Consider the following 72,089-nt stretch of genomic DNA (forward strand, 5'->3'; position numbering starts at 1 on the left):
TCTAGGACATAATCGCCAGTCTGAACAGAGAATGGACAGGCTGTACTGGGAATGGACATTTGCACGGGAATTGACAGTCCGTGCTTCTCTAGGACATAATGGACAGTCTGAACGGGGAATGGACAGGCTGCACTGGGAATGGACAGTCTGCACAGGGAATGGACAGTCCATTCTACTCTAGGACATAATGGTGCTGCACTCGGAATGGACATTCTACACAGGGAATGGAGGCTGCACTGGGAATGAACATTCTACACATGGAATGGACAGTCTATGCTTCTCTAGGACATAATGGATGGTCTGTACAGGAAATGGACAGGCTGTACTGGGAATGGAAAGTCTGCACAGGGAATGGACAGTCCATGTTTCTCTAGGACATAATGGACCGTCTGCACAGGGAATGGACAGTCTGCACAGGAAATGGACAGTCCATGCTACTCTAGGACATAATGGACAGTCTGTACTGGGAATGGGCAGTCTGCACAGGGATTGGACAGTCCATGCTTCTCGAGGACATAATGGACAGTCTGCACAGGAATGGACAGTCCATGCTTCTCTAAGACATAATGGAAAGTCTGCACAGGGAATGGACAGGCTGCACTGGGAATGGACAGTCTGCACAGGAATAGACAGTCCATGCTTCTCTAGGACATAATGGACAGTCTGTACTAGGAATGGGCAGTCTGCACAGGGATTGGACAGTCCATGCTTCTCGAGGACAAAATGGACAGTCTGCACAGGGAATGGACAGGCTGCACTGGGAATCGACATTTTACACAGGGATTGGACAGTCTGCACAGCCAAAGGACAGTCTGCACAACCAATGGACAGGCTGCACTGGGAATGGACAGTCTGCACAGGAATGGACAATCCTTGCTTCTCTAGGACATAATGGACAGTCTGCACAGGGAATTGACAATCCATGCTTCTCTAGGACATAATGGACAGTCTGCACAGGGAATGGACAGTCCATCCTTCTCTAGGACATAATGGACAGTCTGCACATGGAATGGACAGGCTGCAATGGGAATGGACAGTCTGCACAGGGAATAGACAATCCATGCTTCTCTAGGACATAATGGACAGTCTGAACTGGGAATGGACAGGGAATGGACAGGCTACACTGGGAATGGACAGTCTGCACACAAAATGGACAGTCCATGTTTCTTTAAGACATAATGGACAGTCTGCACAGGGAATGGGCAGACTGCACTAGGAATGGAGAGTCTGCACAGGGAATGGACAGTTCAAGCTTCTCTAGGACATAATGGACAGTCTGCACAGGGAATGGACAGGGTGCATTGGGAATGGACAGTCTGCACAGGGAATGGACAGTCCATGTTTCTCTAGGACATAATGGACAGTCTGCACAGGGAATGGACATGCTGCACTGGGAATGAACAGGCTGCAATGGGAATGGACATTCTACACATGGAATGGGCAGGTTGCACTGGGAATGGAAATTCTACACAGGGAATGGACAGTCCATGCTTCTCTAGGAAATAATGGAAAGTCTGTATAAGGAATGGACAGGCTGCACTGGGAATGGACAGTGTGCACTGGAAATGGACATTCTATACAGGGAATGGACAAGCTGCACTGGGAATGGACAGTCTACACAGGGAATGGACAGTCCATGTTTCTCTAGGACATAATGGACAGTTTGGGCAGGGAATAGACAGGCTGCCTTGGGAACGGACAGTCTGCACAGGAAATGGACAGTCCATGCTTCTCTAGGACATAATGGACAGTCTGCACAGGGAATGGACAGGCTGCACTGGGAATGGACAGTCTGCATGGGAATGGACAGTCCATGATTCTCTAGGACATAATGGACAGTCTGTACAGGGAATGGACAGTCTGCTTGGGAATGGACATTCTACACAGGGAATGAACAGTCTGCACAGCCAATGGACAGTCTACACAGGGAATGGACAGTCCATGCTTCTCTAGGACATAATGGACCGTGCACAAGGAGTGGACAGTCTAAACTTGGAATGGACATTCTACACAGGGAATGGACAGTCTGCGCAGCCAATGGAAAGGCTGCACTGGGAATAGACAGTCTGCACAGGGAATGGACAGTCCATGCTTCTCTAGGACATAATGGATAGTCTGCACAGGGAATGGACAGGCAGCACTAGGAATGAACATTCTATACATGGAATGGACAGGCTGCACTGGGAATGGACAGTCTGCACAGGGAATGGACAGCCCATGCTTCTCTGGGACATAATGGACAGTCTGCACAGGGAATGGACGGGCTGCACTGGGAATGGACATTCTACACAGGGAACGGACTGCCCATGCTTCTCTAGGACATACTGGACAGGCTGTACAGTGAATGGAAAGGCTGAACTGGGAATGGACAGTCTGCACAGGGAATGGACAGTTCATGTTTCTCTAGGATATAATGGACAGTCTGCACAGGGAATGGACAGGCTGCACTGGGAATGGACAGTCTGCACAGGGAATGGACAGTCCATGCTTCTTTAGGACATAATGGACAGTCTGCACAGAGAATGGACAGGCTGCACTGGGAATGGACAGTCTGCACGTGAATAGACAGTCCATGCTTCTCTAGTACTTAATGGACAGTCTGCACAGGGAATGGACAGGCTGCACTGGGAATGCACATTCTACACAGGAAATGGACAGTATGCCCAGCCAACGGACAGTCTACACAGGGAATGGACGGTCCATGCTTCTCTAGGATATTATGGACAGTCTGCACAGGGAAACGACAGGCTGCACTGGGAATGGACAGTCTGCACAGGGAATTGGCAGTCCATGCTTCTCTAGGACATAATGGAGACGCTTCGCTTTGATGTTGCTGTGCTGCGGGGGCCAGCGCTGAAAATGACCACACGTCCCAGGAGCCAGCGGGGCTGACAGCGGACTTGCAGCCCCTCCCCCCTTGTCACCGGGGGTTTAAGTACTTCTCGCGCCTCCTGCTTCACGGAAGATGCTTTGCTTCGGTGTTTCTGTGCTGCGGGGGCCGGTGCTGAAAGGGACCACATGCCCCAGGAGCCAGCTGGGCCGACAGCGGACTTGCAGCCCCTTTCACCTTGTCACCGGGGGATTAAGTACTTCTCGTGCCTCGCGCTTCGTGGGAGACGCTTCGCTTTGGTGTTTCTGTGCTGCGGGGGCCGGTGCTGAAAGGGACCACACGCCCCAGGAGCCATCGGGGCTGACAGCGGACTTGCAGCCCCTCCCCCCTTCTCACCGAGGGTTTAAGCACTTCTCGCGCCTCCTGCTTCGCGGGGGACGCTTCGCTTTGGTGTTTCTGTGCTGTGGGGGCTGGCGCTGAAAGGGACCACATGCCCCATGCGCCAGCAGGGCCGACAGCGGACTTGCAGCCCCTCCCCCCCTTGTCACCGGGGGTTTAAGTACTTCTCGCGTGTTTTGCTATGGTGTTTCTGTGCTGCGGGGGCCGGCGCTGAAAGGGACCACACGCCCCAGGAGCCAGCTGGTCTGACAGCTGACTTGCAGCCCCTCCCACCTTGTCACCGGGGGATTAAGTACTTCTCGCGCCTCGCGCTTCGCGGGAGACGCTTCGCTTTGGTGTTTCTGTGCTGCGGGGGCCGGTGCTGAAAGGGATCACACGCCCCAGGAGCCATCGGGGCTGACAGCGGACTTGCAGCCCCTCCCCCCTTCTCACCGAGGGTTTAAGCACTTCTCGCGCCTCCCGCTTCGTGGGGGACGCTTCGCTTTGGTGTTTCTGTGCTGCGGGGGCTGGCGCTGAAAGGGACCACACGCCCTATGCGCCAGCAGGGCCGACAGCGGACTTGCAGCCCCTCCCCCCCTTGTCACCGGGGGTTTAAGTACTTCTCGCGTCTGCCGCTTCGCGGGAGACGCTTTGCTATGGTGTTTCTGTGCTGCGGGGGCCAGCGCTGAAAGGGACCACTCGCCCTAGGAGCCAGCAGGGCCGACAGCGGACTTACAGCCCCTCCCCCCATGTCATTGGTGGGATTTAACCAACTGGTTTTTCCTGCTGCGGGGACGCGCGCGGGCGGACGCCGGGCTAAGCCCGGGCAAAGAGCGGGCCGTCTGTGGCCGTCAGGGGCCGAAGGAGGCCGGGCAGGGCCACGGTATTAATATGTACCTCTCGGACCATGTAAGATATCATTTAATTAATGCAAAGCGGGACTGGAAAAATTCTGTTACCATATGGTGCAGGTTGCAGCTTGTTGAGTGTTACATGTGCATATGTTACCGTTTGTAGGGTTTCAATTTTCTGTTTTTTAGGGCGACAATTCATTGTCTTGTGGGGGCACACTTAGAATGGCAAAACAAAAAGATGGTAAAGGGAAAGGGGTAGTTGGCACCCTAGATGCCTTTCTAATAAGAGCCGAATCTGCTATAATCCATGAAATTAAATGAACAGAACGCAAATTGTCCTTAGATTCCCAAATGCTGCAGAGTCGCTATACCACTACCAGCCCAAACCCAAATGACGACATGCCTGATGGAGGACTACAAAGTAATAGGTGTCCTGTATCGTCGCCTAAATCCCCCAGTATCCAGGAGATCTTAGATTCTCCTGCTTCCAGTGACAAACCTAATGTAGTCACGAGGGCACAAAAATCCAAGCAAATAAATGGAAGTCGTTCTGTTCCGCCTGTTAAAAAACGAAGGGGACAAGCAATAAATAAATCACGTAAACAGACTCAGCATACATCTAAGCCCCCGGTAAGGAAGGATACACAAGAGGTTATAGAATTCACCACTAAGCCTGTGTCCGAGGCAAGTCAAGATATAGCTTCGGTAGACATAGCACCCACATCGACCATACCAACTATAGAACAGGGCCTGGAGGAAAGTTTTGGGTTTAAGCTGGAAGTGGTAATTAGCGCTCATTTAAAACCTGTCCTCCGCAAATTGATGGCTATTGAAAGCAGGTTATCGTGCTTAGAGAACCAACATTCTAATGTTTGTGTGTCACACCCTGAAATAAGACCTAGCTTGAATAAGCCCAAAGGAAAATCTAGTAGCGGGGGAGCAAATAAATCAGATTCCTTGGGGAAAAGTATAATACATGATGGGATCCCAAGGGGGAATATAAGTGATGCCAGTCCCCACCTAAATGCCATCTCAATGGATACTGATGGCTCTACCCAGGATGGTTTTTAGGCCACAAACCCTCCAAGTATTAACAAAGCCTTAGGGGTGCAAAATATTCAAAATGAAGATACATTAAATACGGCCACTGTTGTGGAACGCCATTCACGCCATCTGCCGTACAATGGCCCAGATTCAACCCTTAATCTGCCTCCACAAACTACACCCTATATTGATGTCCACCCTCTAGCCCTTGGAGAAGGTGAAGATTGGTCCTCTTTGAGGCACAAATCTTTGCATCTTGTAAATGCCAAGACGGGCATAAATTATAATCTCTTGTTCTCAGAACTTAAGATGGCGCGTAGGGTTAGATGGGTCGGACCAACTGAGAAATCATTGGAGGGAGATTGTATTGTCTTGACCTTTAGGCCCCCGGGTCTGGTAAGAGCTATAATCGAAAGGGTGACCGATCAAATCATGGATAAGTCTAAGGTCTTGATACTACCCTTGGGCTTTTTCTATCGTCCTCCCATATGGTGACCTAGTCTAACAGAAATAGAGCGCCAAACAAGACCAAAACCGCAGCCACAGTTTCCACCGTGGTACCATGTAAATCGTTTTGACCCCCTGAGTACCTTGGCTGAGGTCGATTGACTACAGTTAGAGAGTTTAATGGAAAATGATGCCAGAGACATTGTTGTAACTCCAACTTACTCTAGGAAGACTGGCGAGCACATACTCTCTGCTGACCACGTGGGCAAACATAGTGATTTGCAGTCGTCCTATAATAATAATCACAAAACTCAGGGCCCAATAAAAGACAGTGAGGGCAAACAGAACATTGCACAAGCCAATCATATAGTGGAAGAGAACAGGCCTAGTAAACATTTTTGTTTAGCAAATAGCCAACCTGATAGTTGTACTCTCCGCCAAATTTCGTGGAATGTGGCAGGCATCTCGCAAAGGTTATCAGATGAGTTGTGGATAGAGTATATTACATCCTTTGACATTATCTGTCTCCAAGAAACTTGGAGTAGAAAGGATCTTTTTATAGATGGATATAATTCATTAGTCGCCCAGGCTGAACCGTCCCCGGCTGGGAGGGCAAAGGGTGGCTTAATGACTTCCATTTCGGTACGGAATATGTCCCTAAAGATAGAAAAAATAATGGCTTCTCCATGGTACCAACTTACATTGTGTACTAATTTGATTGTTGTACCCTTGCTTCTAATTAATTGGTACTATAATATTTTTGACACGCAGACGTCAGTTATTATTGATTCTTTGCAGGTGGAAATTACTAAAGTGACCGAAAAAATCTCTACGTTGTGTATCATGTGGTTGGGGGATTTTAACTGTATTTTATGTCAATATAGTGGGAGTCAGGCCTGTGGGATATTTGATACCAATGAACAACCCCTGGCACATTTTAAGGATACCATACAGGGTGATGCATTAAATAATATCATTGTGGTAAATGATCTTAGTATACTTGACACTTTGACCAACATACCAACGGTACATATTCAAAATTTTCAGCAGGCCGGGGGGTGTATGAGTGTAATAGATTTTACGTTAATTTCTAGTAGAGATGTCCACCTTGTTGATGACTTCAGGGTAGAACCAAATCCTGCCAGCGATCATAACCCCCTTGTTCTATCATTGAGTACTGTGGTATCAAGGGAAAAGTCCCTTGAACAACCAATAATATATAACCATAATCAAGGGATAAGGATAAAATGGGACAAGATTGATCCTAAAATATTGGAGGAAATGATTTTCAAAGCCAATTTATCGCAAGTGATGACCTGTTTGACGGTCACCTCTGACCCAGAGTTGATATTACAGAACTTCAAAGCTCTTTGTAAGAGTGTGGCCATAAACTTGCTTAAACATGCTAGGAAGTGTAGCATCCCGGATATGAAATGGTTAAATGTTGAATGCTCCACAGCGCAAACAGCTTTGAGGAAGGCACTACATATAGTCCCTCGGGATAAAGTAACGGTTAAGAATGCAAGACAAATCTATAAATAGGCTATTGAAAAAAGGAAAAATAGAATTGAAGAAGCAGGCTTGGGATGACCTTGAGAAAGCTAGTGACCTGAGAGATAGCAGGATATTTTGGGAGGTCATAAATCGCCCGCTTTTCAGTAACGAAGATAGGACTAGGGTTTCGCATATAACTGGGGAGGTTTAGGAGGCCCATTATTCTAAGGTATTTAACCCAAAGGGCATCTTATTATTAAATGAATGTGAGGATGACCCCCCTTTTAATATCCAGACCACACGGCACCTAAGTTCATCGCTCTCGTTGGGAGAAGTGTAGGAGGCTTTGAGAAAAGGTATCGCTCTCAAGGCACCAGGGCCTGATGTTGTACCCCTGGATTTGTTTAAAAATAATCCCCAAGTTTGGGCACCTCTGCTGCTAAATGTTTTTAAGGCGACTATTGTTGGACGCATTCCATCATCCTAGAAAGAGGCGGTAGTTGTGCCCATTTTGAAAAAAGGAAATAAAAGAGATCCCTGTTGCTATAGACCAATCTCCTTAATAGATGCCTCTTGCAAACTATTGGGGAGAGTAATATTAGCACGCCTGGAGACATGGGCGAATGCCTCCGGCATTATCGTGGACACCCAATATGGTTTTAGGAGAGGCAGGGGGACCAAGGAACAGTGTCTCAACTTGGCCATGATTATGGGTAAGTACATAAAGGCCAAAGGTGTTTCAATTCACCTGGCCTTTATGGACTTATCCAGTGCATTTGACACTGTGTGTAGGGGAAAGCTGTGGCTGCTAATGGAGTCTATGGGATTCGAGGAGTCGCTTGTCACTTTGTTGCGTAGATGGCATGCTGTTACTTCTGTAGCCATACGATATGGTCCAGGTGGTGAAAAAAACGGGCTAATTGCATCAACTGAAGGTGTCCGCCAGGGCTGTATTCTGGCCCCCTTTCTGTTTTTAGTATACACAAATGGTTTAGAAAACTTTTTATTGCAACAAGGTTTAGATTTTCCCAAAATAAATGGCAAATGCATACCTGTCTTGTCATAAATCGACGATACTGTGCTGATGACACTAACAGCAAATAGTATGCAAAAATGTCTGCATGTTTTTAACGAATTCATGTTGGGACTAGATCTTAGGGTTAACTTTACTAAATCATTCGCAATGGTTTGCGGTTCAAATAGAACTAAAACTTGTAAATATACTGCGGACAATATGGTCATTGAGAAAGTTCCAAATTTTAATTATCTGGGAAATCTTTTTAATAACACATTGAACTGGGATCATTTGATAATAACCCGGCTTCAAAAGACAATTAGATCAATAGAGGCCCTTTTCCGTTTCGCCAGCAACCTGGGTCAAAAACCAATAGCGGAACTTGTGACCTTGTATAAATCCAAATGTTTGCCAGTAGCAACTTACGGGGCAGGGGTATGGGGATACCATAAAAGTGCGCAAATACAAATTATGGAGAATGAATTTTTAAAACGTCTTTTATCTATCCCTAATAGTTCTCCAAACACTATCTGTCATTCCGAGGAGGGTTTAGATTTCGTGAGTGATAGAATCCATGTGTCCCCCCCTGCTCCTTTGGGGGAAAATATGGACCTCAGAAGATTTGTTGTTTTCAAAAGAAATTTTAAAAGACTGTATGAATCTTGATAAGGCCATCATGATACCATGGTTACGTTATGTGAAGGAAACGTTTTATAAAATAGGTCTGAAAAACGTTTATGAAAACCCTGATTCTATTAACCCCTTCAGTGCTGCACGAATTTCGCTGCAGTGCTGAAGGGTCATAAATCAAATTGACTCATGACGGAAATGTTCCGTCATCAGCACCGGAGCACCGACGCTGATGACGGAACCGTTCCGTCATGAGCATGCAAGGGGTTAATATAGACATGAAGATGGTCATCAAGAATGTAGTGTAGTTCCTATTATCCCAATAGGCTCTGCGCATTGGAATAATACCTTCAATAGTATAGGCCTAGACCAGACGTTAACTAGGTCTACTACTGTCGATATTAGACTTAAAGTTTTGGGTTTGCCAGCTAGCTCAGAGTTCACTAGAAACTTTCTCGAATGTTCAGGAAGGAATTAACTTCCCTGATTAGACAAGAAGGGATTTAGTTTCTGACAACCATAGAACATGACAACTTTGCTCTCCCCTAATCAAGAGTGTATCTCGAGAGTCGTGTGAACAAAAGGCAATTTATTTTACTCAGTCAGTACGTGCATTCTTAGTCTCATCAGAATGTAGAGAAAAGGAAGAGACGGGCGTGTTCAATAAAAAGGTGTTATTTATTGATCAGTCTCTTTTCTCGTACAAGAGAAATGGATCGATATTATTGCAATACTTATAGTTAAGTAAAGTGCATACATTAAAAGCAGAAGTATAAAATAATACTGTAAAAACATTGATATGGTTTCTAAGCCATATGAAGGTTTAAAATGAATAAAATATATTACATACACATACATTTGACTAAACGTACTCAACTGGTGTTTCTAGATACGCCTACCCCGTGTACCTGACCTAAGCCTAATACGTGGGCGGGAATAGAAAGTTACAGTTTAAGTTAAGTTTGTTTTTGCCAAGTGACTGACTAAAGAATTCTCTGCGAGGGGTTATTCAGTTCTGTACCTGGAAGTTAGGATGAATGAGGGATGGTATCTCTCTTCTCTGCTCTCGATATTCCAGGCTGCCTGCGAGGGCTACCCGGAAACGCCGGTGCTGGATTTCTCGGCAGGAGAAAGCAGCGCGTCTCGTTCTCAGCGCGTCAGGAAGGCGGGGCTGCGCCAGCGGGGTCTGCTCTGCTCTGGGCTTCGGCAAGTATGGCTGCTCCGTCTCGTCACCACCGCGTGTGTTTGCATAGGGCAATATCGGTAATATTTATACCTTTAAGGTGCCGAGATTGACGTAAGGATGGACATAGATACGTCAATAAGGATGTCATACGACCAGGTCGTTAGCACATTCTTTTGCTGAAGTTCTCGGTGAAATCAAAACAATGGCCGCAGGGTTTTTCCCAGGTTGTCATAGGTTTGATTTGTTATGAGAACTCCGTATGCCTTATCAGGGGCTGGAGGAATATCGCTTGTCTAATTAGATCGCAAGCGTTATGACCTAATCAGATAACACGTTCCTGTGCCGTAGTGTGGCTTCGTCAGATAACGGTATCTGCATCATGGGGGTTTGCTGCCTCATGGGCTGACTGCTAGTTAACTTGTTGGTTTGTTAACCAGAATAGGGTCAGGAATAGGGGGATCGATTCAGAACCTATAGGAATACATCACACCCACTCCACGCTAACTATGGACATATTTACTAATCTATGCATAGTAAAACATAGTACAACATACTATAGAGTAGTGTGTATACCTTACCACCCCAAAATACATAAATGCATTTTGAAATTATCAAATACTCGGAAAAAATGCAGTCATATGTATAGTATGCACTCAAGCTGCAGAATAATGCTAAAGTAACGCATTTGTATACATTATTGCTATTTTGGTATATGAGAATTACACATGAAATGGCTCTTAATACAGAAAAAAAAGTTCGAGACCACTTCATCACAGAATATAATAACAATGAACATACCAGCGGGCAGCTAATGTCTATAAGCTGTCTAAAAATAGAAATCTTAGTTCTCTAGGAATAGTTTCTTACTTCAAGCAGAAGATCAGTGTCCCGAAAATTTGTAAAAAATAATTTGGGGCTGCTGAAATAATTGCTGTCCGTGAACTGGAGGGAAAATTGTTCATGTGACTTTATTATTAAAGTTGAAGGCCAAATTCAGGGAACGCCGTGTACGAGTTTGTTCAAAAGTCTCTATTTCTGCTCTGGTGAGAACATCATATCATTTAGACTCTCGAAAAAGTTGTCAACAGCTTCCTGGGAGAGTTCCACTAACTCGGAAATAGGTGTAACCATGCATTCGTGCGCATGATTGTCTCCATTGACATTCTGATTTGGATTGCTGATAGAAGGTCGTACCTGATCGATGCTGCTTTCATCTTGAACTTCACTACCCCTTAATCGTAGTGGTGAAGCTTCCACGAATGCCGTCATCAGGATTGGTAGCCTTTGAGGGCAGCACAAAGCGTGAGCCTTGATCGGACTCAACAATGTTTCTGCATCCATTGGCGCATCCGATTGTAGCGTCAGACAGGTGTCTAACACGCATTCTTCTCCGCATAGCAGGCACCTTAATACAGGTAAAACACATCGTTGCCACATAGGTCGAAATGATAGAAACCAAGTCATGTTCAGGTCTCTAAGCCGGGATAGTCCCAGGATTCTTGATATCCGGTCCCGGTATCCAATGGCTAGGATTGTTTCTTCCCTTGTCGCAGGTGTTTTGTCTGTGACATGGTTTGCCATAACGAAAAATAAGGACTAGGAATAGGATTCCTGCAATCAGTCCTAAAATGAGGGGAAGTCCGCCAAAAATCGAGTGGACGAAATCTGGAAAAATACCCAGTATGGCTTTGAATGGTGTTAATGCCATCGAAAATACTGTCTTAAATACTTGTGAGACCCCACTGGTATCAGAAATATTTAAGATTTCATTCAGGATTTCTGCGAAATGTATGGGGGAATTAGTTGATAACAATGAATGTATCTCTGCAGTCGTCCTTGCGACTTGTAGATCATACGTTTCTTTTGATGACGTGAGCCTTGTAGGCGTCTGAAGAAGCACTGTTTTCATTCTGCTTAAAGTATCTATTCGAATAGAAGTAATTTTCAAGTTGGGACATGCCCTTGCCTCCCTGTCTGGAAAGGAGCTGGGGAACAATGAGTGTCCACAGCACTTGACCTTCGCAGTCGTAGTTACGAGATAAGGAGTCCCGGGCATAAGACTACAGCATATGCGGTCTACAATTAGAATGTAACTCCCATTATAGAGTCTTTGAAAGAATGGTTCTATCTCTGTTGCAGGTGCGCCTTGTTGGTGACATATAAGGTTATTTGAGTTCCCTTCACAGGCTCCATGCAAACTAATTCCGTTACACAGAAGTGTACCGCTTAGTGACATTGCACAATTATTGCCACTAAGAAACACTTTCTGTCCTTTATTACTGACACATGCATGTGAATAGGGCAGGTTCCATGTTGTTTTTATGTACCCTTTTCCCAATTTCTCGTACATGCCAGCCTGTATATATTTTTGGCAGTATTGAAACCTGAAGGTTGATATTGGAATATTTATTATCCCATGTATTATCCATTCACTGACAGGTCGTTCTGACATTGTCACTGGTAATCTCTCAAGTTTCTCAATGCTCAGGATTGTATAATCAGCTCCCTTTTGGGCCATACTGATTTGTCTATCAGTAAGGTTAAAGATATAGAATAGTGACGTTGTGTTGATTAAATGCCAAGGCACATAGCCTGAACGCAGATTTTGTAACGTCCAGCCAAGCTGTACAATAGAACGCAATTGTGACTGACCGTGTTGTAATAACAGTAAGTCTTGCGATAATATGTCGATTGCTGAAGACACAATGCTGTCCAAAGAAAAAATTCTGGAGGACAGAGTCATTAACCCATTGTCCACAACAGAAAGTGATTTTTCCAAATTAATACGGTCAATTTCCCGTATTCTCTCTGCTGTCTCAATTTGAGTAACCTTCCAGGCCTCATTGTATGCTGCATATACAGAGGCTGCTATGAAACGCTTTTGACGCTGTTTGCGTGGTCCCATAGTGAAATCACGCAAGTCAGCACCATCAGTAAGTAAAGTTAGGTGTTGCTTAATTTCTGCCAGTGTGGAAGTTTGTAGCCATTGAAGGCATAATTTGCCCACACTGTAGGTGGTTATTATCCCTGGGTGATGTCTTTGAGGATATCTAGGGTCTGGCCTGGTCATTTTGAACCGCTGTGTTTTGTTCAGGAATCTGTCTTGACAGTTATTAGTATCTGTGGGCCAGATCAAGCCACTGTTTCCAATCAGGATGTGTTCTGTTTTGGTTTAATACATAGTTTTCGTCTATCTCCTCATCTGTAGAGGTATTGCTGTACATTGTTGGTTTTGGAATAGACGGTTTATTTAAGTCTTTGATTTTGGCTAAGCCAAGACAGGTGGTTTGTTGAACAGTGTCATTTAAAAATATAATTTGTTCTGGGATCATGCAGGCTCTAAACAAAGATTCTATACCCTGTACTTGCCATTCTTTTGTGCCCCAAACACTTTTCAATTCAACATTTTTGTCCCAATAATCAAAACCAAAAGTATTCATTTGTTCAAAGAATGAGTCTGAATATATCAATTTTGTGTTGGTTATCATGGTCTTTGTCCCTGTCTTGCTTGACAATTTGAAATAAAATGTTTCAGCATTACTTATGTTAAAACCTGAAAAGTATGAATATTTGTCGTAAACGGTTCTTGAGCTTCCTTTTGGAGGTGTTGCACAATGTTCCCATTGATTATAATTTAAAACATTTCTAGGTTGTGCAGATCTATGTAGAAAATGGTTACCATAGTGGTTATAACAGTACATACTATCATAATTTGTAGAACCCTGCAAATAATCATGTTTGGTAAATTTAGCAGACATTACTAAGTCAGACATCATATTATTAATGCTTTCGAAATCCCAATCATCAGCAAATGAGCTTGGTTTTACAAAGTCACTCAATGAGATCTTAATTTGGTGTGAATATTTCAGGATTTCGACCGGACCATAAATTTCATAGTCAGTGTTGTCCCATGCTACCCCACCCGGTATAGGATTGGCTGTGAAGTTGGCTGAAGAAAGTTCTCTTTTCTCGACGTGTGAAGATGTGTGTGGTTTGAGGATCAAGTTGATTTTCTGACTTGCTGTGTCCATTTTAGCATATTTTCCCTCAATGAAGCGTCCCAAAGTTAGTACCATGATGAGCCAAAGTATGAGGATAAATGCACCAAAACCCACCCAAAATTCAAGCCATGGAGAAATCAGATATGTTTCTTTCAGTTGTTTCAAAAGTTCTTTAGCTTTATCTTTAAAGGTTTTTGATGATGGCTGTGTCTTTGATTCACTGAAGCCTTCAGAGGCATCATCGAAGTTTATGAAGTAGCCGGATGCAGTTCTGTCAATTGTTCCAATTGGTTCAGGATTACTGTTTCTTGCATTTGCACTTGGTACTTCATTATAGATTGGTGTGTCTCTGCTAAATGTTTTTATTTGGGTTTTCAGAGGTCTAAGTTCCATTGCATTGTTGCATAGTCCTTGTTGTTCTTCTGTAGGCGTTTCGAATGTAATGAGCCTCTTAGTTAGGACCTCTGTACTGGTAGCAAACCTTGGTGTTCTGCTACTTATTGGGAGTCCACTTGGCCTACTATTTGTTATCGGCCACATGATTGTGGTTTTACCAGGTCGATGGATACAACTCGGTTCTCCTTTTTACCAGCAAGCGGCGGTAGTACAACTGATCTTGTCCCGTTGACAGACAAGACAGGAACTGCTTTTCTGTAAGAAGGCCCAAATTCCTTCTTTACCGCGATCTTTTCTCTGACTAGATCCCCGACTTTTGGAATCCAGACAGGTCTTGCTGGGACAGGTGGTGGTTCTTCAGTGGTTGTTGGCTGTTGTTTCAACTTTATGTTGCTCAGGTCTTTTCTTGTTTTGTTTAAGTCCTGCAAAATAGCCAAACGGTCTTTGATATCAAAGCTTTTTTCTTTCACCACTGAAGTCTGACTATCAAGGTCAGAGATCAACATCCTAGTTCCAAATAATAATTCGTACGGACTGAATCCCTTCAGAGAATTTCTTGGCAAGTTATTTAGACTACGTTGGACACTTATTAGATGTTTGACCCACCCAGCTCCCGAACCTAATATCCTTTCCGTTATAGATTGCTTTATGCCTTGGTTTTTTCTTTACACCATCCCGTATCCCTCAGGAAGGAAGTGAGAAGATTCCCGCTGTGCTATGCTCATTTGGCCATGTTTCCCCTCAGGCTGGAGAGCTAGAGTGAAACCAATGGACAAACGTAGCATGCTCTTAGCGTATATGCCATTTAGACTCGCAAATCTTTGTATAACAGTCCAGACGTCAGCCGAGTGCTGGTGATCTACATTATAAGTGGAAACTAGCCTGTATATGTTAATCGCAAGCCTTGCTTTTTACTCTTGATTTTTCCTGGAGTGAAACGACGAGGTATTACACTGTTTCTCTCCCCACTGCGATTTCTGTTGCAGTTTGGGCAGTTTTTTACAAACATGGTGTGATGCAGGCTCATGCCTGGCCACCAGTACCTTGATTGTAATTCTTCCAGAGAATCTTTTAGTTTGAGGTGTCTTAGACCCTCGCCCATATGTGCGTCTGCGATTAACAAGTTTCTCCTGTCCATATTTGGAATCACTCTATCCCCCACTCCAGGGATTCGAGCAAAAGGGACGGAGTTTGCATCGATTATGTATGTATAATTGAGTGGATAGTTGATCGGTAGCGCTGAGCAGTCGCCTTTTGATGACGTTTTCACCGCTAGCACTGTTTCACCGTCAATGTATTTTAATGTACGCTTTTTTCGAACTACGGGAGCCGATTTAGTGGCTGCCGCTGTGGCTGTTTCAGCCAATGAATTCCCTGCAACGTGAACGCCATCACGTTGATGACTCAGTGAGTGTGTCACGTGAGTCTTTGGTAGTTCTTTTTGTAAAAGAGGTATTTGTTCCCAGAGCAGTTTCTGCTTTATTGGTGCATCTGTGTCATCTTTGTAACCGTTTTGAATCCATGTCTGCAAATCCTTGTTATATGATTTGACGCAGTAATATGAATCTGACACTATAAGTGTCGGGAATTCGCGATCCGCATTCTCTAGCGCCATTTTCAATGCTAATATTTCAGTCTGTTGTTCTGAATTAGTTTCTACTGAGTGTGTTTTTGTTAATAGAGGTTTTAGTTTACCTCCGCGCCACACTTCTTTTGTAATCCCACATGTGGGGTTGTATGCTTGTTCTCCCCAAACGGAGGGTTGAGCATGTCCGTCTGTATAAATTACACAGGCGTAATGTCGTAAAGGCAGAATGTCGATTGGCAGAGGGAATGTTCTTTCATATTCTAAATTTTCCATTTCTTCTAGTTCTGGATCAAAGTAATAGTATACTTTGTCCGTTGTGATTGAATTCACCCATTGTATCCATTCCGGATTCAATGTCGTTGTTGGTAAATTACACGGTGTTGTTAGTGCCTCAAAGGCTGATTCTGCTGTTCTGACTGTGATATGTCTACCGTCAGCTTGATCTTTTTCTCTAGCTATTGCGGTTTGAACTGCATGAACAATTTTTTCTTTGTTGCTGAATTTCTGTTCAGCTTCTGTGTACAAGTGTGATTTGAATGCAATTGGTACCTTTTCTCCCTCATTAGAGGCCAGGTATGTGAATCCGCATCTCCCTGGGATGACTCGAATCACAAGATTGCGTGTGTTATCACGTGTTTTTAATTTTGTTTTAATTAGCATGTCTGTTTGTAGGGATCTCAAAATTTCTGTGTGTATTTGAGTCCAATTGGTTCTTTTAAAATCAGGTTTTATTAGATCATAAAGGGGTTTGACCCTTTCTGCGTAATTTGCAATGTATGTTCTTCCGAAATTTAGGAAGCCTAGAATTGACTGTAGGTTTTTTAGTGTTCTAGGTGCTTGGAGGACGGCACATTTTTCTAGAAAATTGTCAGCCAGGCTTTTACCTTCACTTGATAATTCATATCCTAAAAACAGGACTGTCAGATGGGCAATTCTGGATTTTTTAAAGTTGAATTTGTAACCCTCTGCTGCGAACCCAAGTATTATGGTGTTCACTCTCTTCAAGTGAGTATCCAAGTCATCATCTGTTAAGTATATGTCGTCGACATAAGATAATGCTTCGTCGTCATATATTTGTAGTAATTCTGTTACTCTCGCTGAGAATACTCCCGGGCTGTTCTTGTACCCCTGGGCTAACCGACAGAATTGTTTTTGAGTGCCATTTATTGAGAATGCAGACAAATATCTGCTCTCTGGTGCTATGTTTTGACAAAAGAATCCATTAGAGATGTCTAAGGTTGTTTTGTATTTTTTGCGCACTATGTTATTCATTAGTGCAGCACTATGCGAATTTTGCACTGCAAATGTTTTGCAACATGAGTTAAGGTGTCGGTAATCCAAAACTAGACGATATGAATTGTCTGGTTTGGAGACCGGAAACAAAGGGTTGTTCATTTGTGAGGTGCAAGTTTCAATCACCCCCTGGTATTCTAGCTGATCTAGAATTTCTTTTACCTGTTTTTTAGCTTCTTGTTTAATTGGGTACTGCCTTTGTGCAGTAGATTGTGACTTTAACTGGATTTTGTGAGGAGGAGAGTCCTCATCCCATCCTACGTGATTTTTATATAAAGCAGGAGCTAGAGCTACTGCCCACTTTCTTGCAAGTGTATATTTTTATGAATTGGGATATGATTTGAGAAGGCAGGCATAATTATTTCTTCGCCATGAGGGCACTCCCTGACAAACTCTGGTGGCCAGTCTTTTTCAGCTAGAAGGATGTCATAGCCCTTGGAGAGATTATCCCAAAATAGTCCCCTTATTTTTCTAGTCTTATCCCCCTCTATACGTAATGTTATTTCGTATATTTTGTGAGGTTTGCTAACTCTGGTGTCTGCAGTTTCCACTTGAAGATATTCATTCGTGTCCACTGTCTCCAGATGATTCATAAGGACTTTGCGAGCTATGCTCACTTCTGCTGCGCTGTCTAGCATTGTCTGAGCCCATTCTCCGTTTTTCAGTTGTGTCCTCAGTATTCTCGGCATTGTTAACTACCTTGATACTGGCTACCTTCTTTTTTGGAAATTGTAATTTCTTTTTTAGATGAGCCGGTTCCTTGTCTTTGGACTTGGGGTGCTCTTCTCTTTGTTCTGATCGTCCTCTTCTTTCCGATTTCTGCGAGGAAGTCTGAAAAGATTGAGAGGGTCGTGTATCAATGTCTTGATATCTATCAGGCTTTTTTATATTATCCCTATATCTAAGGTTATATCTTTTCCCAGAGGGGTCACTCTGGGGTGACCTGTGTCTTTGGTTCGGAGATTTTTCTCTTCGCCTAGGAGACCTTCCTCTGGACTGGAATTTCTTTTCTTTAGGATTGGATTGTTTGTTTCCATCCCAGCTCTTTTTCTGTGATGTTGAATTATTATTAAAAAATATTTTTTCAGGACTTTCAATCAGTTGTGGTTTTACTGGTATTCCACCTAAACTATCTCTACCTAGTTCCTCATAGGATTTTTCTATGATTCTGGCAATTTCAGCTGGTTGGTCTGCTATATCTGTCTCCTTTAACCTCTGGCGGATCGCCACGTTTGCTGCTTCACCTTTTATGTTGGCTAATAATATAGCCGAGACCTGCTTGAAGTCTTTTAGTAATTTCATACCAAGAGTTAAAGCGGGTTCTGGACCGTATTCGTCTTGAATTTGTTTTAGCACATCTGGTATTACCGAAATGGATGGAACACCGTGCGTTTTTGTGTAGATGGAAGCAAAGACTGTACCCCAAGTGTCACAGTCCTCAATGTGTGGTGCGATTCCCATTGGAAGACAGATAGTCAGAATCCTGTGTTTTTCTAATGGGGTGGTGTCAGGAAACACCGCCTCTATTTGGGTGATTTTCTGTGCCAACCAGAATGGTATTTGTTCCCGTTTAGCCGGTACTTTACCTAGGCAGGATTGTATGTTCTGTGGTGTAATTTTATTTGTGTTCCCCTGGTGAGGGGTCAGCTGTGGAATTTTAATCGCTGGTTGAATTGTTGAAGTCCGCATCACATACTGGACTAATTGTCTGTGTATTTTTATTAGTTGTTTTAGCTGTGTTAAAAGGTTTGCTGCAGACATCCCATCGATGTCTGGATGTGGTGTGTATCCGGCTAGGACCGGCCACGTTGCTCCTGGTCTACCTAAAGGACCGAGCCTGGTGATGTGATTATTATGTTTTAGGGCGCCATCAAATAAGAGCAGGTGCTCTTGAAATTTGAGTGGTACTTCCACCTCCTCGAAAGGAGTGTACGTTTCAGGAGGTTCCTCTATTTTGTAATAGTGGAAGTACTTTGTTACAGCATTTGCTGCTGGAAAATGTATCCATGAATAGTATACCTCTGTCTGCCGATATTCGTGTGCCTCAATTACGAATATGACTGTACCACCTCTAGGTGTCAGTCCATTTTCTATAAGTTTTAAGGTTATAGATTTCCTTTTGATGACCGGGATGAATATTATATCCGGGTCTGCGTCTTGCAGTGCAATATCAGCTGCTGCTATGTCAGCTGCTAATCTAACTGCCTCTCTTTCTTCATCACTGTCTCCCATTTTACTGACAGGATGGTTATTTCTTTTGTTTGCAGATCAGGTTTCTTATGGAAACGAAAGATTAGATGCACAATATTTTGGAACGGTGTATCCATCAACGTTGACTAAACCAAGTACCATACATAGGAGATTCCTCCTGCGAGGTTTGGCGGATATTACCTTTTACCCACTCCAGACGTCTTTGGAGTATTATGGGAGAAAGGGGTCTGAGTGAGAAAGCACGACTGAGTTACTTTAAATGTCTTACGTTAGTTTTATCGCCCTTTCCAAACGCGTTGGGCGCCATGTAGTGTAGTTCCTATTATCCCAATAGGCTCTGCGCATTGGAATAATACCTTCAATAGTATAGGCCTAGACCAGACGTTAACTAGGTCTACTACTGTCGATATTAGACTTAAAGTTTTGGGTTCGCCTGCTAGCTCAGAGTTCACTAGAAACTTTCTCGAATGTTCAGGAAGGAATTAACTTCCCTGATTAGACAAGAAGGGATTTAGTTTCTGACAACCATAGAACATGACAACTTTGCTCTCCCCTAATCAAGAGTGTATCTCGAGAGTCGTGTGAACAAAAGGCAATTTATTTTACTCAGTCAGTACGTGCATTCTTAGTCTCATCAGAATGTAGAGAAAAGGAAGAGACGGGCGTGTTCAATAAAAAGGTGTTATTTATTGATCAGTCTCTTTTCTCGTACAAGAGAAATGGATCGATATTATTGCAATACTTATAGTTAAGTAAAGTGCATACATTAAAAGCAGAAGTATAAAATAATACTGTAAAAACATTGATATGGTTTCTAAGCCATATGAAGGTTTAAAATGAATAAAATATATTACATACACATATACATTTGACTAAACGTACTCAACTGGTGTTTCTAGATACGCCTACCCCGTGTACCTGACCTAAGCCTAATACGTGGGCGGGAATAGAAAGTTACAGTTTAAGTTAAGTTTGTTTTTGCCAAGTGACTAACTAAAGAATTCTCTGCGAGGGGTTATTCAGTTCTGTACCTGGAAGTTAGGATGAATGAGGGATGGTATCTCTCTTCTCTGCTCTCGATATTCCAGGCTGCCTGCGAGGGCTACCCGGAAACGCCGGTGCTGGATTTCTCGGCAGGAGAAAGCAGCGCGTCTCGTTCTCAGCGCGTCAGGAAGGCGGGGCTGCGCCAGCGGGGTCTGCTCTGCTCTGGGCTTCGGCAAGTATGGCTGCTCCGTCTCGTCACCACCGCGTGTGTTTGCATAGGGCAATATCGGTAATATTTATACCTTTAAGGTGCCGAGATTGACGTAAGGATGGACATAGATACGTCAATAAGGATGTCATACGACCAGGTCGTTAGCACATTCTTTTGCTGAAGTTCTCGGTGAAATCAAAACAATGGCCGCAGGGTTTTTCCCAGGTTGTCATAGGTTTGATTTGTTATGAGAACTCCGTATGCCTTATCAGGGGCTGGAGGAATATCGCTTGTCTAATTAGATCGCAAGCGTTATGACCTAATCAGATAACACGTTCCTGTGCTGTAGTGTGGCTTCGTCAGATAACGGTATCTGCATCATGGGGGTTTGCTGCCTCATGGGCTGACTGCTAGTTAACTTGTTGGTTTGTTAACCAGAATAGGGTCAGGAATAGGGGGATCGATTCAGAACCTATAGGAATACATCACAAGAATGCTTATCATACTGCTTTAGGTCTCTCCAGACAAGATAAACACACATATGACCAAGTAGTTATATTACAGCAACAGTTTTACTTGTCTTTCACCACACATATACAATGGCGTTTTTATTTGACTAGACTCAGGTTAAAAGCACTCCACTTTCTGGTTGTCTTTCCTAAGCAAGGGGGTTGGTGTGAGAGCCTGCCCCTTTGCCTTTGTAATAATGTAGCCCAACAATGCACAGTGCACCTTGTGCTCTTTTGTTCGCTTTATAAAGCCCCTAGAGATCGCTTTATTAAACCTCTCTTGAGGGATATTCGACCTTGCATATATAAGGAAGGTTTTGAGTACTTGAGGTCATTATCGACTTCTGCTATATGTAGTTCTATGCTTAGTTTTATCAGATCTTCTTTTTAATTAGGAAACGCTATGAATTATGAATATGTTTTACTGATTTTATGTTCTTGATATGATATATTGTGTCTTGTGTCTTTGTCCATGATTTCCTTTTTGAATATGAAATACCATTTGTGATTTGTATATATGAATTTCGGTTTAATGCACTGCACTTTGTTAGTTGCCCTTTTAAGCATGGAGGCTGGTGTGAGAGGCTACCCCCCCCTGCTTACGTAATAATTTAGCTCAACAATGCACAGTGCTATGATACTTTGTGTATTGTTTACGCCCGTGAACCTTGAAATTTGAAATACCATTTGTGATCTGTATGTCTGAATTTTTAATTATATACTTTTATGATTCTTTGTTTTTAATCGAATAAAGTTATTTGAACTGAACTGACGTAATGGACAGTGCACAAGGAGTGGAAAGGCTGCACTCAGAATGGACATTCTACAGAGGGAATGGACCGTCTGCACAGCCAATGGCCAGTCTGCACAGGGAATGGACATTCTACACAGGGAATGGACAGTCCATGCTTCTGTAGGACATAATGGACAGTTTGTACAGGGAATGGACAGGCTGCACTAGGAATGGACAGTCTGCACAGGGAATGGACAGTCCATGTTTCTCTAAGACATAATGGGCAGTCTGCACAGGGAATGGACAGGCAGCACTGGGAATGGACATTCTACACAGGGAATGGACAAGCTGCACTGGGAATTGACAGTCTGCACAGGGAATGGACAGTCCATGTTTCTTTAGGACATAATGGACAGTGTGCACAGGAAATAGACAGGCTGCCCTGGGAACGGACAGTCTGCACAGAAAATGGACCATCCATGGATCTCTAGGACATAATGGACAGAGTGCACAGGGAATGGACAGGCAGCACTGGGCATGGACAGTCTACTCAGGAATGGAAAGTCCATGCTTCTCTACGACATAATGTACAGTCTGCACAAGGAATGGACATGCCATGCTTGTGTAGGACATAATGGACAGTCTGCAGAGGGAATGGACAGGCTGCACTGGGAATGGATAGTCTGCACGGGAATGGACAGTCCATGCTTCTCTAGGACATAATGGACGGCCTGCAAAGGGAATGGACAGGCTTCAATGGAAATGGACATTCTACACAGGGAATAGACAGTCTGCACAGCCAATAGACAGTCTGCACAGAGAATGGACAGTCCATGCTTCTCTAGGATATAATGGACAGTCTGCACAGGGAATGGACAGGCTGCTCTGGGAATGGACAGTCCATGCGTTTCTAGGACATAATGGACAGTCTGCTCAGGGAATGGACAGTCCAATCTTCTGTTGGACATAATGGACAGTCTGCATAGGGAATGGACAGGCTGTACTCGGAATGGACATTTTACACAGGGAATGGAAAGTCTGCACAGCCAATGGACAGTCTGCACAGGGAATGGACAGTCAATGCTTGTCTAGAACATAAGTGACAGTCTGCATAGGGAATGGACAGACTGCACTGGAATGGACAGTCTGCATAGGGAATGAACAGTCCATGCTTCTCTAGGACATAATAGACAGTCTGCACAGGGACTGGTCAGGCTGCACCGGGAATGGACATTCTACACAGGAAACGGACAGTCCATGCTTCTGTAGGACATAATGGACAGTCTGTACAGGGAATGGACAGGCTGCACTGGAAATAGACAGTCTGCACGGGGAATGGACAGTCCATGTTTCTCTGGAACATAATGGACAGTCTGCACAGGGAATAGACAGGCTGCACTGGGAATGGACATTCTACACAGGTAATGGACAGGCTGCACTGGGAATGTTGAAGGGTAAAGGTGCCTTCAAGGGAATTTATTGTAATCACAATTGATAATTCAAGTTTGAATATGAAGGAATTCTTAGTAATCCTTGTAAGAAATTAATTCATCAAAAGTCAATTAATAATTATAAAAACACAAAGAAAGTACATAGATAACAGACACGAACACAAAGGTGTATAGAAAAATAGAATTTATCAAATAATAAAACGATTAGTTTCATATACAGATACAAATGCTTGAAAATAGATTAGGTCTGCAGGTACAAGGATAATATATCAATAGATGACTCAACAGAACCTAAAACACCCATCCAACAGACTAGTACAAATCATAGAATATGGATAAGGCGAAGGTCGACGTTTCGGTCTCCTAAAAAATTAATCGTGAGACCATCTTCAGGACTGATGTCAATTCGAAACTGTATAATAACCAATGTAATCTGAATTAGCGAAGAGCCACAGCGATAAATTTCCAATTTCGGTAGCAATGATGATCGTAAACTGCGCGCCTCCAATCTAAAAGACAGGGGCAACGAAGTAGGTAGTTTTATAAGTTTAAACCACATGATGAAAAGGGCCAATTCTGAATCTAAAAATCCAATGTTGATATGAATAGGCCAAAAGTAGTACACTGCGTTGTACGTGTAAACGTCCGAAAAGGAGTCTTAATTAAAAACTGTTGTTGGGAATCACAGAGGCTCCAGGATACATTTTGGACTTCTGTAGCCGACCCCAGAGATAATCCGACGAACTAGATTAACCACTCTGGAAACAGTCTGTTCAGGGAACGGAAAGGCTGCACTGGGAATGGACATTCTACACAGGGAACGGACAGTCCATGCTTCTTTAGGACATAATGGACAGTCTGTACAGGGAATGGACAAGCTGCACTCAGAATGGACAGTTCATGCTTTTCTAGAACATAATGAACAGTCTGCACAGGGAATGGGCAGTCCATGCTTCTCTAGAACATAATGGACAGTCTGCACAGGGAATGGACAGGCTGCACTGGGAATGGACATTCTACACAGGGAATGGACAGTCTACACAGGGAATGGACAGTCCATGTTTCTCTAAGACATAATGGACAGTCTGGACAGGGAATAGACAGGCAGCACTAGGAATGGACATTCTACACAGGGAATGGACAGTCTGCACTGGGAATTGGCAGTCTGCACAGGGAATGGAGAGTCCATGCTTCTCTAGGACTTAATGGACAGTCTGCACAGGGAATGGACAGGCTGCACTGGGAATGGACATTCTACACAGGCTAATGGACAGCCCATGCTTCTCTAGGACATACTCAACGGTCTGCACAGGGAATGGACAGGCTGCACTGAAAATGGACAGTCTGCACGGGGAATGGACAGTCCATGTTTCTCTAATATATAATGGACAGTCTGCAGAGGGAATGGACAGGCTGCACTGGGAATGGACAGTCTACACAGGAATGGACAGTCCATGATTCTCTAGGACATAATGTACAGTCTGCACAGGGAATGGACAGGCCATTATTCTCTAGGACATAATGGGCAGTCTGCACAGCCAATGGACAGTCTGTACAGGGAATGGAAAGTCCAGGCTTCTCTAGGATATAATGGTAAGTCTGCACAGGGAATGGACAGGCTGCAAGGGAATTGACAGTCTTCACAGGGAATGGACAGTCCATGCTTATCTAGGACATAATGGACAGTCTGCACATGGAATGGACAGGCTGCACTGGGAATGGACAGTCCGCACAGGGAATGAACAGTCCATGTTTCTCTAGCATATAATGGACAGTCTGCACAGGGAATGGACAGGCTGCCCTGGGAATGGATAGTCTGCACGGGAATGGACAGTCCATGCTCCTCTAGGACATAATGGACAGTCTGCACAGGAAATGGTCAGGCTGCAATGGAAATGGACATTCTACACAGGGAATGGACAGTCCGCACAGCCAATGGACAGTCTGCACAGAGAATGGACAGTCAATGCTTCTCTAGGATATAATGGACAGTCTGCACAGGGAATGGACAGGCTGCACTGGGAATGGACAGGCTGCACAGGGAATGCACAGTCCATGCTTCTCTAGGACATCATGGACAGTGCACAAGGAGTGGAAAGGCTGAACTCGGAATGGACATTCTACATAGGGAATGGACAGCCCATGCTTCTCTAGGACATAATCAACGGACTGCACAGAAAATAGATAGTCTGCACAGGGAATGGACAGTCCATGTTTCTCTAATATATAATGGACAGTCTGCAAAGGGAATGGACAGGCTGCACTGGGAATGGACAGACTACACAGGAATAGACAGTCCATGATTCTCTAGGACATAATGTACAGTCTGCACAGGGAATGGACAGGCCATTCTTCTCTAGGACATAATGGACAGTCTGCACAGCCAATGGACAGTCTGCACAGGGAATGGAAAGCCCATGCTTCTCTAGGATATAATGGACAGTCTGCACAGGGAAATGACAGGCTGCAAGGGAATCGACAGTCTGCACAGGGAATGGACAGTCCATGCTTCTCTAGGACATAATGGACAGTCTGCACAGGGAATAGACACGCTGCACTGGGAATGGACAGTCTGCACAGGGAATGAACAGTCCATGCTTCTCTAGGACATAATGGACAGTCTGCACAGGGAATGGACAGGCTGCACTGGGAATGGACATTCTACACAGGGAATGGACAGTCCATGCTTTTGTAGGGCATAATGGACAGTCTGTACAGTGAATGGACAGGCTGCACTCGGAATGGACATTCTACACAGGGAATGGACTGTCTGCACTGGGAATGGACAGGCCATTCTTCTCTAGGATATAATGGACAGTGCACAAGGAGTTGACAGGCTGCACTGGGAATGGACATTCTACACAGGGAATGGACAGTCTGCACAGCCAATGGACAGTCTACACAGGGAATGGACAGTCTACACAGGGAATGGACAGTCCATGTTTCTCTAAGACATAATGGACAGTCTGGACAGGGAATAGACAGGCAGCACTAGGAATGGACATTCTACACAGGGAATGGACAGTCTGCACTGGGAATGGGCAGTCTGCACAGGGAATGGAGAGTCCATGCTTCTCTAGGACTTAATGGACAGTCTGCACAGGGAATGGACAGGCTGCACTGGGAATGGACATTCTACACAGGCTAATGGACAGCCCATGCTTCTCTAGGTCATACTCAACGGTCTGCACAGGGAATGGACAGGCTGCACTGAAAATGGACAGTCTGCACGGGGAATGGACAGTCCATGTTTCTCTAATATATAATGGACAGTCTGCAAAGGGAATGGACAGGCTGCACTGGGAATGGACAGTCTACACAGGAATGGACAGTCCATGATTCTCTAGGACATAATGTACAGTCTGCACAGGGAATGGACAGGCCATTATTCTCTAGGACATAATGGGCAGTCTGCACAGCCAATGGACAGTCTGTACAGGGAATGGAAAGTCCAGGCTTCTCTAGGATATAATGGTAAGTCTGCACAGGGAATGGACAGGCTGCAAGGGAATTGACAGTCTTCACAGGGAATGGACAGTCCATGCTTCTCTAGGACATAATGGACAGTCTGCACATGGAATGGACAGGCTGCACTGGGAATGGACAGTCCGCACAGGGAATGAACAGTCCATGTTTCTCTAGCATATAATGGACAGTCTGCACAGGGAATGGACAGGCTGCACTGGGAATGGATAGTCTGCACAGGAATGGACAGTCCATGCTCCTCTAGGACATAATGGACAGTCTGCACAGGAAATGGTCAGGCTGCAATGGAAATGGACATTCTACACAGGGAATGGACAGTCTGCACAGCCAATGGACAGTCTGCACAGATAATGGACAGTCAATGCTTCTCTAGGATATAATGGACAGTCTGCACAGGGAATGGACAGGCTGCACTGGGAATGGACAGGCTGCACAGGGAATGGACAGTCCATGCTTCCCTTGGACATAATGGACAGTGCACAAGGAGTGGAAAGGCTGAACTCGGAATGGACATTCTACATAGGGAATGGACAGCCCATGCTTCTCTAGGACATAATCAACGGACTGCACAGAAAATGGATAGTCTGCACAGGGAATGGATGTCCATGTTTCTCTAATATATAAAGGACAGTCTGCAAAGGGAATGGACAGGCTGCACTGGGAATGGACAGACTACACAGGAATAGACAGTCCATGATTCTCTAGGACATAATGTACAGTCTGCACAGGGAATGGACAGGCCATTCTTCTCTAGGACATAATGGACAGTCTGCACAGCCAATGGACAGTCTGCACAGGGAATGGAAAGCCTATGCTTCTCTAGGATATAATGGACAGTGTGCACAGGGAAATGACAGGCTGCAAGGGAATCGACAGTCTGCACAGGGAATGGACAGTCCATGCTTCTCTAGGACATAATGGACAGTCTGCACAGGGAATAGACACGCTGCACTGGGAATGGACAGTCTGCACAGGGAATGAACAGTCCATGCTTCTCTAGGACATAATGGACAGTCTGCACAGTGAATGGACAGGCTGCACTCGGAATGGACATTCTACACAGGGAATGGACTATCTGCACTGGGAATGGACAGGCCATTCTTCTCTAGGATATAATGGACAGTCTGCACAGCCAATGGACAGTCTGCACAGGGAATGGAAAGTCCATGCTTCTCTAGGATATAATGGACAGTCTGCACAGGGAAATGACAGGCTGCAAGGGAATCGACAGTCTGCACAGGGAATGGACAGTCCATGCTTCTCTAGGACATAATGGACAGTCTGCACAGGGAATAGACAAGCTGCACTGGGAATGGACAGTCTGCACAGGGAATGAACAGTCCATGCTTCTCTAGGACATAATGGACAGTCTGCACAGGGAATGGACAGGCTGCACTGGGAATGGACATTCTACACAGGGAACAGACAGTCCATGCTTCTGTAGAGCATAATGGACAGTCTGTACAGTGAATGGACAGGCTGCACTTGGAATGGACATTCTACACAGGGAATGGACTGTCTGCAAACCAATGGACAGTCTGCACAGGGAATGGACAGGCTGCACTGGGAATGGACAGTCTGCACAGGGAATGGACAGTCCATGCTTCTGTAGGACATAATGGACAGTCTGTACAGGGAATGGACAGGCTGCACTGGGAATGGACAGTCTGCACATGGAATGGACAGACCATGTTTCTCTATGACATAGTAGACAGTTTGCACAGGGAATGGACAGGCTGCACTGGGAATGGACATTCTACACAGGGAATGGACAGGCTTCACTGGGAATGGACATTCTACACAGGGAATGGTCAGTCCATGCTTTTCTAGGACATAATTGACATTCTGCACAGGGAATGGACAGGCTGCACTTGGAATGGACAGCGTGCACAGGGAAATGACAGTCCTTGTTTCTCTAGGACATAATGGACAGTCTGCACAGGGAATGGACAGGCTGCACTGGGAATGGACATTCTACACCGGGAATGGACAAGCTGCCCTGGGAATGGACAGTCTGTACAGGGAATGGACAGGCCATGCTTCTCTAGGACATAATGGAGAGTCTGCACTGGGAATAGACAGGCTGCACTCGGAATGGACATTCTACACAGGGAATAGACAGGCTGCACTGGGAATGGACTGTCTGCACAGAGAATGGGTAGTCCATGCTTCTCTAGGACATAATGGACAGTCTGTACAGGAAACGGACAGGCTGCAATGGGAATGGACAGTCTGCACTGGGAATGGACAGTTGATGTTTCTCTAAGACATAATGAACAGTCTGCACAGGGAATGGACAGTCCATGCTACTCTAGGACGTAATGGCCTCAGTGCGGCCTTCGACACTGTCAACCACCCGATTTTAATCCAGCGTCTTAGCGACATCGGAGTGAAGGGTACTGCCCTGAAGTGGCTTGCGTCCTTTCTCATTCATCGGTCCTTCCAAGTCTGGGAGAGCGACAACCACTCCCCAGCAGTCCCCCTTCGATGCGGAGTGCCGCAGGGCTCATCATTAAGCCCAACGTTATTCAACGTTTACATGTCCCCGCTGGAGGAGGTGGTCACTCCGTTCGGAGTGACAATCATCAATTATGCTGATGATACCCAGCTGGTGGTAACCCTCTCCCACCCCAATCAAGAACCCTCCAACCTTCATGACTGCCTCGCTGAAATTCAGGGGTGGATGAACAACTCAGCGTTGAAACTCAACGGGTCCAAGACGGAAATTCTGCTCTTGGGAAAAAAAGGGCTCTCCCTCCCCCCTAACATATGGCCTGCCTGTTTAGGTTAACCTCCTGCCCCCAAAATTGAGGTCAAGAGCCTGGGAATATGGCTCGAGAAAGATCTGTCCTTCAGAACCCAGGCAAAAAAAACTGCGGGTATCTGTTTTGGATTTCTTAGGTCATGTAGGAAAGTTCTCCCCCTGCTCCCTCTCACCTCCCGGAAACTTCTGATCCAAGGCCTTATTCTGTCCAGGCTGGACTACAGTAACGCCATCTTTCTGGGAGCCCCCGAAGCCACATTTAACATCCTACAGAGAATTCAGAACGCCGCGGCCCGACTCCTCACTAATACCCCGGCCAGAACATCAGCAAAGCCAGCCTGGAGGCAACTTCACTGGCTGCCAGTCAGAGAAAGAGTGGTGTTCAAAGCGCTCTGCCTGGCACATAAACTCCTTCACAATAAAGGCCCACCCATCCTCAGAAACCTCATCACTCCTTATAAAGCCACCAGATCGCTCCGGTCAGACCACGAGAATTTCATTACTGTCCATAGAGTGAAGAAAGCCCGGTCTGGGGGACGACGATTCTCTGTAAATACGGCTAAACACTGGAATTCTCTTCCTAGGAAATTGAGAATGGAATCGAGTCTTCTCCTATTCAGAAAATCACTGGAAACAATTCTCTTTCCCTGATCCCTACTTCTTCCTCGGCTGCCACTACCTCCGGATTTCGAGGTTCTAGCGCTGGGATGCTCACGGGTTACTACGCGCTCTACAAAACCTTAAATAATAATAATAATAATGGACAGTCTGCACAGGGAATGGACAGGCTTCACTGGGAATGGACATTCTACACAGTGAATGGTTCATCCATGCTTTTCTAGGACATAATGGATAGTCTGTACTGGGAATGGACACTTTGCACAGGGATTGGACAGTCCATCCTTCTCTAGGACTTAATGGACAGTCTGCACAGGGAATGGCCAGTTCATGTTTCTCTAAGACATAATGGACAGTCTGCACGGGGAATGGTCAGGCAGCACTAGGAATGGACATTCTACACAGGGAATGGACAAACTGCACTGGGAATGGACAGTCTGCAAAGGGAATGGACAGTCCATGCTTCACTAGGACATAATGGATGGTCTACACAAGGAATGGACAGGCTGCACTGGGAATGGGCATTCTACACAGGGAATGGACAGGCTGCGCTGGGGATGGATATTCTACACAGGCAATGGGCAGTCCATGCTTCTCTAGGACACAATGGACAGTATGTACAGTGAATGGACAGTCTGCACTGGGAATGGACAGCCTGCACAGGGAATGGACAGTCCATGTTTCTCTAGGACATAATGGACAGTTTACACAGGGAATAGACAGGCTGCACTCGGAATGAACATTCTACACAGGGAATGGATATGCTGCACTGGGAATGGACATTCTACACTGGGAATGGACAGTCCATGCTTCTCTAGGGCATAATGGACAGTCTGCACTGGGAATGGACAGGCTGCACTCGGAATGGACATTCTACACAAGGAATGGATATGCTGCACTGGGAATGGACATTCTACACTGGGAATGGACAGTCCATGCTTCTCTAGGGCATAATGGACAGTCTGCACAGGGAATGGACAAGCTGCACTGGGAATGGACATTTTACACAGGGAATGGACAGGTTGCACTGGGAATGGACATTCTACAAAGAGAATGGACAGTCCATGCTTCTCTAGGACATAATGGACAGTCTGTACAGGGAATGGACAGGTTGCACTGGGAATGGACAGTGTGCACAGGGAATGGACAGTCCATGTTTCTCTAGAACATAATGGACAGTCTGCACAGGGAATGGACAGGCTGCACTGGGAATGGATATTCTACACAGGGAATGGATGACAAGCTGCACTGAGAATGGACAGTCTTCACAGGGAATGGACAGTTCATCTTTCTCTAGGACATAATGGACAGTCTGCACAGGTAATGGACAGGCTGCACTGGGAATGGTCAGGCAGCACTAGGAATGGACATTCTACACAGGGAATGGACAGGCTGCACTGGGAATGGACAGTCTTCAAAGGGAATGGACAGTCCATGCTTCACTAGGACATAATGGACGGTCTACACAAGGAATGGACAGGCTGCACTGGGAATGGGCAGTCTGCACAGGGAATGAACAGTCCATGCTTCTCTAGGACATAATGGACAGTCTGCACAGGGAATGGACAGGCTGCACTGGGAATGGACATTCTACACAGGGAACAGACAGTCCATGCTTCTGTAGAGCATAATGGACAGTCTGTACAGTGAATGGACAGGCTGCACTTGGAATGGACATTCTACACAGGGAATGGACTGTCTGCAAACCAATGGACAGTCTGCACAGGGAATGGACAGGCTGCACTGGGAATGGACAGTCTGCACAGGGAATGGACAGTCCATGCTTCTGTAGGACATAATGGACAGTCTGTACAGGGAATGGACAGGCTGCACTGGGAATGGACAGTCTGCACATGGAATGGACAGACCATGTTTCTCTATGACATAGTAGACAGTTTGCACAGGGAATGGACAGGCTGCACTGGGAATGGACATTCTACACAGGGAATGGACAGGCTTCACTGGGAATGGACATTCTACACAGGGAATGGTCAGTCCATGCTTTTCTAGGACATAATTGACATTCTGCACAGGGAATGGACAGGCTGCACTTGGAATGGACAGCGTGCACAGGGAAATGACAGTCCTTGTTTCTCTAGGACATAATGGACAGTCTGCACAGGGAATGGACAGGCTGCACTGGGAATGGACATTCTACACCGGGAATGGACAAGCTGCCCTGGGAATGGACAGTCTGTACAGGGAATGGACAGGCCATGCTTCTCTAGGACATAATGGAGAGTCTGCACTGGGAATAGACAGGCTGCACTCGGAATGGACATTCTACACAGGGAATAGACAGGCTGCACTGGGAATGGACTGTCTGCACAGAGAATGGGTAGTCCATGCTTCTCTAGGACATAATGGACAGTCTGTACAGGAAACGGACAGGCTGCAATGGGAATGGACAGTCTGCACTGGGAATGGACAGTTGATGTTTCTCTAAGACATAATGAACAGTCTGCACAGGGAATGGACAGTCCATGCTACTCTAGGACGTAATGGCCTCAGTGCGGCCTTCGACACTGTCAACCACCCGATTTTAATCCAGCGTCTTAGCGACATCGGAGTGAAGGGTACTGCCCTGAAGTGGCTTGCGTCCTTTCTCATTCATCGGTCCTTCCAAGTCTGGGAGAGCGACAACCACTCCCCAGCAGTCCCCCTTCGATGCGGAGTGCCGCAGGGCTCATCATTAAGCCCAACGTTATTCAACGTTTACATGTCCCCGCTGGAGGAGGTGGTCACTCCGTTCGGAGTGACAATCATCAATTATGCTGATGATACCCAGCTGGTGGTAACCCTCTCCCACCCCAATCAAGAACCCTCCAACCTTCATGACTGCCTCGCTGAAATTCAGGGGTGGATGAACAACTCAGCGTTGAAACTCAACGGGTCCAAGACGGAAATTCTGCTCTTGGGAAAAAAAGGGCTCTCCCTCCCCCCTAACATATGGCCTGCCTGTTTAGGTTAACCTCCTGCCCCCAAAATTGAGGTCAAGAGCCTGGGAATATGGCTCGAGAAAGATCTGTCCTTCAGAACCCAGGCAAAAAAAACTGCGGGTATCTGTTTTGGATTTCTTAGGTCATGTAGGAAAGTTCTCCCCCTGCTCCCTCTCACCTCCCGGAAACTTCTGATCCAAGGCCTTATTCTGTCCAGGCTGGACTACAGTAACGCCATCTTTCTGGGAGCCCCCGAAGCCACATTTAACATCCTACAGAGAATTCAGAACGCCGCGGCCCGACTCCTCACTAATACCCCGGCCAGAACATCAGCAAAGCCAGCCTGGAGGCAACTTCACTGGCTGCCAGTCAGAGAAAGAGTGGTGTTCAAAGCGCTCTGCCTGGCACATAAACTCCTTCACAATAAAGGCCCACCCATCCTCAGAAACCTCATCACTCCTTATAAAGCCACCAGATCGCTCCGGTCAGACCACGAGAATTTCATTACTGTCCATAGAGTGAAGAAAGCCCGGTCTGGGGGACGACGATTCTCTGTAAATACGGCTAAACACTGGAATTCTCTTCCTAGGAAATTGAGAATGGAATCGAGTCTTCTCCTATTCAGAAAATCACTGGAAACAATTCTCTTTCCCTGATCCCTACTTCTTCCTCGGCTGCCACTACCTCCGGATTTCGAGGTTCTAGCGCTGGGATGCTCACGGGTTACTACGCGCTCTACAAAACCTTAAATAATAATAATAATAATGGACAGTCTGCACAGGGAATGGACAGGCTTCACTGGGAATGGACATTCTACACAGTGAATGGTTCATCCATGCTTTTCTAGGACATAATGGATAGTCTGTACTGGGAATGGACACTTTGCACAGGGATTGGACAGTCCATCCTTCTCTAGGACTTAATGGACAGTCTGCACAGGGAATGGCCAGTTCATGTTTCTCTAAGACATAATGGACAGTCTGCACGGGGAATGGTCAGGCAGCACTAGGAATGGACATTCTACACAGGGAATGGACAAACTGCACTGGGAATGGACAGTCTGCAAAGGGAATGGACAGTCCATGCTTCACTAGGACATAATGGATGGTCTACACAAGGAATGGACAGGCTGCACTGGGAATGGGCATTCTACACAGGGAATGGACAGGCTGCGCTGGGGATGGATATTCTACACAGGCAATGGGCAGTCCATGCTTCTCTAGGACACAATGGACAGTATGTACAGTGAATGGACAGTCTGCACTGGGAATGGACAGCCTGCACAGGGAATGGACAGTCCATGTTTCTCTAGGACATAATGGACAGTTTACACAGGGAATAGACAGGCTGCACTCGGAATGAACATTCTACACAGGGAATGGATATGCTGCACTGGGAATGGACATTCTACACTGGGAATGGACAGTCCATGCTTCTCTAGGGCATAATGGACAGTCTGCACTGGGAATGGACAGGCTGCACTCGGAATGGACATTCTACACAGGGAATGGATATGCTGCACTGGGAATGGACATTCTACACTGGGAATGGACAGTCCATGCTTCTCTAGGGCATAATGGACAGTCTGCACAGGGAATGGACAAGCTGCACTGGGAATGGACATTTTACACAGGGAATGGACAGGTTGCACTGGGAATGGACATTCTACAAAGAGAATGGACAGTCCATGCTTCTCTAGGACATAATGGACAGTCTGTACAGGGAATGGACAGGTTGCACTGGGAATGGACAGTGTGCACAGGGAATGGACAGTCCATGTTTCTCTAGAACATAATGGACAGTCTGCACAGGGAATGGACAGGCTGCACTGGGAATGGATATTCTACACAGGGAATGGATGACAAGCTGCACTGAGAATGGACAGTCTTCACAGGGAATGGACAGTTCATCTTTCTCTAGGACATAATGGACAGTCTGCACAGGTAATGGACAGGCTGCACTGGGAATGGTCAGGCAGCACTAGGAATGGACATTCTACACAGGGAATGGACAGGCTGCACTGGGAATGGACAGTCTTCAAAGGGAATGGACAGTCCATGCTTCACTAGGACATAATGGACGGTCTACACAAGGAATGGACAGGCTGCACTGGGAATGGGCATTCTACACAGGGAATGGACAGGCTGCGCTGGGAATGGATATTCTACACAGGCAATGGGCAGTCCATGCTTCTCTAGGACACAATGGACAGTCTGCACAGGGAATGGACAGTCCATGTTTCTCTAGGACATAATGGACAGTTTACACAGGGAATGGACAGGTTGCACTGGGAATGGACATTCTACAAAGGGAATGGACAGTCCATGCTGCTCTAGGACATAATGGACAGTCTGTACAGGGAATGGACAGGCTGCACTGGGAATGGACCGTGTGCACAGGGAATGGACAGTCCATGTTTCTCTAGAACATAATGGACAGTCTGCACAGGGAATGGACAGGCTGCACTGGGAATGGATATTCTACACAGGGAATGGATGACAAGCTGCACTGAGAATGGACAGTCTTCACAGGGAATGGACAGTTCATATTTCTCTAGGACATAATGGACAGTCTGCACAGGGAATGGACAGGCTGCACTGGGAATGGAAAGGCCATGCTTCTCTAGTTTATAATGGACAGTCGCACAGGGAAATGACAGGCTGCAAGGGAATCGACAGTCTGCACAGGGAATGGACAGTCCATGCTTCTCTAGGAAATAATGGACAGTCTGCACAGGGAATAGACACGCTGCACTGGGAATGGACAGTCTGCACAGGGAATGAACAGTCCATGCTTCTCTAGGACATAATGGACAGTCTGCACATGGAATGGACAGGCTGCACTGGGAATGGACATTCTACACAGGGAACGGACAGCCCATGCTTCTGTAGGACATAATGGACAGTCTGTACAGTGAATGGACAGGCTGCACTCGGAATGGACATTCTACACAGGGAATGGACTGTCGGCAAAGCCAATGGACAGTCTGCACAGGGAATGGACAGGCTGCACTGGGAATGGACAGTCTGCACAGGGAATGGACAGTCCATGCTTCTCGAGGACATAATGGACAGTCTGCACAGGGAATGATCAACAACAAAACGGATTCAGGAAGGGTCCAAGGGATATAAGGTTTAAAGACCCATACCTGGTTATTATCCCCAGCAACCTCTATATGTATAACACAGAAAACACAGAGGGTCTATCAGCTTAATTATATCGCTGGACTGTCAGTCCGAGTGACCAGGATCTCGGGGTGTATAAATCACATGAAGACAGCATAATTCAATATACGGTGAACACCATGTGTATAGCAAAAGCCAACAGAGCGCAGATCATTCATACAAGGCTGACAAATCCAGAACAATTAGTGAAGGGTTTCCATCAAATAGACTCAGTGATCAGTCCTATCATTTGGCCAAACCCAAGTGCATGTCAGTCTGGTCCCCTGATCACTGGGACAGCAAACACCGCACCATCTATTGCTGGTTAAGGATTTGGTCCACCAACATACGCAAATTGTCAATGATGGCTGATCCTTGATGGTCAAGTGAATAGCAGTGCAACAAAGAAATAGTGACTTTAAAATAGGATGGAGTGTCCTCCTACTAATAACTTTATTCCGCGGATGAACCACACCTCCTAGTTAAAAACCAAGAACAGTGCAAGAGAGACAGTCAAACAAATATCTGTCTGATAACAGGCCAACATGTTTCTGCCTATCGGGTATAAAATCCCATGGCATTCGTCAGGGCCTCTGTTTTTTCAATAGTTGCACAAGTAGTAGTGAAACAAAAGAAACACCACCACCACCAAAGTGAGAGAAATAAAAAATTCGAAAGGTTGAATATGGTACAACCTGTAACAACCGCAGACATTAGCCCTCCATGTCAATAAGGAAATACAAATTCTATGGAGGAAAATGTATAGTCGTTAATTATGGACTGACTGTGTCAGTTACCCACACACCTGGTATCACCAAAAATAAATGAAAAAACGATATAATATATTCATGCTCACCCTCCATGGTAGGGAGAAAGACCTCACCTCACCTAGACCTTACTCAGGTTGTACGAGGCCCCGCGCTACATAGATACAAGAAGGGAAACAGAAATGGAGCAACCTAAAGCGTAGATTACACAGCCTATTGATATGCCCAATGTGATTCCTGTATAAAAAATCCCCTTATATCTAGGGACCAACATGTAATGAGACTCTAGCACTCAAACTTAGTGCGCCCTGCCTCAAAGCCTCCCGGGTCTATCATCTAACACAAAATTGTACTCATACAGTTATATTACGTGTTACTAGTGTCACTAGTCAAAAGCTACAAACTAAATCAACAACATTCTCTATAACTGTATTTACATACTGGGATCACCTATCCGTCGGTACCTCAAGCTTCCATCTGAGACTTGGGGGAGGCACCGACTTGTAGATGGTCTCTTCTTTAAATAGTGTCTCCGGGGGTTGGTTGTATGGTAACCCTCCGCCTCAGTTATTAATGAAGGTCTTGAATTGTATATGTTATGTGATCCCAGAGTGGTTTCATTAGTCCCCAGTGGCATCTCCCTGCTTCTTCAGTAACTTGAAAACAGGAGCATTGTTTATTCACCCTGTTTTTGATGGATTTAGGGGCGCACTACTTTGTGCTCGAAATCGCGCGAGAACTCGCGCTTAGAACTACTAGATGACATCATAAACTCCATCTTTGTAGTTCGTTACATTGCAGTTGCTATGGGTAATCACCTCGGGCCCAGAACTACTAAATGAGATCATCTCCTCCATCTTTGTAGTTCGTTTAGTATCGGTTTTTATGGGTGATAGAAAGCACAAGGACGCTTCCGATCAGAACCCTATCATGCTCAGTGTTATTATGCTCAGTGTTATTAATTGTGCCAATGATCAAAGGCACAAAAGTAGAGCGCTCGACATTGCGCTAAATACAAACGCATTAGAAATACGGCGCTCTACATTACAGGACATTCTATGTTATGTTGCAAGTCTCACAGGACCTAGAAAGATATGAACTGAACGATGATATCGACTTGCCCGTTTGGGGTAGTATGTTTACTATACCGATGACCGCAGCAATACTGGATATTATCCAGTCAATTATCTAAAAATGCTCTAACTTTGTTTTTAAGGATATAGTTATATAATCAATACTCTAAGACGTGTCAGCCAGACTATAAGTATGGCTATATAGAATCATTATGTCTACAGTAAAGGTTCTCGCCAACAGTAAATTTCCAAGAACCACCAGCTAACAGTAAATGAAGAAATATTAGTGGTACATAGTCTGCTCCACCTACGAGACACAGACACTTCTTCTGGAGGTCATATTTATAAGGTGTGTGTTAGTTGTAATAATGCAAGCTGCAGCAATACTAAGCCTCGGTCCTCTTTGTGTTAATAAAACCTATGCCGCCGCCGCTTATATAGTTGTATTTGTTAAAGTATAACACCTCTATACAACCCTAAAGTGTATATCTCAGTTCATATTGAAATATCTACATTCATACAAAACTGGGGGCCTCTGCTGAGGTAAGCTAAACCCGTGGTTGGAACCCTATCATAGGGTCCATGGAATATCATCGTTTAATCCACATTTATCTGTCTGGAGCTTGTAAATCCATTTTTGTTCCTTTGAGAAAAGGTAACTCGACACATCACTTATGTGTCCAGGTATGTAGGGCTTCTCAAGGACAGTCCATTGGAAATCAGTTTCATTGTGCTGTTTCTCCAAGAAATGTCGTGAGAGTTTCGTGTGGGACTTCTTGCAGCGAAAAGAGCTCTTATGCTCTAACATTCTTGTGCGGACTTTCCGAGTTGTCATGCCCACATATCGAATGGAACATATACATGTCAGAATGTAGATTATTGCTGTTGCAATTGCTGAAATTGCACTGCGCCCAAGGTCTATTCGTACCTATGTCTATCTCTCTGGTATGATTCGTCTGGGGACAGACAGAGCAAATGCCACAAGGGTGGTGACCCACCACAGGAGGGAGATTCCATAGGGTTTCGCCAATTTTCTTTCTGGTTTCTTTGGGGCGTGTGTGTACAAGCCGGTCCCGAATGTTACTGGCCCGTTTAAACGCAAATAGGGGCACAAAAGTGAGGTCGTTTAACAATTTGACCAAATTGGAACAGGCAACACTCAAATCACTTTCGGAGGAACAGTCAATAACTATAAAGCCCGCGGACAAGGGCGGCTCTATAGTTATTCTCAATACTACTGGTTATCGGGCAGAGTGCCTCAGACAGCTGAACAATAGACAGGCATACTCTCCTCTGCCCAAAGACCCCACTGAGGAAGTTATTAAACAAATAAGGGACATTGTTGAAGAGGCCCTCTCGGAGGGGTGGAGCACCCAGAATGAGGCCACCTTTCTAAACATCCTGTAAAACCGTATTTTTACCTTTTATCTAAGGTGCACAAACCACAGAGGCCGCTGCCTGGCAGGCCCATTATTTTAGGAATAGGGTCTGCACTGGAGCCGCTTTCCACCTTCGTAGATGTTTTCGTGCGGCCCATTGTACAACAAATGCCCACCTACTTGCAGGACACCAAAGACGTGTTACGTATCCTGCCTGAAATAGACTTTGATACCGAAAGAGACCTCTTGGTCTCTTTCGATGTAGAATCATTGTACACCTCTATCCCTCAGGATGAGACTTTAGAAGTTGTAACATCCATCCTGAGGGAGAACATCGGTGAGACAATCACACCAGTACCGTTCATTATGGCTCTAGCCACCTTGGCCATGAAAATGAACTATTTTAAATAGGAGGACAAAGTTTTTCCCCAGGTATCTGGCACTAGCATGGGCAGCGTTTTTGCGCCGAGCCTGGCTAATTTATATGTACATCAGTTCGAGCAACAACACGTACTGACTCCCACCAACCCCTTCCACACCTCGATTAGGTGGTGGAAGTGTTATATCGACGACGTGTTGGTGGTGTGGAGAGGCTCTTTGGATTCTGTCAAAGAATTCCATCTGTGGTTGAACAGCAGAAACCAGTACCTTACATTTACGATGGAGGCACATAAAGAAAGGATTGCTTTCTTGGATTTGTCCATCTATGCTACACCTGCAGGCCTGCAGAGTGAGCTTTACAGGAAACCTATGGCGCGTAACTCCTTGCTCCTGTATGAGAGCTACCACCCTAAGTCCCTACGCCAAAACTTACCTTACGGGCAGTTCATTCGAGTATGCAGAAACTGCTCGAGTAAGGAGGACTATGATGCACATGCACGGAACCTTTGCACACAATTGAAAGAGAGACATTATCCTAGCTCGCTGATCAAGAGGTCAAGGAAAAGAGCAATGAATAACAATAGAGATGCCCTTCTTGAACCTCCCATTGCTAAAACACCACTTGAAAGACTCACATTTGTGAGTACTTTCAATACTAGGAGTAACAGTATCAAGAAAATTGTGAGAAGACATTGGCGCCTTCTCAATCATAGCAAAGAAAAGATAGCGCAGCCCCTATTTGCGTTTAAACGGGCCAGTAACATTCGGGACCGGCTTGTACACACACGCCCAAAGAAACCAGAAAGAAAATTGGCGAAACCCTATGGAATCTCCCTCCTGTGGTGGGTCACCACCCTTGTGGCATTTGCTCTGTCTGTCCCCAGACGAATCATACCAGAGAGATAGACATAGGTACGAATAGACCTTGGGCGCAGTGCGATTTCAGCAATTGCAACAGCAATAATTTAATCTACATGCTGACATGTATATGTTCCATTCGATATGAGATGATATAAGAACAGTGGTCCTAGACTATAAATTAGATTGATACTATCAATAAGGCAATTTTAAATGAAAACATGCGAATAAATCTGCAATTTGAGAATCAATCTATATGGGAGAAAAATGTCTTGTTGTTAAACTCTGTATGTGACATACAGAGACAGTACCCAAGGGAGACAATTGTGTTCTCAAGAACAAATACAAGGTAAGTACAGTGTCCACATTTCAAATTTTATCAAAAAACAGTCACATTTATTTACAAAACCGAAAAGATAATACTGTTTGTACACGGCGCAAGTACTATAGAGGTGAAGAGAAAAAGGGTGCTCAAGTGATAAGAAAGAATAGAAAAATCATCCTAAAATGCGTTTACAATATTTACAACAATACAACAAGGCGGTAAACCTCCCGCAAGTTGAAAAAGGGCCTGTTCAATTCCTTCCAGGGTAAATAATGGAAGGAGGGATAGGGAGGGGGTAAATTAAGATACAGGCACTCAAAAAATGGGGGGCGTCGACGTTTCGACCCTAATGCTCGCGGGAATTTTGTTTCCTCGGCTGCGGGTCTTCTTCAGGACATGCAAGAGGAAGGGGGAGGGGGGGGGGGCTTGGCCGCAAATCCGCTAAGTTTCTGGATCCACCACCTATAATATAAAAACGAGGTGGGTTTTAGCCAAGGTGCCGTTTAACTATTTGGTTATTGTGGAAAGTTAGAGGGGTACATTACCAATTGGTCTTGTTTGGTCCAAATTCCTCCAAGTTTAATGGAATTGACCTACTGGGTACAAAGTGGGATATTGGTCAGCAACCTACTCCCAAGGAATTGCTGACTACAAACGTAAAAGCCACACCCTATATGGGGTATTTGTCAACTCACCTATCTGTAGGTCGATTGGTCTAAGGTGGGTTGGTTCGTTAGCCAGATGATAAGATCTGTAAAGGATGGACACCACTAATTAGTCCCAGAAGAAAGGTGAAACCGTTGAAACTTAAGGTTCCAAGGTAAGTGTTACAGTACACTTACCAATTTCTGGTGGGTCAAGGGTCGTAGCCTACCGGCGCCCCCACGGGCACTCCGGTGGTGTTGGTGGTTTAATTCGCCACTTCTGTCAATTTGTACAGATGTAGGCGTGCTCGCTGTATTCACTCAGCTTCGTATTGAAAAGGAGCCGGTATTGGTGTTCCCTGAGTAAGAAATATATAAGGCAGAAGCATTCCATTAGAGCCTGCTTCTGTCCGTAGAATCCAGTTTTAAAAAGTGCATGGAAAACTGGCGTCGGCAAACCAGTAGAATCTGGTCGTATCTCACCTGTGCTTGTTCGAATAGAGCTTTCAAGCAGGAACGGGCAATGATTCACCGTTTACAAGGCGGGACGAAAGAAACGTCCGGCTACAGCTCCTACTTCCGCGTAGCGGTGGTAGTCGCATGTGACATACGCAACCAATGGCGTTCGACTTGGCCAAGGGTTCCAACACAGAGGAAGGACTGTGTAGTTAACGTGGTCGTGGGGCAAGCTTTTGGCACATAGGAAAGTAAGAAAGGATTCGTTTGAAAACATATCGCTCTCTTCTAAATCCGTCAACAGTGTAGCGTTTACTCAATACATATAAAACCCTTCGTATCCTTGGTATCTAAGAAAATTGAATTATGTTTGTCTTCACATGTATCCAGTGTAATTCACGATTAAACCACGAACATATTCCTTCCAATTTACACAATCTATACATATAAACAATAATGACATATAATTACAATCTTTCCAATTTACACAATATGTACATACAAACAATAATGACATATACTTAGACAGTTATTGACAATTGGCAAATTTTAGGGTAGCACTCGGTGGTCAAATTGTATACAGTAGAATGGTAAACACTGTTAATAAACAGAGTTCGTTTTGCATTACCCTTTAACTAACATTCATTAGCCATTTTTTCCAACAAGTAAATGGTGCAACACCTAAGAAGAACTATGACACTTGATAGATGGATGTACTCGGGGTGAAATTCATTGTAGTCAAATGTCATCTTAGTACAGTATATAACAAATGATGTGCATAATGATTTTATCCATTCCTAATTGCCACCATCTGTCTCAGGACCTCCTCACGGTCATTGAGGCCACGGTTTACTGTATCAAAAAGGTGCATCCAACGACATTCGCGAATGCTTAGAAGCTTGGCATAGTTACCACCACGAGGGTTTTTGGTCACCTTTTCTATAATCCACCATTTGAGGCTTTCAGGATGGTGGTTGAATTGTAGAAAGTGATCCACTAGTGGTGCACCTAATACCTTGCAACGTATTTTACTACAATGTTGTAGGATACGGGTTTTAGTTTTTTGTGTGGTTTGCCCTATATACATGAATCCACAGGGGCACATTATGGCATAAATGGCACCCATTGTGTTGCAGTTGGTGTGTTGTTGAATTGTGTGGGTATAGTCATTATAGGTGCATGTTGTTAATTCAGTTGTCATTATGCATGCCTTGCAACTACCGCATTTGTAGTGGCCTGATATTGGGGGGATGTTCCACAGTGGTGTTTGACTCTCAATCTTATTCTGCGCCAATAATGAGTGCACTACATAATCTTTCACACTCCTGCCCTTGCGGAATGCATGCATTGGGGGTTCGGTTATACCTATCTCATCGGCTACTAGGTGCCAGTGTGTGTTAATGGATTGCTTGATCTCTGAACTCCGTGTGTTAAATGTCGTGACACATATGAGTCTGTTGTCAGTGGTTTCCGCTTTCTGTTTGGGTTGTAGTAATGACTCTCTGTCGTTGAACCATGCTCTTTTACGAGCCTTTCTGACCAAACCCCTCGGATACCCTCTTTCCATTAATCTTTTCATTAGGACATCAGATTCCTTGAAGTAGTCATGTTTTTTTGTACAATTACGCCTCAACCTCAGGAATTGCCCAAAGGGCAAATTATCCCTGAGGTTGCGGGGATGGTGGCTGGAATATCTGAGGAGGGTATTCTTTTCAGAGGGTTTCCCAAACAATGTGGTATATAAAACACCATTTTCTTCCTTGATGGTTAGGTCAAGGAAGTTTATGGTGTTATTACTTTTTTCAACAGTGAACTGTATGTTGTTATCTCTTTGGTTCAACCAATAGTGGAAAAGCATTAAATCATCCACTGTGCCCCTCCAAATGAGGAGCACATCGTCTATATATCGACGCCATTCTGTGATTTTAGTTCTGTAAGGGTTGCTGTCATGTAGTATCCATTGATGCTCAAATGCATCCATAAAGATAATCGCGAGATTGGGAGCAAAGCTAGCCCCCATAGCTACTCCGCTTGTTTGTTCATAGCACTTGCCATCAAAGATAAAATAATTGCGTCTCATAGCTATTTCCAACAGTGATAGAATAAAGTTGGTGGGGACCCTGTGTGGACGTGTTCGATTGTCTAATGTCATTTCTATTGTGGTCATTGCTGCTTCTTGTGGAATACTCGTATATAAGGACGAAATGTCCATTGTTACGAGTAGTTCACAGGTTGGGTCAAAGGGTTTAGTATCTATCAATTGGATTACCTGCATGGTGTCTCTTAAATAGCAGCTGGTAGATTCTGCTATAGGCTTTAGAAAGATATCTATAAATTTACACAGTGGTTCCAGGATCGAACCGCACCCTGAAATGATTGGCCTACCTGGTGGTGCAGTCAAGTCCTTATGTATTTTCGGAACTGTATATATTGTAGGAATCAGAGGGTGTGGATTGTTCAGGAATTCGCATTCTGATTTGGTAATTATACCCTCCTGGTAGGCTGTATCCGTTAGGTCTCTTATTATTCTGGCTATCTCTTTTGTGGGGTCATTGGGTAATCTCCTGTAGTTGCCTTCTTTTGATAATTGGGATAGAATCTCAGCCTTGTATGTGTCTCTCCCTTGTATTACTATGGCCCCACCCTTGTCTGCGGGCTTAATGACTATTTCTCTATTGTTGTTTAGATTGTTTAGTGCCTGCCGTTCAGTCTTTGAGATGTTGTATTTGACATATTTTCTGTCTTTCAGTAAATTAGTGATGTCACCCATAACCATTTGTTCATAGGCTAAGATCCTTGGTGGCATCATATGTGTTGGGGGGGTAAAGGTTGATGGTGGTCTCAGACCTGTACTGCTCATTAGGTTGCTATTAGGTATTTTATTGAAATGGTATTTAAGGCGAACCTTTCGAAAGAACTGGAAAAGCTCCAGTTTCAGATTGAAGCTTTTAGGTAGATTGGTCGGAACAAAAGACAAGCCTTTTTCCAAAACTTGTTTTTCTTCATGTGTCAAGTTATAATTCGACAGATTAACCAAAGGGCTGCTTTGTGTTGATGTTGTGTTTATGCCTACCATCTGTAATGTTGTGAGCGTGTTCGTATGTCGCCGTGGGATTCCTGTCCAAAGTGTACTTGTTTCCCTCTCCCTCGATTCCAAGTTTGTTGTCCCCTGTTCTGTTTCCAAGTGGCTCGTCCACGACCCCCGGGTCGGCCCCAGGGGCGTCCCCGTCCTCGTTGGTCCGGCCATGTGTCCTGATCTAAAAAAGGCTGATCCGCTTCTTGTCCCGCAGTACTGGTTGATGGTTGGTCTGTCTCTGAGCCGCTGCTAACTGAGGAATTGGAGAAGGTGTTGTATCTCCGGTATCCCCCTCTGCCTCTAGTTGCGTAGGTACCCTTTGATTCCTGATTATAATACCCCTCTGCTAAGTAGGGATAGACCTTCTTTTTGTCAAAGACTTTTATGTCATTCGCTAATTTATCTAGTTTGAAAGATTGTGTGACGTGTCAAAGTCTTTTAAAGTCTTGTCTAGTTTTTCTAAGGTTTCCTTTGCGTTTTTTAAGGCAGTGTCTTCAGTAATTTCCTTCCTTAAGTCAGCTATTTCTTTGATCAAACGGGTGACTTCTTCTAATGCAGTTTCAACCCCAAGCACCATCCAGTGCCTGGAGCAATTATTGGAGATGAAACTGAATTTGCCTTTAAAAACCGGGTTGTCCACAAAAATTGCTGGTTCGTTTCGAACCTGGAGCCCGACTGGGATGACGTTGGGGCGCCGGTAGGCTACGACCCTTGACCCACCAGAAATTGGTAAGTGTACTGTAACACTTACCTTGGAACCTTAAGTTTCAACGGTTTCACCTTTCTTCTGGGACTAATTAGTGGTGTCCATCCTTTACAGATCTTATCATCTGGCTAACGAACCAACCCACCTTAGACCAATCGACCTACAGATAGGTGAGTTGACAAATACCCCATATAGGGAGTGGCTTTTACGTTTGTAGTCAGCAATTCCTTGGGAGTAGGTTGCTGACCAATATCCCACTTTGTACCCAGTAGGTCAATTCCATTAAACTTGGAGGAATTTGGACCAAACAAGACCAATTGGTAATGTACCCCTCTAACTTTCCACAATAACCAAATAGTTAAACTGCACCTTGGCTAAAACCCACCTCGTTTTTATATTATAGGTGGTGGATCCAGAAACTTAGCGGATTTGCGGCCAAGCCCCCCCCCCTCCCCCTTCCTCTTGCATGTCCTGAAGAAGACCCGCAGCCGAGGAAACAAAATTCCCGCGAGCATTAGGGTCGAAACGTCGACGCCCCCCATTTTTTGAGTGCCTGTATCTTAATTTACCCCCTCCCTATCCCTCCTTCCATTATTTACCCTGGAAGGAATTGAACAGGCCCTTTTTCAACTTGCGGGAGGTTTACCGCCTTGTTGTATTGTTGTAAATATTGTAAACGCATTTTAGGATGATTTTTCTATTCTTTCTTATCACTTGAGCACCCTTTCTCTCTTCACCTCTATAGTACTTGCGCCGTGTACAAACAGTATTATCTTTTCGGTTTTGTAAATAAATGTGACTGTTTTTTGATAAAATTTGAAATGTGGACACTGTACTTACCTTGTATTTGTTCTTGAGAACACAATTGTCTCCCTTGGGTACTGTCTCTGTATGTCACATACAGAGTTTAACAACAAGACATTTTTCTCCCATATAGATTGATTCTCAAATTGCAGATTTATTCGCATTTTTTCATTTAAAATTGCCTTATTGATAGTATCAATCTAATTTATAGTCTAGGACCACTGTTCTTATATCATTCATACCCAGGTCCTTTTGATTTTGCGGGTGACACCCCATTAATCTTATGGTCTCTTGTGCAGGCACGCCTGCGAGGGTTGTTATCGTGATTTGTTATTTTTTTCTATTAAATGTTGTATTGTTGATGTATGCAATAGGAAACATCTTTGAAACTGAATAAATATATAACTAACCACCAGACATGGTCGATAATGAAACCCTAACATACAGTGAAGACTATATAAAAACACTGATCGGAGAACAGGGAGGGGGTAGCTTCCTAGGTAGACCGGTCAGTCTAATAGACCCTACATTAAGTGACAAAATTAACAAGTTGGAACGACTAGAAAAGAAGCTTGTAAGAACAAGACTTCATGGACACGCTTTGGCTCAATATCTTCAAGCCAACGTCATCCCAGTCGGGCTCCAGGTTCGAAACGAACCAGCAATTTTTGTGGACAACCCGGTGTTTAAAGGCAAATTCAGTTTCATCTCCAATAATTGCTCCAGGCACTGGATGGTGCTTGGGGTTGAAACTGCATTAGAAGAAGTCACCCGTTTGATCAAAGAAATAGCTGACTTAAGGAAGGAAATTACTGAAGACACTGCCTTAAAAAACGCAAAGGAAACCTTAGAAAAACTAGACAAGACTTTAAAAGACATTGACACGGTCACACAATCTTTCAAACTAGATACATTAGCGAATGACATAAAAGTCTTTGACAAAAAGAAGGTCTATCCCTACTTAGCAGAGGGGTATTATAATCAGGAATCAAAGGGTACCTACGCAACTAGAGGCAGAGGGGGATACCGGAGATACAACACCTTCTCCAATTCCTCATTTAGCAGCGGCTCAGAGACAGACCAACCATCAACCAGTACTGCGGGACAAGAAGCGGATCAGCCTTTTTTAGATCAGGACACATGGCCGGACCAACGAGGACGGGGACGCCCCTGGGGCCGACCCGGGGGTCGTGGACGAGCCACTTGGAAACAGAACAGGGGACAACAAACTTGGAATCGAGGGAGAGGTAAACAAGTACACTTTGGACAGGAATCCCACGGCGACATACGAACACGCTCACAACATTACAGATGGTAGGCATAAACACAACATCAACACAAAGCAGCCCTTTGGTTAATCTGTCGAATTATAACTTGACACATGAAGAAAAACAAGTTTTGGAAAAAGGCTTGTCTTTTGTTCCGACCAATCTACCTAACAGCTTCAATCTGAAACTGGAGCTCTTCCAGTTCTTTCGAAAGGTTCGCCTTAAATACCATTTCAATAAAATACCTAATAGCAACCTAATGAGCAGTACAGGTCTGAGACCACCATCAACCTTTACCCCCCCAACACATATGATGCCACCAAGGATCTTAGCCTATGAACAAATGGTTATGGGTGACATCACTAATTTACTGAAAGACAGAAAATATGTCAAATACAACATCTCAAAGACTGAACGGCAGGCACTAAACAATCTAAACAACAATAGAGAAATAGTCATTAAGCCCGCAGACAAGGGTGGGGCCATAGTAATACAAGGGAGAGACACATACAAGGCTGAGATTCTATCCCAATTATCAAAAGAAGGCAACTACAGGAGATTACCCAATGACCCCACAAAAGAGATAGCCAGAATAATAAGAGACCTAACGGATACAGCCTACCAGGAGGGTATAATTACCAAATCAGAATGCGAATTCCTGAACAATCCACACCCTCTGATTCCTACAATATATACAGTTCCGAAAATACATAAGGACTTGACTGCACCACCAGGTAGGCCAATCATTTCAGGGTGCGGTTCGATCCTGGAACCACTGTGTAAATTTATAGATATCTTTCTAAAGCCTATAGCAGAATCTACCAGCTGCTATTTAAGAGACACCATGCAGGTAATCCAATTGATAGATACTAAACCCTTTGACCCAACCTGTGAACTACTCGTAACAATGGACATTTCGTCCTTATATACGAGTATTCCACAAGAAGCAGCAATGACCCCAATAGAAATGACATTATACAATCGAACACGTCCACACAGGGTCCCCACCAACTTTATTCTATCACTGTTGGAGAAGTGTGGCTCAGTGGTTAGAGGCGGCAGACCCGGAAGCTGAGATCAGCCGTGGACCAGGGTTCGATTCCCCGCCTCGGCGGGTCTCGGGCTCAAAAATTCCACGGACTCGACAATTCTCGCTCCGGTGCCTACTCGACTCACGGGGTCACACTCTGCGACTCTGGGCAATAGCTTGCTTAATCTCCACTACGGCCCCTCGCGGCGGGATGCCTGGCTTTCACCTTGTGAATACCCTGCCGGGGTATCTCTCACAGGGGAATACCAGGACGGGTTCCCTAAGCAAGCGCCTTGAGACCCCTGGGTGAATCGTGCGCTATATAAATCGAAATACATTTACATTTACATTTACTGTTGGAAATAGCTATGAGACGCAATTATTTTATCTTTGATGGCAAGTTCTATGAACAAACAAGCGGAGTAGCTATGGGGGCTAGCTTTGCTCCCAATCTCGCGATTATCTTTATGGATGCATTTGAGAATCAATGGATACTACATGACAGCAACCCTTACAGAACTAAAATCACAGAATGGCGTCGATATATAGACGATGTGCTCCTCATTTAGAGGGGCACAGTGGATGATTTAATGCTTTTCCACTATTGGTTGAACCAAAGAGATAACAACATACAGTTCACTGTTGAAAAAAGTAATAACACCATAAACTTCCTTGACCTAACCATCAAGGAAGAAAATGGTGTTTTATATACCACATTGTTTAGGAAACCCTCTGAAAAGAATACCCTCCTCAGATATTCCAGCCACCATCCCCGCAACCTCAGGGATAATTTGCCCTTTGGGCAATTCCTGAGGTTGAGGCGTAATTGTACAAAAAAACATGACTACTTCAAGGAATCTGATGTCCTAATGAAAAGATTAATGGAAAGAGGGTATCCGAGGGGTTTGGTCAGAAAGGCTCGTAAAACAGCATGGTTCAACGACAGAGAGTCATTACTACAACCCAAACAGAAAGCGGAAACCACTGACAACAGACTCATATGTGTCACGACATTTAACACACGGAGTTCAGAGATCAAGCAATCCATTAACACACACTGGCACCTAGTAGCCGATGAGATAGGTATAACCGAACCCCCAATGCATGCATTCCACAAGGGCAGGAGTGTGAAAGATTATGTAGTGCACTCATTATTGGCCCAGAATAAGATTGAGAGTCAAACAGCACTGTGGAACATCCCCCCAATATCAGGCCACTACAAATGCGGTAGTTGCAAGGCATGCATAATGACAACTGAATTAACAACATGCACCTATAATGACTATACCCACACAATTCAACAACACACCAACTGCAACACAATGGGTGCCATTTATGCCATAATGTGCCCCTGTGGATTCATGTATATAGGGCAAACCACACAAAAAACTAAAACCCGTATCCTACAACATTGTAGTAAAATACGTTGCAAGGTATTAGGTGCACCACTAGTGGATCACTTTCTACAATTCAACCACCATCCTGAAAGCCTCAAATGGTGGATTATAGAAAAGGTGACCAAAAACCCTCGTGGTGGTAACTATGCCAAGCTTCTAAGCATTCGCGAATGTCGTTGGATGCACCTTTTTGATACAGTAAACCGTGGCCTCAATGACCGTGAGGAGGTCCTGAGACAGATGGTGGCAATTAGGAATGGATAAAATCATTATGCACATCATTTGTTATATACTGTACTAAGATGACATTTGACTACAATGAATTTCACCCCGAGTACATCCATCTATCAAGTGTCATAGTTCTTCTTAGGTGTTGCACCATTTACTTGTTGGAAAAAATGGCTAATGAATGTTAGTTAAAGGGTAATGCAAAACGAACTCTGTTTATTAACAGTGTTTACCATTCTACTGTATACAATTTGACCACTGAGTGCTACCCTAAAATTTGCCAATTGTCAATAACTAAGTATATGTCATTATTGTTTGTATGTACATATTGTGTAAATTGGAAAGATTGTAATTATATGTCATTATTGTTTATATGTATAGATTGTGTAAATTCGAAGGAATATGTTCGTGGTTTAATCGTGAATTACACTGGATACATGTGAAGACAAACATAATTCAATTTTCTTAGATACCAAGGATACGAAGGGTTTTATATGTATTGAGTAAACGCTACACTGTTGACGGATTTAGAAGAGAGCGATATGTTTTCAAACGAGTCCTTTCTTACTTTCCTACGTGCCAAAAGCTTGCCCCACGACCACGTTAACTACACAGTCCTTCCTCTGTGTTGGAACCCTTGGCCAAGTCGAACGCCATTGGTTGCGTATGTCACATGCGACTACCACCGCTACGCGGAAGTAGGAGCTGTAGCCGGACGTTTCTTTCGTCCCGCCTTGTAAACGGTGAATCATTGCCCGTTCCTGCTTGAAAGCTCTATTCGAACAAGCACAGGTGAGATACGACCAGATTCTACTGGTTTGCCGACGCCAGTTTTCCATGCACTTTTTAAAACTGGATTCTACGGACAGAAGCAGGCTCTAATGGAATGCTTCTGCCTTATATATTTCTTACTCAGGGAACACCAATACCGGCTCCTTTTCAATACGAAGCTGAGTGAATACAGCGAGCACGCCTACATCTGTACAAATTGACAGAAGTGGCGAATTAAACCACCAACACCACCGGAGTGCCCGTGGGGGCGCCGGTAGGCTACGACCCTTGACCCACCAGAAATTGGTAAGTGTACTGTAACACTTACCTTGGAACCTTAAGTTTCAACGGTTTCACCTTTCTTCTGGGACTATTTAGTGGTGTCCATCCTTTACAGATCTTATCATCTGGCTAACGAACCAACCCACCTTAGACCAATCGACCTACAGATAGGTGAGTTGACAAATACCCCATATAGGGAGTGGCTTTTACGTTTGTAGTCAGCAATTCCTTGGGAGTAGGTTGCTGACCAATATCCCACTTTGTACCCAGTAGGTCAATTCCATTAAACTTGGAGGAATTTGGACCAAACAAGACCAATTGGTAATGTACCCCTCTAACTTTCCACAATAACCAAATAGTTAAACTGCACCTTGGCTAAAACCCACCTCGTTTTTATATTATAGGTGGTGGATCCAGAAACTTAGCGGATTTGCGGCCAAGCCCCCCCCCCCTCCCTCTTGCATGTCCTGAAGAAGACCCGCAGCCGAGGAAACAAAATTCCCGCGAGCATTAGGGTCGAAACGTCGACGCCCCCCATTTTTTGAGTGCCTGTATCTTAATTTACCCCCTCCCTATCCCTCCTTCCATTATTTACCCTGGAAGGAATTGAACAGGCCCTTTTTCAACTTGCGGGAGGTTTACCGCCTTGTTGTATTGTTGTAAATATTGTAAACGCATTTTAGGATGATTTTTCTATTCTTTCTTATCACTTGAGCACCCTTTCTCTCTTCACCTCTATAGTACTTGCGCCGTGTACAAACAGTATTATATGTTCGGTTTTGTAAATAAATGTGACTGTTTTTTGATAAAACTTGAAATGTGGACACTGTACTTACCTTGTATTTGTTCTTGAGAACACAATTGTCTCCCTTGGGTACTGTCTCTGTATGTCACATACAGAGTTTAACAACAAGACATTTTTCTCCCATATAGATTGATTCTCAAATTGCAGATTTATTCGCATTTTTTCATTTAAAATTGCTTTATTGATAGTATCAATCTAATTTATAGTCTAGGACCACTGTTCTTATATCATTCATACCCAGGTCCTTTTGATTTTGCGGGTGACACCCCATTAATCTAATGGCCATTCGATATGTGGGCATGACAACTCGGAAAGTCCGCACAAGAATGTTAGAGCATAAGAGCTCTTTTCGCTGCAAGAAGTCCCACACGAAACTCACACGACATTTCTTGGAGAAACCGCACAATGAAACTGATTTCCAATGGACTGTCCTTGAGAAGCCCTACATACCTGGACACATAAGTGATGTGTCGAGTTACCTTTTCTCAAAGGAACAAAAATGAATTTACAAGCTCCAGACAGATAAATGTGGATTAAACGATGATATTCCATGGACCCTATTATAGGGTTCCAACCACGGGTTTAGCTAACCTCAGCAGAGGCCCCCAGTTTTGTATGAATGTAGATATTTCAATATGAACTGAGATATACACTTTTGGGTTGTATAGAGGTGTTATACTTTAACAAATACATCTATATAAGCGTCGGCGACATAAGTTTTATTAACACAAAGAGGGCCGAGGCTTAGTATTGCTGCAGCTTGCATTATTACAACTAACACACACCTTATAAATATGACCTCCAGAAGAAGTGTCTGTGTCTCGTAGGTGGAGCAGACTATGTACCACTAATATTTCTTCATTTACTGTTAGCTGGTGGTTCTTGGAAATATACTGTTGGCGAGAACCTTTACTGTAGACACAATGATTCTATATAGCCATACTTATAGTCTGGCTGACACGTCTTAGAGTATTGATTATATAACTCTATCCTTCAAAACAAAGTTAGAACATTTTTAGATAATTGACTGGATAATATCCAGTATTGCTGCGGTCATCGGTATAGTAAACATACTACCCCAAACGGGCAAGTCGATATCATCGTTCAGTTCATATCTTTCAAGGTCCTATGAGGCTTGCAATATAACATAGAATGTCCTGTAATGTAGAGCGCCGTATTTCTAATGCGTTTGTATTTAGCGCAATGTCGAGCGCTCTACTTTTGTGCCTTTGATCATTGGCTCAATTAATAACACTGAGCATAATAACACTGAGCACGATAGGGTTCTGATCGGAAGCGTCCTTGTGCTTTCTATCACCCATAAAAACCGATACTAAACGAACTACAAAGATGGAGGAGATGATCTCATTTAGTAGTTCTGGGCCCGAGGTGATTACCCATAGCAACTGCAACTGCTATGGGGTATGAAACATTCTGCGCCTGGATTATCAAGGCGCTTGATGCACTGATACCGGCCAGCTGGTCTAAAATCCGATCTTCCCAACCTAGCCCCTGGTACTCTGAGACGCTCAAGTGCGTTAAAACCACCTGCCGACAAGCTGAAAGAGCCTGGAGGAAGAATTACGACAAAAGTCTTAAAATATGCTATTTGGCTAAGCTAAAGGCATACCACAGAGCTGTCTGTCGGGCTCGAGCGGATTATTATGCTCGGGAATTCCAGGCGAGCTCCAATCCATCTAAATTGGTCTTCAAAGTTCTGAAGGAGCTTGCAGCGAATAGATCTCCAGTCACTGAAATATGTTCTCAGGCCCACTGTGAGTCGTTAGCTAGCTTTTTTGTGGAAAAAGTAAATGCCATCTATCGCTCTTTCCCCAAAGTGGATCCTGAGGGTACGACTTTGACATCACGTACCTCTCAGTGTTTGGCCATTCTTCCCACACCTTCGGAACAAGAGTTCACCCTCTTGGTGGCCAAGGTTAAATCAGGCTCTCCTGACGACCCTCTGAGGCCAGTCCAGTTTTTGGACTCGGCGTCCATTTGCCTTCCTCCTATTCTCCATCTGGTGGAGCAGTCCCTCACTACCGGGTTAGTTCCACCTAGTTGGAAGGCTGCCTGTGTCAGACCCATCATTAAGAAACCTGGATTGGACCCGTTGAAGGCGGAGAGCTATCAACCTATCTCCCTTCTCCCGTGGGTAGCAAAGATCACAGAGGCCCATGTTAATAACATTCTAACTAAACATCTGGCCTCTGCACACCTACTCGATCCAACTCAGAATGGTTTCAGGCCGGAACATAGTACAGAGACGGCGCTCCTTTATAAGGTAGAACATCTCCGCTCTGTACTAGATGCAGGTCAAACGGCGGCACTGGTCCTTTTGGACCTCAGTGCCGCATTTGACACTGTATCCCATACCATCCTTATCCGCAGGCTGGGTGAAGCTGGCATCTCAGGCAGGGCGCTGGACTGGTTCCGGTCGTTCCTTTCGGAGCGATCCTTTCAGGTGGTAGCGCCACCTTTCAGATCTAAGTCCCATGCCACCCAAGGAGTCCCGCAGGGGTCGGCGTTGAGCCCCACGCTCTTCAATCTTTATGTCCAACCGTTGGCGGAAGTTGCGAAGAGCTGGAGTCTCACTATGGTATCTTACGCCGACGATACCCAGCTGGCGGTAGCCCTTAATGGGGATTCTAACCAGCTGGCATCGAACTTTGCGGCGGGTTTGAGTGCTGTTGCTAGTTGGCTAACGCTCAACTGTTTACAGCTCAACGCCCTCAAAACTGAGGTGATGGTTTTGGGAAAACATCCTGATCTGTGGGGTGACAACTACAAAGATGGAGTTTATGATGTCATCTAGTAGTTCTAAGCGCGAGTTCTCGCGCTATTTCGAGCACAAAGTAGTGCTCCCCTAAATCCATCAAAAACAGGGTGAATAAACAATGCTCCTGTTTTCAAGTTAATGAAAAAGCGGGGAGATGCCACTGGGGACTAATCAAACCACTCTGGGATCACATAACATATACAATTCAAGACCTTCATTAATAACTGAGGCGGAGGGTTACCATACATCCAACCCCCGGAGACACTATTTAAAGAAGAGACCATCTACAAGTCGGTGCCCCCCCCCCCCCCAAGTCTCAGATGGAAGCTTGAGGTACCGACGGATAGGTGAGTCTACAACAGATCAGACTAATAAGGAGTCTTTTTAATCCCAGTATGTAAATACAGTTATAGAGAATGTTGTTGATTTAGTTTGTAGCTTTTGACTAGTGACACTAGTAACACGTAATATATCTGTATGAGTACAATTTTGTGTTAGATGATAGACCTGGGAGGCTTTGAGGCAGGGCACACTAAGTTTGAGTGCTAGAGTCTCATTACATGTTGGTCCCTAGATATAAGGGGATTTTTATACAGGAATCACATTGGGCATATCAATAGGCTGTGTAATCTACGCTTTAGGGTGCTCCATTTCTGTTTCCCTTCTTGTATCTATGTAGCGCGGGGCCTCGTACAACCTGAGCAAGGTCCAGGTGAGGGGAGGTCTTTCTCCCTACCATGGAGGGTGAGCATGAATATATTATATAGTTTTTTCATTTATTTTTGGGGATACCAGGTGTGTGGGTAACTGACACAGTCAGTCCATGTTATGTTATGTTAACTGAAATTTCTTAAGCGCGCAGCTGCCCCAGCTAAGGGGCGTCCCGGCGCTATACCTGAAAAAGTAACATAACCAACAAACCAACAGAGACACAGCTAATACGGCAAGGGGAAAAGATGCGTCTTAACAGCTTTCCTAAAAGCAAGGAGAGTTTCCAGAGAGCGAATGTGGACAGGGAGAGTATTCCACAATTTGGCGGCCATCACCATAAACGAGCGGCCCCCTAATCTAAATTTTTGGAACCGTGGAACAAGTGCCAAATTTTGGCCAGCAGAGCGAAGGTTTCGCAAAGGAGTGTACAAAATCAGAAGATGCTGAAGAATGGCAGGGGTATCAGTTTTCAAAATTTTGTACGCGAAACAGAGACTCTTAAACTCTATACGTCTGATTACAGGTAACCAGTGCAGTTTGCAAATTGTAGTGCGAGCAGAGCAAAAGCGTGGCAAGCCAACCAAGGCACGTGCTGCCGCATTCTGTACTCGTTGGAATCGCTGGACTTCCGCTTGGTTAGCACCCAAAAGCAATGAGCTAGCGTAGTCTAGTCTAGATAGTACGCTAGCTTGGATCACCATCTGTCGTGTTGGGGCATCGAAAAATCTGAGGATCGGCCTTAAACCTCGCAAAATGCCGAAGCACGTAGATGCCACCTTCTTAGTGTGACACGCAAAGGTCAGTTTGGAGTCCAACCAGACGCCAAGATTTTTTAGTTCAGAGATAGACTTAGGGGGCGTTCCCAGCTCCTTAGGCCACCAGTTGTCACCCCACAGATCAGGATGTTTTCCCAAAACCATCACCTCAGTTTTGAGGGCGTTGAGCTGTAAACAGTTGAGCGTTAGCCAACTAGCAACAGCACTCAAACCCGCCGCAAAGTTCGATGCCAGCTGGTTAGAATCCCCATTAAGGGCTACCGCCAGCTGGGTATCGTCGGCGTAAGATACCATAGTGAGACTCCAGCTCTTCGCAACTTCCGCCAACGGTTGGACATAAAGATTGAAGAGCGTGGGGCTCAACGCCGACCCCTGCGGGACTCCTTGGGTGGCATGGGACTTAGATCTGAAAGGTGGCGCTACCACCTGAAAGGATCGCTCCGAAAGGAACGACCGGAACCAGTCCAGCGCCCTGCCTGAGATGCCAGCTTCACCCAGCCTGCGGATAAGGATGGTATGGGATACAGTGTCAAATGCGGCACTGAGGTCCAAAAGGACCAGTGCCGCCGTTTGACCTGCATCTAGTACAGAGCGGAGATGTTCTACCTTATAAAGGAGCGCCGTCTCTGTACTATGTTCCGGCCTGAAACCATTCTGAGTTGGATCGAGTAGGTGTGCAGAGGCCAGATGTTTAGTTAGAATGTTATTAACATGGGCCTCTGTGATCTTTGCTACCCACGGGAGAAGGGAGATAGGTCGATAGCTCTCCGCCTTCAACGGGTCCAATCCAGGTTTCTTAATGATGGGTCTGACACAGGCAGCCTTCCAACTAGGTGGAACTAACCCGGTAGTGAGGGACTGCTCCACCAGATGGAGAATAGGAGGAAGGCAAATGGACGCCGAGTCCAAAAACTGGACTGGCCTCAGAGGGTCGTCAGGAGAGCCTGATTTAACCTTGGCCACCAAGAGGGTGAACTCTTGTTCCGAAGGTGTGGGAAGAATGGCCAAACACTGAGAGGTACGTGATGTCAAAGTCGTACCCTCAGGATCCACTTTGGGGAAAGAGCGATAGATGGCATTTACTTTTTCCACAAAAAAGCTAGCTAACGACTCACAGTGGGCCTGAGAACATATTTCAGTGACTGGAGATCTATTCGCTGCAAGCTCCTTCAGAACTTTGAAGACCAATTTAGATGGATTGGAGCTCGCCTGGAATTCCCGAGCATAATAATCCGCTCGAGCCCGACAGACAGCTCTGTGGTATGCCTTTAGCTTAGCCAAATAGCATATTTTAAGACTTTTGTCGTAATTCTTCCTCCAGGCTCTTTCAGCTTGTCGGCAGGTGGTTTTAACGCACTTGAGCGTCTCAGAGTACCAGGGGCTAGGTTGGGAAGATCGGATTTTAGACCAGCTGGCCGGTATCAGTGCATCAAGCGCCTTGATAATCCAGGCGCAGAATGTTTCATACCCCATAGCTATGTCATCCGTTTGGACCAGGGGTGAGGAGATCAAAAAACGATGGAACTCTTCCAACTTGAGCTTTTTCCAGGGACGCCTAAAAGATGTTTTCTCTTGCTTCCCAGCAGGACGTATCTCCGATGAGATAACGAGCTCAATGAGGTGGTGATCGCTCCAACCCATAGGCCTGGGGGGCAGGACCTCGGCCAATTGCAGGTTAGTAAAAACCGGGTCTAAAATATGGCCACCCTCATGAGTCGGATGACAAATCAATTGGGATAACTGCACTGCTTCGAGATCATCCAACAGACCTCTAACCGCTGGAATCTCCGAGGCATCCAGGTGTATGTTGAGGTCGCCGACGATGGTAAAATTAGAGGACAGAGAGAGAGAACTTACCAGCTCGGGAAGGGCCTTCCTAAAGGCACAAGCACTCCCAGGGGGGTCGATATATCAAAAGACCTGACAGAGTTTGGTTTTGACTAATGCCAATAGAAAAATGGGCACATTCCGCAGCCGGCAAGTCCATATGTTTCCAGGTACAGGTGAAGCAGGTTTTAAAAGCCACCGCAATACCTCCTCCTCTCCCCTTACGGTTTAGAGTGTGGATGGCATAGCCCGGAGGAAGAGCCAGGTTAACACTGGCTGTGTCTTCATCCCTTAGCCAGGTCTCCGTCATAAAGAAGACATCAGGGCCTTCTAAGGAGATAAGATCGTAAATATCTTGATGATGCTTTGACAGTGATCTGACATTATGGTGCCATAATTTTATGGCGCTTGTAGGGAGAGGTTCTTTCCTCCGGTGTACCCTTACCTGGCTAGGTGGCATCCGCGGTGCAGGTAGTTCCCACCAGCCACAAGAACAGTTACAAGGGTCGCACAGGGGATGTTGAACCGCGCACGAGCAAGGGGGCAGACTGCGTCTTATCAGGCGTAGAGCCTGGCTGGAGTATTGGAGAACCATACTACTGCCCAATAGAGTCCGACCGCGTCTCACGCGTCCTTAGTGCGGACGGGCGCAGACGGGCAGGACTCTGGCACGACTCCGGCCACGCGAGGGCACGCCCGCTGCGCGATCCCGCTGCGCTAAGGGAGGAGCTTTAAATAGGCGTTCACACGCAGGCTCATGCGCTCTAACGCGCTGGCGGATGGAAGCGCCTCAGCCCACTCACCCCACTCCAAAATGGCGGCCAGACAAAGGCTCCTACCCCAGGATCAAACCCGCCAAAACGGCGGTGCGGGGACCAATTTATCGTGCAAGTAAGAGGGCGGTGCAACAAAATAATTAAAAAGGTGAGTTTTAAAAATTGCAGGTTTACAGCATGCGCGCAAAAGCGCTGTCGCAGCGATCAGCGATCAGCTTACCTAGTCAGGGGGAGAATGTCCACAGGGACTCGCCCTAAATAGGCGTTCACACGCAGGCTCTTGCGCACTAACGCGCTGGCGGATGGAAGCGCCTCAGCCCACTCACCCCACTCCAAAATGGCGGCCAGACAAAGGCTCCTACCCCAGGATCAAACCCGCCAAAACGGCGGTGCGGGGACCAATTTATCGTGCAAGTAAGAGGGCAGTGCAACAAAATAATTAAAAAGGTGAGTTTTAAAAATTGCAGGTTTACAGCATGCGCGCAAAAGCGCTGTCGCAGCGATCAGCGATCAGCTTACCTAGTCAGGGGGAGAATGTCCACAGGGACTCGCCCTAAATAGGCGTTCACACGCAGGCTCATGCGCACTAACCCGCTGGCGGATGGAAGCGCCTCAGCCCACTCACCCCACTCCAAAATGGCGGCCAGACAAAGGCTCCTACCCCAGGATCAAACCCGCCAAAACGGCGGTGCGGGGACCAATTTATCGTGCAAGTAAGAGGGCAGTGCAACAAAATAATTAAAAAGGTGAGTTTTAAAAATTGCAGGTTTACAGCATGCGCGCAAAAGCGCTGTCGCAGCAAACAGCGATCAGCTTACCTAGTCAGGGGGAGAATGTCCACAGGGACTCGCCCTAAATAGGCGTTCACACGCAGGCTCATGCGCACTAACGTGCTGGCGGATGGAAGCACCTCAGCCCACTCACCCCACTCCAAAATGGCGGCCAGACAAAGGCTCCTACCCCAGGATCAAACCCGCCAAAACGGCGGTGCGGGGACCAATTTATCGTGCAAGTAAGAGGGCAGTGCAACAAAATAATTAAAAAGGTGAGTTTTAAAAATTGCAGGTTCACAGCATGCGCGCAAAAGCGCTGTCGCAGCGATCAGAGATCAGCTTACCTAGTCAGGGGGAGAATGTCCACAGGGACTCGCCCTAAATAGGCGTTCACATGCAGGCTCATGCGCACTAACGCGCTGGCGGATGGAAGCGCCTCAGCCCACTCACCCCACTCCAAAATGGCGGCCAGACAAAGGCTCCTACCCCAGGATCAAACCCGCCAAAACGGCGGTGCGGGGACCAATTTATCGTGCAAGTAAGAGGGCAGTGCAACAAAATAATTAAAAAGGTGAGTTTTAAAAATTGCAGGTTTACAGCATGCGCGCAAAAGCGCTGTCGCAGCGATCAGCGATCAGCTTACCTAGTCAGGGGGAGAATGTCCACAGGGACTCGCCCTAAATAGGCATTCACACGCAGGCTCATGCGCACTAACGCGCTGGCGGATGGAAGCGCCTCAGCCCACTCACCCCACTCCAAAATGGCGGCCAGACAAAGGCTCCTACCCCAGGATCAAACCCGCCAAAACGGCGGTGCGGGGACCAATTTATCGTGCAAGTAAGAGGGCAGTGCAACAAAATAATTAAAAAGGTGAGTTTTAAAAATTGCAGGTTTACAGCATGCGCGCAAAAGCGCTGTCGCAGCGATCAGCGATCAGCTTACCTAGTCAGGGGGAGAATGTCCACAGAACTCGCCCTAAATAGGCGTTCACACGCAGGCTCATGCGCACTAACGCGCTGGCGGATGGAAGCGCCTCAGCCCACTCACCCCACCCCAAATTGGTGGCCAGACAAAGGCTCCTACCCCAGGATCAAACCCGCCAAAACGGCGGTGCGGGGACCAATTTATCGTGCAAGTAAGAGGGCAGTGCAACAAAATAATTAAAAAGGTGAGTTTTAAAAATTGCAGGTTTACAGCATGCGCGCAAAAGCGCTGTCGCAGCGATCAGCGATCAGCTTACCTAGTCAGGGGGAGAATGTCCACAGGGACTCGCCCTAAAAAGGCGTTCACACGCAGGCTCATGCGCACTAACGCGCTGGCGGATGGAAGCGCCTCAGCCCACTCACCCCACTCCAAAATGGCGGCCAGACAAAGGCTCCTACCCCAGGATCAAACCCGCCAAAACGGCGGTGCGGGGACCAATTTATCGTGCAAGTAAGAGGGCAGTGCAACAAAATAATTAAAAAGGTGAGTTTTAAAAATTGCAGGTTTACAGCATGCGCGCAAAAGCGCTGTCGCAGCGATCAGCGATCAGCTTACCTAGTCATAATTAACGACTATACATTTTCCTCCATAGAATTTGTATTTCCTTATTGACATGGAGGGCTAATGTCTGCGGTTGTTACAGGTTGTACCGTATTCAACCTTTCTAATTTTTTATTTCTCTCACTTTGGTGGTGGTGGTGTTTCTTTTGTTTCACTACTACTTGTGCAACTATTGAAAGAACAGAGGCCCTGACGAATGCCATGGGATTTTATACCCGATAGGCAGAAACATGTTGGCCCGTTATCAGACAGATATTTGTTTGACTGTCTCTCTTGCACTGTTCTTGGTTTTTAACTAGGAGGTGTGGTTCGTCCGCAGAATAAAGTTATTAGTAGGAGGACACTCCATCCTATTTTAAAGTCACTATTTCTTTGTTGCACTGCTATTCACTTGACCATCAAGGATCAGCCATCACTGACGGTTCGCGTATGTTGGTGGACCAAATCCTTAACCAGCAATAGATGGTGCGGTGTTTGCTGTCCCAATGATCAGGGGACCAGACTGAAATGCACTTGGGTTTGGCCAAATGATAGGACTGATCACTGAGTCTATTTGATGGAAACCCTTCACTAATTGTTCTGCATTTGTCAGCCATGTATGAATGATCTGCGCTGTGTTGGCTTTTCCTATACACATGGTGTTCACCGTATATTGAATTATGCTGTCTTCATGTGATTTATACACCCCGAGATCCTGGTGACTCGGACTGACAGTCCAGCTATATAATTAAGCTGATAGACCCTCTGTGCACAGGGAATGGACAGGCTGCACTAGGCATGGACATTCTACACAGGGAACGGACAGTCCATGCTTCTGTAGGACATAATGGACAGTCTGTACAGGGAATGGACAGGCTGCACTGGGAATGGACAGTTTTCACAGGGAATGGACAGACCATGTTTCTCTAGGACATAATGGACAGTTTGCACAGGGAATGGACAGGCTGCAGTGGGAATGGACATTCTACACAGGGAATGGACAGGCTGCACTGGGAATGGACATTCTACACAGGGAATGGTCAGTCCATGCTTTTCTAGGACATAATTGACATTCTGCACAGGGAATGGACAGGCTGCACTTGGAATGGACACCGTGCACAGGGAAAGGACAGTCCTTGTTTCTCTAGGACATAATGGAGAGTCTGCACAGTGAATGGACAGGCAGCACTGGGAATGGACATTCTACACAGGGAATGGACAAGCTGCCCTGGGAATGGACAGTCTGCTCAGGGAATGGACAGGCCATGCTTCTCTAGGACATAATGGAGAGTCTGCACTGGGAATAGACAGGCTGCACTCAGAATGGACATTCTACACAGGGAATAGACAGGCTGCACTGGGAATGGCCAGTATGCACAGAGAATGGGTAGTCCATGCTTCTCTAGGACATAATGGACAGTCTGTACAGGGAATGGACAGGCTGCACTGGAAATGGACAGTCTGCACTGGGAATGGACAGTTGATGTTTCTCTAAGACATAATGAACCGTCTGCACAGGGAATGGACAGTCCATGCTACTCTAGGACATAATGGACAGTCTGCACAGGGAATGGACAGGCTTCACTGGGAATGGACATTCTACACAGGGAATGGTTAGTCCATGCTTTTCTAGGACATAATGGATAGTCTGTACTGGGAATGGACAGTTTGTACAGGGATTGGACAGTCCATCCTTCTCTAGGACATAATGGACAGTCTGCACAGGGAATGGACAGTTCATGTTTCTCTAAGACTTAATGGACAGTCTGCATGGGGAATGGACAGGCAGCACTAGGAATGGACATTCTACACAGGGAATGGACAGGCTGCACTGGGAATGGGCAGTCTGCAAAGGGAATGGACAGTCCATGCTTCTCTAGGACATAATGGACGGTCTGCACAAGGAATGGACAGGCTGCACTGGGAATGGGCATTCTACACAGGGAATGGACAGGCTGTGCTGGGAATGGACAGTCCATGATTCTCTAGGACATAATGGACAGTTTACACAGGGAATGGACAGGCTGCACTCGGAAAGGACATTCTACACAGGAAATGGATATGCTGCACTGGGAATGGACATTCTACACTGGGAATGAACAGTCCATGCTTCTCTAGGACATAATGGACAGTCTGCACAGGGAATGGATAGGCTGCACTGGGAATGGACAGTCTGCAAAGGGAATGGACAGTCCATGCTTCTCTAGGACATAATGGACGGTCTGCACAAGGAATGGACAGGCTGCACTGGGAATGGGCATTCTACACAGGGAATGGACAGGCTGCGCTGGGAATGGATATTCTACACAGGCAATGGACAGTCCATGCTTCTCTAGGACACAATGGACAGTATGTACAGTGAATGGACAGTCTGCACTGGGAATGGACAGTCTGCACAGGGAATGGACAGTCCATGTTTCTCTAGGACATAATGGACAGTTTACACAGGGAATGGACAGGCTGCACTCAGAAAGGACATTCTACACAGGAAATGGACAGTCCATGCTTCTCTAGGACATAATGGACGGTCTGCACAAGGAATGGACAGGCTGCACTGGGAATGGGCATTCTACACAGGGAATGGACAGGCTGCGCTGGGAATGGATATTCTACACAGGCAATGGACAGTCCATGCTTCTCTAGGACACAATGGACAGTATGTACAGTGAATGGACTGTCTGCACTGGGAATGGACAGTCTGCACAGGGAATGGACAGTCCATGTTTCTCTAGGACATAATGGACAGTTTACACAGGGAATGGACAGACCATGTTTCTCTAGGACATAATGGACAGTTTGCACAGGGAATGGACAGGCTGCAGTGGGAATGGACATTCTACACAGGGAATGGACAGGCTGCACTGGGAATGGACATTCTACACAGGGAATGGTCAGTCCATGCTTTTCTAGGACATAATTGACATTCTGCACAGGGAATGGACAGGCTGCACTTGGAATGGACACCGTGCACAGGGAAAGGACAGTCCTTGTTTCTCTAGGACATAATGGAGAGTCTGCACAGGGAATGGACAGGCAGCACTGGGAATGGACATTCTACACAGGGAATGGACAAGCTGCCCTGGGAATGGACAGTCTGCTCAGGGAATGGACAGGCCATGCTTCTCTAGGACATAATGGAGAGTCTGCACTGGGAATAGACAGGCTGCACTCGGAATGGACATTCTACACAGGGAATAGACAGGCTGCACTGGGAATGGCCAGTATGCACAGAGAATGGGTAGTCCATGCTTCTCTAGGACATAATGGACAGTCTGTACAGGGAATGGACAGGCTGCACTGGAAATGGACAGTCTGCACTGGGAATGGACAGTTGATGTTTCTCTAAGACATAATGAACCGTCTGCACAGGGAATGGACAGTCCATGCTACTCTAGGACATAATGGACAGTATGTACAGTGAATGGACTGTCTGCACTGGGAATGGACAGTCTGCACAGGGAATGGACAGTCCATGTTTCTCTAGGACATAATGGACAGTTTACACAGGGAATGGACAGGCTGCACTGGGAATGGACATTCTACACTGGAAATGGACAGTCCATGCTTCTCTAGGACATAATGGACAGTCTGCACAGGGAATGGATAGGCTGCACTGGGAATGGACATTCTACACAGGGAATGGACAGGTTGCGCCGGGAATGGACATTCTACAAAGGGAATGGACAGTCCATGCTTCTCTACGACATAATAGACAGTCTGTACAGGGAATGGACAGGCTGCACTGGGAATGGACAGTGTGCACAGGGAATGGACAGTCCATGTTTCTCTAGAACATAATGGACAGTCTGCACAGGGAATTGACAGACTGCACTGGGAATGGATATTCTACACAGGGAATGGATGACAAGCTGCACTGAGAATGGACAGTCTTCACAGGGAATTTACAGTCCATATTTCTCTAGGACATAATGGACAGTCTGCACAGGGAATGGACAGGTTGCACTGGTAATGGACAGTCAGCCTAGGGAATGAACAGTCCATGCTTCTCTAGGACATAATGGGCAGTGCACAAGGAGTGGACAGGCTGCACTGGGAATGGACATTCTACACAGGGAATGGACAGTTTGCACAACCAATGGACAGTCTGCACAGGGAATGGACAATCCATGCTTCTCTAGGACATAATGGACAGTTTCCACAAGGAATGGACAGGCTGCACTGGGAATGGACAGGCTGCACTGGGAATGAACATTCTACACAGGGAATGGACAGGTTGCACTGGGAATGGACATTCTACAAAGGGAATGGACAGTCCATGCTTCTCTACGACATAATAGACAGTCTGTACAGGGAATGGACAGTGTGCACAGGGAATGGCCAGTCCATGTTTCTCTAGAACATAATGGACAGTCTGCACAGGGAATTGACAGACTGCACTGGGAATGGATATTCTACACAGGGAATGGATGACAAGCTGCACTGAGAATGGACAGTCTTCACAGGGAATGGACAGTCCATATTTCTCTAGGACATAATGGACAGTCTGCACAGGGAATGGACAGGCTGCACTGGTAATGGACAGTCAGCCTCGGGAATGAACAGTCCATGCTTCTCTAGGACATAATGGACAGTCTGCACAGGGAATGAACAGGCAGCACTAGGAATGGACATTCTACACAGGGGATGGACAGGCTGCATGGGGAATGGACTGTCTGCACAGGGAATGGGCAGTCCATGCTACTCCAGGACATAATGGACAGTCTGCACAGGGAATGGACAGGCTGCACTGGGAATGGACATTCTACACAGGGAATGGACAGGCTTCACTGGGAATGGACAGTCCAGGATTCTCCAGGACATGCTGCAGGTCTGGCTCCAGATGCACGTGACCCAATAGTCAAACAGAAATGTCAGCATCAGTTTGTGAGAAGGAAATAGAGATCAGTAGGAATTAGTGTAACAAGCATTTGCGATGCATTAGGTCTCGCATTTGTAAGAGTTTGAGCTATTGGCATTGTAACTGACAATACCTTTTATTTTATTTTTTTAAAACATGGAAGTGGTGCGTAAATAAGCACTTTGTACTTGTAGTCCCTGCTTACGACAAGCAAGTCTGACAGTAAACGAGGCGCAGTTACTGCCGGCCTTGGTTCTCGTAAACAACGACTATAAGTAGAAAAAGTCCATGTTTACGACCGCATGTTTTTATAGATGAAGAATTGTGCTCAGTTTTTCGACCTCGGAAGGATGAACATCTTAGTGCTGCTAGGTAATTTTAGTGCTCTGTCAAGTAAACTTCAGCCCAGTGCTGCTGTTCAAAGTGGTTCAGAAAAGGGGGTGGTGATGAACAGAGTGCCTGAATTAAGCAGACCACTCTTACCCAGTCCAAAGATCAGGGCTTGATCCATCACCGTTTTTTAGCTCACTGCACCATCCCAGCTCAGAACTTGGCTATATGCAAATTAGTCTGTTCCTGTCCCAGTGCATGATGGGAACAGGGCAAACCAAACTACCAAGCCAATTCTTGTACTGGGAAGGAAACAAGCTTCCGGGGACCGGTTTCTGCCATTTCAGGCGTCGTCGGCCCGGCTTGCTTGAATCCTGATGGTGCAATGAGCAAGGGACTCACATCTGAGTATACCCTTCCACGCTTATGGTGGACAAAATGATTCAGAAAAGGGGGTGGTGATGAACAGAGTGCCTGAATTAAGCAGACCACTCTTACCCAGTCCAAAGATCAGGGCTTGATCCATCACCGTTTTTTAGCTCACTGCACCATCCCAGCTCAGAACTTGGCTATATGCAAATTAGTCTGTTCCTGTCCCAGTGCATGATGGGAACAGGGCAAACCAAACTACCAAGCCAATTCTTGTACTGGGAAGGAAACAAGCTTCCGGGGACCGGTTTCTGCCATTTCAGGCGTCGTCGGCCCGGCTTGCTTGAATCCTGATGGTGCAATGAGCAAGGGACTCACATCTGAGTATACCCTTCCACGCTTATGGTGGACAAAATGATTCAGAAAAGGGGGTGGTGATGAACAGAGTGCCTGAATTAAGCAGACCACTCTTACCCAGTCCAAAGATCAGGGCTTGATCCATCACCGTTTTTTAGCTCACTGCACCATCCCAGCTCAGAACTTGGCTATATGCAAATTAGTCTGTTCCTGTCCCAGTGCATGATGGGAACAGGGCAAACCAAACTACCAAGCCAATTCTTGTACTGGGAAGGAAACAAGCTTCCGGGGACCGGTTTCTGCCATTTCAGGCGTCGTCGGCCCGGCTTGCTTGAATCCTGATGGTGCAATGAGCAAGGGACTCACATCTGAGTATACCCTTCCACGCTTATGGTGGACAAACTGATTCAGAAAAGGGGGTGGTGATGAACAGAGTGCCTGAATTAAGCAGACCACTCTTACCCTGTCCAAAGATCAGGGCTTGATCCATCACCGTTTTTTAGCTCACTGCACCATCCCAGCTCAGAACTTGGCTATATGCAAATTAGTCTGTTCCTGTCCCAGTGCATGATGGGAACAGGGCAAACCAAACTACCAAGCCAATTCTTGTACTGGGAAGGAAACAAGCTTCCGGGGACCGGTTTCTGCCATTTCAGGCGTCGTCGGCCCGGCTTGCTTGAATCCTGATGGTGCAATGAGCAAGGGACTCACATCTGAGTATACCCTTCCACGCTTATGGTGGACAAAATGATTCAGAAAAGGGGGTGGTGATGAACAGAGTGCCTGAATTAAGCAGACCACTCTTACCCAGTCCAAAGATCAGGGCTTGATCCATCACCGTTTTTTATGGGGCAGTGAGCTAAATAACGGTGATGGATCAAGCCCTGATCTTTGGACTGGGTAAGAGTGGTCTGCTTAATTCAGACACTCTGTTCATCACCACCCCCTTTTCTGAATCGTTTTTGGCCACTATAGGTGTGGCAGGGTATACTCAGACATGAGTCCCTTGCTCACTGCTCCATCAGGATTCAAGCAAGCCGGGCCGACGAGGCTGAAACCGGTCCCCGGTAGCTTGTCTCCTTTCTGGTGAAGAATTGGCTTGGTAGTTTGGTCTGCCCTGTTCCCATGATGCACTGGGCCAGGGACAGACTAATTTGCATATAGCCAGGTTCTGAGCTGGGATGGGGCAGTGAGCTAAATAACGGTGATGGATCAAGCCCTGATCTTTGGACTGGGTAAGAGTGGTCTGCTTAATTCAGACACTCTGTTCATCACCACCCCCTTTTCTGAGCTGTTCAAAGTGGGGCCGCATATTAAGGTCAGTAGGGCTAAAAGTGACCCCCCGGGCCATACTTTGAGAATCCAAGTTATATAACACACATTCTCAAACAAGCATTTGCAATGCAATAGGTCTCGCATTATTAAAGTTTGATCTATTGGTGTTGCATTATTTAGCAATGCCAATAGCTCAAACTTTAATAATGCGAGACCTATTGCATTGTAAATGTAGGCCGCTGCTAAGGATATTAAACCTTAGGCAATGTAGGTCAGCACTGTTGTATTTGTAATTGATGTAAACTGAGCTACTATGTTGTACAGTTTGTAGGAAAGTAGGATCTGCTGCTCGTAGTTAACCCTACATTTTGCTTGATGTTTCACTGTTTTTGACTAGTCTGACTAGGATCCTGCTAATCAAGACCTCAGTCTATCTGCTTTCTCCCTTAAATTGTAATGCATGTACTTTGGTACACTCCAGATTGGATACTGGGGTACCCTTATCAGTCCCTAGTATATGGTACCCAAGTACCCAGGGCATAGGTACCCCAGAGGCCCCCCATGGCCGGAAGCATGTATTATGCCACCCATGAGAGGCCATGCAAAATGGAAGTACATGTCTGCTACTGCAACCTGTGTAAGATGGTGCTTGCGCCACTTATGGCAGATATAGGTTCACTTTATCTATAGGTCACTACACTTAAAACTAATAAGTCACCCCTATAGCAGGCCTTATCAATCCTCTAGGCAGGGTGCTGGGTTTTTAGTGGGGTCACTGGTCTATCCGGTGCCAGCCTTCTCAACCCGGTCAGCACAAAATGGATGCTGCCGACTAGAGATGCATTTCTTTCCTCCTGCTGCTGAGCCAAGCTCAATAGGCATCATGTCATGGAGAGATGTTCCACTGTTACTGAGTGGGAGGAGTTTTGGCCCCACTGTTATCAAGTGGGTGGAGTTTCAGCACAGACCCGAGTGTGAGGCGAAGAGCCGTGCCGCCAAGTTGGAAGAGCTCAAGGAGGAAGACAGCACCATGCTTATCTCCACAGCGGCTCGGTGCATGGCCCTGTGTCATCCATTTTTTAAAGCATGACTATTGTTGCTATTTGTTATCTTCATCCCCATTGTGATTAAAACATGGTGATTTGATTTAATGTCTATGTAATTTTGTTTTGTACTATGTTATAATTGATGTTTCACATCCCTATGGGACCCCTTCCTCGTAACACCTGTGTCATCCCGGCACTCCACCGACACTCACCTGAAATATCTACACAAGATAATCCTGCCACCTGGGCGGAAGCTCAGGGTGCTTCATCGATTGAAATTGATAGGGCTCCTCCATGGGCATCACCTAAATATGTAAAGCACCATGGTCTCTAATGTTAGGATGAAGGTTCAGTGTTTGCGTGTTTGCCTTTGCTCCTTTTCAGGGCAGTCAGACTAGGTTCTAACTTGAGTAGAATTTATATTGTATTGATTGGAACAAGGAAAGGGATGCAGAGGTAATGTTTAAACTACTACCTGGAATTCCATTACTCAGAAACCATTCTTCCTTGCCCCAGTCCTTTAATAACCTCCTCCCTCCCCGTTGGCTTCCTAGCCAGGCCGACGTGAGGGTGGGGGATGGTGAGGGTCTGTACAGTACAGGAGATCTTCTTCATACATCTGTACGGTACAGGAGATCTTCTTAGTAGATGGTTGTAGGAAAGTGCCACTTTTGACGTGGTCACCATCACTTTTTGCTCACTGGTACTGATGTTGTTGAATGGTTTGGCAATGGGTTCCTGCTGACCAGGCCCCATAGCCAGTGCTCTTTCCAAAAACAATACAAATGCCGAATTGTAACCTAATTGGCAAGGACTTTAGCACCTCTGTAAGTCCCTAGTAAATGGTACCCTTAGTACCCAGGGCATGAGTACTAAAGAAGGTCCCTAAGGGCTGCAGCATGTATTATGCAACCCAAAAGGACACATACACAAACTGGTGCAAACCATTCTGAAATCACGACGTGGCACACTCACTGTGTGCCATGCGCCTGTACACTGCATGTATTATGGTAAGTCACCCCTACAGCAGACCTTACAGCCAAAGGCAGGGTGCATTATATTACATGTAAGGACATATCTGAATGAGCAGATGTGTCCTTTTTATCCCTGGTTCCATTCCTAAGCACTGCAAGTGATCAAGAATCCATCTTAAGGTATGTACTGGGCACTAGTCATTATGAGTTACCCAGTTACACAATGGCTTATCTGAAAATACTGATGTTTGGTATCAAACATCTTGTCCTAATAAATCTTTACTTTTGCCAGTCCTGGATTTATTCTGACATGCACCCAGTGGGCATCTTAGAGGTGCCCCCTGAAACCCTACTAGTCACAGAGTGTGCTGGCATCTTCCAGCCTGCCACTGCAGACAGCTTTCTGACCCCCTGCAGGAGAAAGCCCATGATCTCTGAGGCCAAGAACAATGTCTGTCCGGCAAAAGGTGGTCACGCCTCCTCCAGGAGGATGGCTAGCAGGTTAGCATTTCAAGGCCAGAGGCTTCAAAGACGACCCCACCTTTGAAATGCAACCATGGTTGCTTCCCCCAGACCTGGCAAATTCCACCTCCTGCCTTGAAGCCCTTTGGCACCAGAGCAGGTGGGAGAATTAGCTAGTCAATAGACATTTTGCACTATAAGGTTGGGCACACCTCTAAGGTGGGTCACCTGAAGTGGACATTCGAAAAAGGGTTTGACCATCCTGGGTTTGGTGAAACTGGGAAATCATGATCAGAATTATGCCCACTCTTTGCAGGAAGTGGTCATATGGGGGGTTTAGACGCCCTACAATCCCCTAAAGGCCCCTAAATTCAGTATTCAGGGGCGCCCAGATGTTCAGATTTGTCTACTTGGGAACAGAAGAAAGACAAAGAAGAACTGACACCACAAGAAAAGAGGACCTGGTCCAAAACTGGTGCCAAACCCTCCTGGCTGTTGGTAACCTCAACATTTGTCGGACCAACTCGTCCAGAAGATGAACCTCCTCCCCAAACCCTTGAGGGTCTCCAGCTCTTCACCAACCACTTAGCATCTCCCTTGTGGTGGAGGGGCCATCCCCCTGCATCTATAGTCACTGACCGCACTTGTCCGATACTTTGTTTTGCTGGCTTTTGGGCCCACAGTGGGAGCATCTTGGCAGGACGAGGTCACTGTGGTTTCAAGAAGTCAGCCCCATCTCTCCAGTGAGTTTCGAGATGCTAGACCCTCCAGGAGCC

The sequence above is a fragment of the Lissotriton helveticus genome, chromosome 5_1, assembly GCF_964261635.1.
Source record: "Lissotriton helveticus chromosome 5_1, aLisHel1.1, whole genome shotgun sequence".
Lineage (NCBI taxonomy): Eukaryota > Metazoa > Chordata > Amphibia > Caudata > Salamandridae > Lissotriton > Lissotriton helveticus.